Raw genomic sequence first — 72,089 nt, forward strand, 5'->3', positions numbered from 1 at the left:
TCCTGCTTGTGACACATCCCTAGTGGCATATGGGGGCTCTGCAGTGGGACCTGAAGTTCCAGTGGGCGCAGCATCCATATGGAGGTGGCACAAGGTCTCTTTCAGCAGTGGGGGAGCTTAGGTTACATCTGTTCGCCTTGGAAGAAAATGCACAATGTCAGCAGTTTTGCATGCTGAAGTTTCCAAGGTGGCTATTGCTCAGAGAGTATTTTCGAGTGGACCTCAAGCCTCCTGTACACTGCCCATACCACTCCTGCCCAGAGTTCTCAAGAGTATCAGGGACGGCCGGGCCCAAGTCACCCTTGTGGCTCCGGACGGGGCATGGAGAATCGAGTATCTTGCGCTTCTTTCTCTTTCCGGTTCGGCTTTGGGTACTCTGAAGGGTTACCTTTCTGGTCTGTCTGCCTTCTTGCAGCTACCTGACCAACCCTCTATATTTAAGTCCCCTATTGTACATAGATTTGTTAAAGGTCTTGTAAATATGTCCCCCCCTTTGTCTTTCACTATACCTCAGTGGGCCTTAATTTGGTTCTTACATTTTTTATGAGTCCTCCTTTCGAGCCTCCACATAATTATCCCCTCTGGCTGCTAACACTCAAAGCAGCACTTCTTGTGGCAATAATATATGCCAGGAAGGTGACTGAGCTGCACGCTTTGTCAATGAAGCCTCCCTACTTGACTGTGTTTACAGACAAACTGGTGCTTTGCACTAGGGCCTTTTTCCTCTCGAAAGTGGTGGCACAATTTCACATGGGCCAATCTGTCACTTTGCCCACTTTCTACGCTCCTCCACATCCCTCCAAAGGAGAGGAGTGACTCCACCATCTGGGCCTAAAAAGGGCATTGTCATTCTACCTTGACCACACAAAAGAGTTTTGGTGGATGACCAACTGAGCGTGGGGTATGTTCGTACAAAGAAAGGTCAGGCTGTACAGAAACAAACTATTTCTTGATGGGTCATTCTCTGCATCAAAATCTGCTATGCATTTACCAAGAAGCAACCGCATGAGGGCTTGCAGGCTGCACATAGGGTCCCAGTCCTAGAAATCTGCCAGGCAGCAACGTGGGCATCCCTGCACACGTTTACCAAACATTACTGCCTGGACAGTCGGGTTCACAGGTGCATTTCACCCTTTCAGTCCTGAAGAATGTCCTAGTTTAACAAATTTGTCTGCAGCTCGCCACCAGGGATGGTATTGCTGGTACATATAATCAAGGGTAAGGAATCTGCAGCTAGAAGTGTCTGTCAGATAAGTAAGATTCTTCCGGATCTTCTGTATCCAGCCTGACACCTGGGAAATTCAATCTGTGGCTAGCTATTGTCTCTACCAGATAAGGCTTTACCAAAGGTAACTTTTTCTTCTCTTCTTCCAGTCCTGCTCTTCTAACAGTCACCAACAATAGGTGTTCTAGAAAGTTGCTTTGTTTGATGATGTATTCTTGGTTTTCAGATGTGCTGTGACATCATTCACCAGAAGGAGGTCCCTTTAACACAGTCAGGCTATGCCCGGTATTGACACCCAAGACATGTGGTACTAAAAGCTTGGTGATGAAACATTATGGGAGATATCAGATGGAGCATCTATGATGGAGGGGGGCGGGCCACTGAAGGCTCTAGCCAGATATGTATCTCTGGTTCAGCTCGGGGTTCTCTTGGGCGCTCAATCCCAAAATGAGCTGAGCTTTTAGATTGCTTCTGTCTGCACCGATGCTGTAACCTCAGGCACCAGATTTTCAAGACATACCATTAAAACATGAGAGAAAGATATATTCATCTATTGTCCCTTACTGACCAAATTCCGTTAGCCTATACAAATATCTCTCTTGGGTTAAATAGAGTGTTATGCTGTTACATTTACAATACGAACATAGGCCACATATAGGGTCACATGACAACAGATTTGAATCAGTTTAATAATGGCAATGTCGTCTGAATGGGTATGAATATTTCTAAGTTCAAACTATCATATTTAGTAAACGTCTCCCAATGTAATCTGATGTACTAAGGTGAAATGTTTCTGCTGTTAGAAAAAAAACTATTTTTTTTTTTCAGTTTTAAGAGACTTTAATAATTGAATGATGTTTATGGCACGATTTGCATGACTAACATTTTCATGGATCGGCTTATGCCTGGGCTCGTAGATCCAATAGAGATTCTCAGGCTGGCTCTCCCTGTAAATTTGTTGATTCTCCCACCTCTAATCTACAAGGCCTAGACATATCTTTTTATTGCAGGGCAGTGACCCCACGGGAGCTTCCTCTTACTGTTCTGCCCCATGCCTCTCCCAAATCCTGCCCCAGTCTAACCGCCTACCACAGGCAAAAATGTATTTTGGCGGACTCTGCCATCGGCCACCAAAATATCGTATTTTTTCCCCTAAGCTGCCATCTTATCCCTTAAAATGCTCGAAGGATTCGCTGCAAATACCATAAAGTGATGTATACAATCATGTTTCCGCCAAGCCAAGGGCACCCCAGAAGACTTCTTTCCCATGCCTTTTATTTAGCCTCTGCTCTTTCCTTTTACAAATGATTGTTTCCAGGTGTGTTGGTCTGATGATTCAACTAAACCGTACTCTAATGGTCCATTAATGTGTTTATTTATACCCCCAAACTGACAAGGATAGGGCCTGGTGAAATGAAGTCATCTGTTACCCCTTCGTAGGAGAGTGTCCCATATTATGACAGACAGAGGGGAATGAGCTCATGGTGGGAGCACCGGATTGCACAGGCAGTGGGGTCCTTGCGTGAAGAGTGTGTGGTGCTTGTTTTTATCCTTGCAGTTGTGCGTCATGGCCACGTATTCTATGCTCCCTCAGAAGTGGTCAGGCCAGCTGGCGAGGGTGCTGGCAGCTTTTGTTTTCACAGCCGAAACCTGGTGCTATCGCTTCTTCTGCCGGAAGGATGTGTGTGCTGAAGCAGACTGGGATGCCAGCAGAAGCATGACGGCAAGATGCAGCCCGGCCTAGCTTGGAAACCCATGCAGTTGCCACCTCCGCACTGTGAACAGGCCGCGTGTTTACATGAGTGATGGTGGCAGCGCGACCAAGTTCACATCCTGTTTTTCTGTAGTAGGTTCGAAAACATGGCAGGGCCGAGGGTGCCATTGACTAGGAAAAGGAAGGGGGGGGAGCTGGTCATCACATGGAGTGTTGCAGCCCAAAACCAGAAGCTCGGGTGCTATACTGAATCCAGCCGATGGACATTTGAACTTTATAGTTAATGACCAGTTCGCTCTTGTGCAAGTGGCGTCAGCAGGGTGCGGGCTGACGGGACTCTCTGGTAGAGTCTCCATGGTTGACGTAAATCCGTTCATGAGCACTATTTAGATTCCACAGAACTTCATACTTCATGTCCCATACTAGTTTTAACTCGAAGTGGCTCCCGTTGACAGTCATTGTGTCCCTTTGTACGAATCACACCGGGCAGACTGGGTGCAAGAGGAAAACCTCTACTTTAATATGTGAGCACAGAGTTACAGGTGGGCTCGCGAAGAACATCTCTACGAGTTTTAAGAGTTCTTTAAAGGGGCTGTGACTGAATTCAAAAATCTACAGCGCTGCAGCTGCCACTGAAGAGCGGGTGTCCCAGCGCGTAAGCAAAATACAAATATCTGACGGAACTAATTGCTGAAAAGGTAGGTTTTCAGCGTTTTTTAACAGACTGCCACCTGATGAATGATGATGTCACTGTAGGTTTTACAACCCAGCCAGTGATTGTCACTCAGTGATCCCTTTATTAAAGCTAACTTATGAGTCACACTTAAAACCCACTGTAAGGACGGTAGTGGGTTCATTAAAAAACACATTGAGGTGAAAGAATAAAGGATGGTATGTCCGAACCAAGATCATAAGAAGTATTCTTAGAGAACATTGGTTCCCAACCTTCTGATTCCTGAGGACCCCCACTGAATCACCACTGGAAGCGGGGGACCCCCAGCAATTTGTACGATTTAAATTTCAAACATGAAAACAGTAGCTCACAAAAAATACACAAACAAATACACGCCAAACAAATACTCTAATTACTAAAGATACAATGATTTTATATTGAAAAAGATGCAAAAATCGAAATATTCTAATGGGAAGGTTAGCGCTGCATGTCGGCAATAAACTTTTCGATGTTTTGTTTTATTTAGGAATTCTGAATCCTCAGGTCAGTTTCTACATTTCCCAAATGATTTCTGTTTTTATTTTTTAGGTACATAAAACCTGAGAAAGCTTTCTCACATAAATATGTGGTGGGGAAAGGAAATAAAACCATAAGGGCCTCTCGTCTCTCCGTAGCCTCTCTGTCACATGTAATTCATTAGTTTAATAGCACCTCTTATACCAGTGTGGGGTGTCGAAGCACTTTGCAGGGGACCACAAGGTGTAGGATTTACATCTCATCCACACTGGTAGGCATTTTCTAAGAGTGCTTGGTCTGGAGAAGCACATACTCAGGATTCAGAACATAACACAGTGGTTTGAGCTGACTTTAATAGTAAGAATGTCTATGCAAGCAAACCTTTTTAGCAGTATAAGTAAAATGAAAGACTGAAGGAAAAAATCACTTTTTAATTTGTGCCATGATGTTTGCATGCAGCTCTTTGATGGCAGTTTATATGCAGCTCTTTGATGGCAGTTCATAGCTCACTGTGTTAAAATACATTGTAACTTATGAACTGCACAGTAACAAAATAATCTTTTTGACAAAAGCAGTAACCCACTGTGCTATGCACACAAAATACTGTTCTTTGCATGATACATGTTCTTTACAGCAGACTTATTTACCATCTGCTCTACCTCAAATGAGTCAAAACTGCCAATAGATAAAACTCCCATCTCTCTCCAGCAGGTACATTAATCACCAGAGTTATTTTGACACTTTTATTTTCGCCCCAAAGCTGCTGGATGTACAAGGAACTGCTGCACAAAGAAAGTAATAAATATTAATACACATGCACGTGTTTCTGTGGAGAGGCCCCAGCGTAAGAAGAGCCTTCCTGTGGGCCCAGGCCTACGGACCCCGTAGGAATGTGTCACGGACCCGTGAGGGGCTGCGGATCACAGATTGAGAACAGCTGTTATAGAACATATTTACTACATAATACAAAAGGTTGGGGAAAAATTGAAGATATGTTTAGTGTTATTCTTGGTGTCTGAATTTGCTGTCCACCTTAATCAGCATTTTCAAGTTCTACCATTTTAACTTGTTGGCTTAAAGCTTGGTTTTGCAACTTAGCTAACTTAACATTGTCTGGAGCATCAGGGATTGCTTGTGAGAGAATCAGATGTTGCGCCATTTACATTGTTATATTTGACCTTATCGGCTTCGCTGATATTTTAGTTTCTTTCTTCTGCTCTAGAGCTGGCGGCAGAAGGTCTCTACAGGTTTGATGTTTTTACAGTTTTTGCCTTGTTTACTGAAGCTTTACAGAGGAAAACCAACGGGGCTATAAGTAGAATTTGGCATCATTCTCACATTCAAAAATTAACCTTCTCTGACAAACCAGTTCCTTATGCTTGTGTAATCATGGTTTGAAATTATTTTTTTGCTTTGCAAATAAAACATGTCCTTCTAACACCAATGTAATTACTTTTTTTTCTTAAATTTTATATGAAACCCATCTGCATTTGTGCTTTCTGGTCACAAATGTTGGCTTATCTCAGAAGACAAAACATAACTTGGCTGTTCCATTCTGTGTCCAAGAAGGAAAAAATAAAATGCACTAGACATAATATATATTGTTGGTTTAAAAGTATTCATGTAAACAAAGAAACTGAAAGTCATGAACTGAAATGCATTCATAAGTAGAGACAAAGAATGATCATATGCAAATCACATGTATGCCATATTATTCCATGAACAATTATTGTGATTTTTAGTTTATAAAAATTTTCATAGTTATTCCCCATTTATATTGTTTAGGTGAAATGCACGTATAATAATGTACTTGAATGTGCATTAACCCCTTCTGTGCCCAGGACGTAATGGTTACGTCCTGAGGCACAGTGCTCGTGTGCCCAGGATGTAACCATTATGTCCTGGGCACAGAGCCCAGAGGGAGCACTAGCGCTCCCTCTGTGGGGTCCCCCGCCACCCGCCAAAGGCAGGGATGGAAGGGGAAGCCCTTCCCCTTCCACCCTCACCCCCTGTAATGAGATCATTACACCGTGCCGGTCGCACTGGAAGCCATTTGCTTCAAGTGCGAGTACAGAGAAACAGGTAAGTTTCTCTTCCGGCGGGTGGGGGGTTTGGGACAAAGAGGCACCGGGGGAAAGGAAAGGCAGGAATGCCCACTAGACGCCAGGGATTTTATTTTTGTATGTGTGCAATGTTTTCGAGTTTGGGAGCGGCCCCTTGGGCAAGGGTCGCTCCCATTTGGGGGCATGTTTCTTGTGGCCATTTCTGCCCCCCTTGGGTGCAAATCGGCCTAATATTTTTAGGCCGATCTGCCCCCAAAGGGGGCAGAATCCACTAGACGCCAGGGAATTATTTTTTTTGTATGTGTGTGATGTTTTGCGTTGGGGAGCGGCCCCTTGGGCAAGGGTCGCTCTCATTTGGGGGCATGTTTCTTGTGGCCATTTCTGCCTCCCTTGGGGGCAGATCGGCCTAGAATCCACTAAACGCCAGGGTTTTTTCTTTTTTTTATGTTTGCAATGTTTTGCGTTGGGGAGCGGCCCCTTGGGCAAGGGTCGCTCCCATTTGGGGGCATGTTTCTTGTGGCCATTTCTGCCTCCCTTGGGGGCAGATCGGCCTAGAATCCACTAAACGCCAGGGTTTTTTCTTTTTTTATGTTTGCAATGTTTTGCGTTGGGGAGCGGCCCCTTGGGCAAGGGTCGCTCCCATTTGGGGGCATGTTTCTTGTGGCCATTTCTGCCCCCGTTGAGGGCAGATGGGCTTAATATTTTTAGGGCGATCCACTAGTCGCCAGGGATTTTTTTTTTTTTGTATGTGTGCAATGTTTTGCGTTGGGGAGCGGCCCCTTGGGCAAGGGTCACTCCCATTTGGGTGCATGTTTCTTGGGGGCAGATTGGCCTAATATTTTTGGGCCGATCTGCTCCCAAAGGGGGCAGAATCCACTAGACGCCAGGGAATTTGTTTTTTCGTATGTGTGCAATGTTTTGCATTGGGGAGCGGCCCCTTGGGCAAGGGTCGCTCCAATTTGGGGGCATGTTTCTTGTGGCCATTTCTGCCCCCCCTTGGGGGCAGATCGGCCTATTATTTTTAGGCGAATCCACTAGACGCCAGGGAATTTTTTTTTTGTATGTTTACAATGTTTTGCTTTGGGGAGCGGCCTCTTGGGCAAAGGTCGCTCCCATTTGGGGGCATGTTTCTTGTGGCAATTTCTGTCCCCCTTGGGGGCAGATCAGCCTATTTTTTTATGCCCATCTGCCCCCAAGGGGGGGCAGAAGCCACTTAGGCACCAGGGATAGTGTGTGTGTGTGTTTTTTTTGTTTGTTTGGGGGGTGGCCCATTGGGCAAGGGTCGCTCCCAATGGGGGCACACTACTAAATGTATTTTCTGCCCTCCTTGGGGCAGATAGGCCTATTTTTTAGTAGGCCCATCTGCCCTTATGGCAGAATCCACTTAGGCACCAATTTCTAAATGCTTGATGGGTGGGTGTTTGTCAATTGACGAAGTATTTGTATTTGTGATTTTAAAATAATTCTCTTTTTTGTTCTAGTTCAAAGCATTTGCTTTTTTTGCTGTGGCTCCTTGTAGTTTTGGTGGTGGTTGACCTGCGGTTTGCATAGTTGCATGTTTTAGGTAAGTAAAAACAATTTACTCCAAAGGAGTATTGTTGCTATGCATGAATGACATGTTTGTAGGTGGTGTACTAAATGCAGGTTTGTGTGTGAAATTGTCCTTAGATTTGTGCACAATTATATTTGTGTTATCTTATTTCTAATTTGCTTTTCTTTCTTTCTTTTTAGTGGGATATCATTGGTGATTGTTGTGTCTGTGCAGAGTAGTTGCTGGTGATTCAAGCATTTTCAGGCAAGTGAGCAATATAGTTTTTGAGTTTATAACTCTTACTAATAAAGCTACACTTTATTACTTATCTTACACAGTGCTGGTTGTTGGTGGTGCATTTGTCCAATTAATTTTCGTAGGAAAGATCATGGCTAGCCGCAGGATGACCGCTCAGCAGGTGGTTGGTATGCTTTTTGAGTCATTGTCTGATCATGATTATGAGACGGACTCTGCATCTGAGGCAGAGGAGGAAGTGAGAGATTCTGGCAGTGAAGTTTCTGTCAGAGAGAAATCATCTGATAAGGAAGCCACACTCAGTGCGGATGAAGGGCCTGTTTTAGAGGAGGTCACTGATGTGTCAATAGTGCGGCAACCTGGGGCTGAAAGGTTTCCCGTTAGAAGACCTGAACTCTGGGTTGCCCCAAACATGGAGCAGCCAGAGTTGCCTGCCGTTACTGGTCTCCCGGGGTGTAGAGTCAATACAGAGAACTTTTTGCCTGTCAATTTCTTTGAGTTATTTGTGGATGATGTGTTTTTGGAAGAGATTGTTGAGCAGACTAATTTGTATGCGTAGCAGTATTTGAGGGACAATGCTGCTAGACTTAGGCCACACTGTAGAGCTACCCAGTGGATTCTCACAAATTTGGAGATGAAAAGGTTTTTGGGTTTGACTCTTTTGATGGGGTTGATAAGGAAGCCATCACTGGCTTCTTATTGGTCTACTAGTCCCTTGATGGCAACAGCTATATTTCCTGCAACCATGAGTCGTAATCAGTATTTGCTTCTTCTTAGGATGCTGCATTTTATTGAAAATGCATTAGCCTTGCCACAAGATCACCCTGATTCTGAGCGTCTTTTTAAGATTAGGCCTGTCCTTGATCATTTTGTAGATCGGTTTTCAGAGATCTATGTTCCAGGCAAAGAAATATATGTGGACGAGTCTTTGGTCCTATTCAAGGGTCGTTTGGTTTTTAGGCAGTACATTCCTAGCAAGAGGGCACGATATGGAATTAAATTGTATATGCTGTCTGAAAGTAGTACTGGATATGTGTATCGTTTCCGTGTCTACACTGGTAGGGATTCCAGTATTGACCCCCCTGGTTGTCCTCCCACTTTTGGAGTTACTGAGAAAATTGTGTGGGAACTTGGTAGATGACTGTTCAACAAAGGTCACCGCTTGTATGTAGATAACTTCTACACTGGAGTGCAGTTGTTCAAGGAATTGTTTAGAGTGGACACTGTTGCTTGTGGCACAATTCGTTGTAACCGGAAAGGCTATCCAAGGGAGCTTGTCTGTAAAAAACACTTGAGAGGGGACAATGCAGTTCCTTGCGGAATGATGAGCTGCTAGCTTTGAAATTTTCAGACAGGAGGGATGTCTACATGCTAAGTACCATCCATGATGAGAGCACTTCCCCCGTGACTGTTTGTGGCCAGGTTGCTGAATTGCGCAAACCTGTGTGCATTTTATATTATAATAAGCACATGGAAGGTGTAGATAGGGTTGGTCAAAGGTTGGAACCTTATACTGCTATTCGGAAGTCTTACGTTTGGTATAAGAAGTTAGCAATTCACCTCTTCCACTTAGCAACTTTTAATGCTTTTATTGTGTTTAAGGATAGGTCTCCAGAGTCAAAGATGACATTTATGAAAATTCAGGAGTCAGTGATAGAGAGCCTTATTGTGGTGGAACAGGCCAGAGTTCCTAGAGAAGCAGTGGTGGAGGATGTGGCTAGATTGAAAGATCGCCACTTTGCTGAGCACATTCCTCCCATATCCAAAAAAGACTTTCCAGCTAAGAAATGTAGAGTGTGTTTTCGAAGAGGTATCCGGAGGGAGACTCGAATGTACTGCCCAGATTGTCCTTCAAAGCCTGGGCTGTGTGTGGGTGGTTGTTTCAAGAATTACCACACCCAGAAGAATTACTGGGAACAACCATGAGTGTAAAATGCCTGTTTTGTATTTTCATGTGTTCAGTTTCATGGTTGGCATTTCTGTTATGTACTTAGTTAGAGCTTTTGTGTTTGTAGTTTTGTAATTATTTCTAATTAATTAGTGGTTTTTTTATTTAAAAAAAAAAAAAGTGATGCCATTGTGTGTGGAGTGGTCTTGGCTGACGGTGTACATATTGACTTGCTGTTGGCTACTGCAACACACTGCCAGCCAAACACCACTCCTCACACTCCCATCAGCTGGTGTGATTGCTGTATCAGGCATGTGGGCGTATGTAAGTGATGGGCCCTTGAGTGGCGCTGTCTATCAATGCGAGTGTTGTAATGTGCTGGGCCCGTGGCTGGTGGCGTGAATGGTCTTGTGCATGTCATGTATGAAAGGTGTGTGAATGGACTGTAAAGCGGTTGGTGCCTTGCCGTAGCTTTACAGCTCACGAGCTGTGAGTCATTGGTTCAGTTTTTTGGCAGTTATTAACAGTGCATTTCATTTTTGTGAAATCTCTTGTTAATAAAATTTGACCCACTGAACCATCACTCACCCTCGTGCCAAATCCAACCAGTATGTGTGGTAAAAATGACATAACCTGTGCCGCTGTAATCAGGCGTCACAGCACACCTGTGACACGCTAGGTTCCTTGGGTGGGACCCCGATGATGAAGCATGCCACCAACTTGGTTGGTGGGTGAGGGGTCTTTTTAACATAACCTAAGTGTGTTTCTTTTCACAATTTTAGTGTTTGGAACATCACATAAGTGTGTGGACACACCAAAATGATCTATTGTAAAACTACCTGTGTTTGGGGGGGTGGCACCTATGGTTTTGGTCCCGGGTGTGGCCTTCATCTAGGGAAACCTACCAAACCCAGGCATGTTTTAAAAATAGACACCCCAAGGAGTCCAAGGAGTTGTGGCTTGCCTGGATCCCCCAACATTTTCTTACCCAGACTCCTCGGCAAAGCTCAAAATTTGCATACAAAAATCATATTTTCCTCACTTTTCTTTGTAGGATCACCGCTGCCGCACAAATTTCCTACCACCCAGCGTTCCCCTCAGTCCCCCAAGTAAAATGATACCTCACTTGCATGGGACCCCAAAGCAGAGTCAGCCTAAAAGATGTATAAAAGAAAAATATGTGCTTATCAACTCACTGTGCTATCCCCTCAATCTCTACAAGTTTTTGGCCTTTTTCTGTTGCAGGCACCTGGCCCACCCGCACAAGTGAGGTACCATTTTTATCGGGATACTTGGGGGAACGCTGGGTGGAAGGAAATTTGTGGCTCCTGTCAGATTCCAGAACTTTCTGTCACCGAAATGTGAGGAAAAAGTGGGTTTTTTTGGCTGAATTTTGAGGTTTGCAAAGGATTCTGGGTAACAGAACCTGGTCAGAGCCCCACAAGTCACCCCATCTTGGATTCCCCTAGTTGTCTAGTTTCAAAAATGTGCTAGGTCGCTAGGTTTCCCCAGGTGCTGGCTGAGCTAGAGGCCAAAATCCACAGCTAGGCACTTTGCAAAAAACAGGTCTGTTTTCTGTGAAAAAATGTGATTTGTCCACGTTGTGTTTTGGGCCATTTCATTTCATGGGCGCTAGGCCTACCCATGCAAGTGAGGTACCATTGTTATCAGGAGACGTGGAGGAACACAGAATAGCAAAACAATTGTTATTGCCCCTTGTCTTTCTCTATATTTTTTCCTTCCAGGCAGTGTGTAAAAAAGACGTCTATTTGAGAAATGCCCTGTAATTCACATGCTAGTATGGGCACCCCAGATTTCAGAGATGTGCAAATAACCACTGCTTCTCAACACCTTATCTTGTGGCCATTTTGGAAACACAAAGGTTTTCTTGATACCTATTTTTCACTTTTTATATTTCAGCAAATGAATTGCTGTATACCCGGTATAGAATAAAAACCCATTGCAAGGTGCAGCTAATTTATTGGCTCTGGGTACCTAGAGTTCTTGATGAACCTAAAAGCCCTATATATCCTCGTAACCAGAAGAGTCCAGCTGACGTAACGGTATATTGCTTTCAAATATCTGACATCGCAGGAAAAAGTTACAGAGTAAAACGTGGAGAAAAATGGCTGTTTTTCACCTCAATTTCAATATTTTTTTATTTCAGCTGTTATTTTCTGTAGGAAACACAAATGTGAACAAAAGGTTATGAGGGCCTAAGCGCGAACTGCCCCAAATAGCCAAAAAAAGGCTCGGCACAGGAGGGGGAAAAGGCCTGGCAGCAAAGGGGTTAAGGGTTATGCTAATCTAGGCTGGAGATGAGGCCTGTGATTGTTCTCTTTGTGTTTAATTTTCAATGTGACAGTTTGCTTTTGATGGGTATTTCCTTGCTTGCAGGTGCATCAACAAGCCTTCTTTTAATGGAAATCTTATTGCTAGTTATAGATAAGGGTGCTATGAGAAGACAGGTTGCCAAGGACGGGAGTGTTAACATGGAACTGTACATGAGAACTCTTGTCTGGATTTCTGAAGACAAGAGCAAACCCAAGGTCGTCCCGATGGCTGAACCAAGAGATGCAAGCCTTATTAAAGGGTACCATTCACAACTGTGTACAGATTATGGAAAGTTACTGGTGGTGACGTCAGCTTTCTAAAGTTAAGAGGATAAGAGTGTTTTGGCTAGTTAGAGATTCAGATGCTTCTTGCCTATGACTAGAGCAAACGTTTAGCAACTTAGAGAGGTTTAGACCTCTCTTTCCGCATTGCTTGGCTGATAAAGCTTTATGCTACACACATCTTCCTTGCAGAAACTTCTAATTAGGTTTCTGTAGTGCTGACACTTTTTTTCATGCCTAACATTTTAAGCTAGAATAATTTAGGTTTTCCTTTAAAGGAGATAGACAAATATAGGTTAAATTGTCAGGAGAACCAAGGCTTGAACTATGAGCACCAAGTGCTATTTCTTATTTTCTGTATTGTTGCTACTGAAGTCTTCCTTCTGGCGCATTTTAATTTTGTTCACACTTTAAATCATATTTGGTAATCTTATACTTGTACAGCATGTTTTTGAAATTCATTTATAGAAGTCTGGGTTTGAATTTGTAATAAACCTTTTAAGATTTTAATTTGCCTCCAAGATTCGATGTGTGACCAAATGGGTTACACAATAATTTTATGTTGAATGGTTTACTGAGTTTCTCTACACCCTTCAGAGCTTAGAAAAAGATTCATTGAGCTCAAGAAATTAGAAATAATACCAGACGCAGGATCACAGGCATGTTTAATAACCCCCATTTAAATTGTTTAGCACCAATTGTAAGAAATAAACACTGCGAATGTCTCTCTAGTTTCATTCTTGATTGCCCAAAGAAAGGCTGGCTCCTCCACCCAGTAGTCACAGTGCTACCCTGTACCATAAAATACACTGAAACAGTGTTATGTCTCTATTAGAGGGTAGCAGTTAGAAAGAAAAAGCCACAACATTGGTAGTTCTTGATTGACAATGACAGATAATACATGAGAGGATCAGCAAGGCAGAAACTCCCACCCTGAATCAAGGATGAGAACGGCTACTGCAGGCTTTGAGAAACAAAGATACCCAGAAGGAGTTCTGATGCAGAAATAGTATAGCAAACATTAGGGACAAAAAAGGCTGTTGAATGGGTGATGAAAGCAATCAAAAATAAAGGAAAAATTGCAAAATGGCAAATCCAACCCATGCGAGTCTCATTTTATCGGATCTAAGCAAGAAATGACATCACAGGAAAAATGTTAACTACATCTTGGTTTGAAAACGTCAAGCAATAATTCAAGTAGGTATTTCTAGAAGAGTTTGGAATCACAAAATATTTTTGGAAAGGATGGTATTGAAGGAAAATGCCAACCCAAGGTGTATAAAGTTTGCAAATATATAAGCCATTCTAAGGAAGTGTTAAACAAAGAGTTAAACTGATGGTGCAGATTTAGCAAAATCCAGTTCACCGAAACATCAAAATGGCTGGCGTCTTTGGTCCTTGAAAACAAACCTAATGGCAAGAGTTGCATGTATGTGGATGTGTACAACCTAAACAGATGTAATTAGGTTTATCTTCATTAATTTCTTACCGCGATGCTTGCAAATTTAGAAGATTTCAGACTATTTAGCACAACTGATCGACTCTGTGCTTAAAACTAAACTACCTTTCGTCAGGAGTTATGGTATTTAACATCATTTAAAATGTCAAAACGGGACCAACCAATTCTTGGAGACGCTGTTGGGCCTGGACCTTCCATCATTTGTTTTCTAATAAGTGGCAAATACACTGTTTCAAATGACAGTTATATTTACAAAAAGCTATATTGGAGTTTGTCTTTGCTATAAAGAAACACAACAATATAAGATAGAAGCCGTTTTGAGAGAGGTTGCGTTGACAATACTGAAGTAAAAATGTGAATTAGTCGTAGATGGTGTGGAATTTTTAAGATACACAGCTTTGCAGGAGGGAGTAAAGCTTGGTATGGGCAATAAGGTCAGACCTCAGCCATAAGAACAAGGAAAAACATATTTCTTTCGTTGGACTGGTAATATATTATCCAAAGCTGATTTACCATTTTCTCCAACAAAGCAAGACAGTTGAGGCAATTAATAAAGAAGGGTCAAAAAATATCAGAAAGTGTTTGCAAGGAGGAGATTTGAACCACAGCTGATCTCAAGTTGTTTGACAATGTTAAAGAAAGCCTAGATTGTATTAAAAACAGAGATGTGAGTACTGTGCTGTCTTCAGACTTTACTATTCACTACTCATCAGCAACAGAGAAATATCAGCTGAAACATGTCTTTAACAAAGCTACAATTCCTATGAGTCCTGTGGTAGTAAAGGCTGGGGGTAGCATAATAGGGTTGTTCCCCTCCTGCCACAGAATCTTTATGGAATAATTCACCTAGAGAGGCATTAGATTATGCCATGGTGCTGTATTCTCCTTCATAGTGGGGGCACAACCAGGGACCACTATAAACAATAACCCAATCCATACATAGTATATAACTGGAAATCCACATGTCTCAGTACTACCTTGGAAACATGATTTTACTGACCATGTGGAAAGGCCAGAGGACTGTTCAGGAATAAAGATGAGTCCTGTTACACTACAAGGAACCGGGGCATGCAAGGCTCAGGTGTGACTTTCAGTCATTCGCAGATGCTTAATGCTAGGGCCAGTCCTGAATAGTGTCTCTACCTCCTTACATTCTTACCTTTCAGTGAGGAAAGTTAGAACATGACACAAGAGTGCCCTGGCAGCACTTTTATTTGCTCTTATCCACAACAGAGTCATGTAACAGTGGCATTGAGTTCAAAAGGAAAATTGGAAAAACACCATGTATATTTTAAAAGGAAAACACAATAATACAATCAATGCCACTCAAAAGGAAACACATACATCAAAACATAGAAGTAAAACATTGCTTCAAGACATGACTGGTGGAAAAAGGAAACAGTTGCCCAAGTTGAGTTTATTTTTCACTTAGCCTCATAAGTTTTGGAGAGAATTACGTTGTACTATAAGGATTCATTAGCTTACTTTGTCCGCTATCATCCTCAGAACAATGGACAGGCTGACAAGGCAAAGTATCACACAATTGTTCCAGGCTTTGCTAATGCCCAACTAGTTCAGCATTTATGAACTGTATAGGAGATGTTTATACCTTACAGTAATGAAACTCTTTACCACCTTGCTTCCTGTGAACTACACCTCTGCATCACTGCACCAACTTTATCTGTATTATCAATTATTGCAAGCATTTCGGTAGAAATTCCAGTGGTAACAGTAAGAAACCATAAGGACAAATCTGTAATTGGGGGAATGGTCAATGATACCCATCATTAACTTCTCATGTGTGCGATCCCATCTTGTTAAACACACCGCGGAGTCAGTTCATTTTGCATTTCATTAGTTCTTGTTCAGTTGCTTTCCATGTTGAGTGCTGTTACTTGTTTTCTGTGATGCCCAAGCTGCTTCCTATTCCTGTTCGCTTAGCACACTTTTCCTTCTAATTGATTTCTTCTGCCTCTTCCTTTATTCAGTTTTCTTTTCTTTGTTGTAATATCAGGTCTAGTCCTTACATCCTTTTGCATAAGTGTTTTGTTTGGTGCCCTTTTTGGTTCCGGGGAAGGCAGATAACACCTGGGTCATGTGTGCAGTTGCGTCACAGTTTGTTATTTTTGGGGATGTTTCTCTGCAGAATGCAGACAAGTCATCAAGAGAACTAAGGGCCAGATTTAAAAGAAAATGGCGCAGCATGGTGCTGCGCCAAAATTAGCAGCGCCACGCTGTGCCAGTTTTGAAACGCAGGGCTGCGCCATATTCATGAGAATACAGCGTAGCCCTGCGTTTCCCCCAGCGCCGGAGTTAAATCAAGCTGCCTGCGCCAACTCAGGCATCCATGCACCATAGTGCAAGGGTGTCTGCATGTATGGGAGTGATTGTTTATGTGCAGGAAGGAACACCTTCCTGCACATAAAGAGTCATTCATGGCATTTTGCTTCTCCTATGTGTGCTGCAAAATGTAGCACACATTGAACAAGCAAAAAACGAGGAGGAAAGAAAGCATAACTCCTCATTTTGCCATGCTAACGACACCCCTGGGGTGGGGTTAGTTTTTGGTGCTGCCCAGATTTACAACTTCTCTTAAATCTGGGGCAGCGTCAAAAGCAATGGCGGTGGAACGCCCACAACAACACCCATCGCACGCCCCTCTGTTGTAGAAAACTGCGTCAGAGAGGCCCATATTTACAGGAAGGCATGACGCCACAAAAAGTGGCGTTCCACCTACTTGTAAATATTGAGAAGTGGTTAGCACCACCGGAGCATTTCAAAAAGTGATGCTCAGTGGCAATAGGAGCTTGTAAATCTGGTGTTAAGTTGTTAAAGAAAGGAATCATCCTCCCTGGAGGGAAGTCTGGGTCTCCTTTCCCATGGCTGTGAAGACTTTACTTATGATCGAACAAGTGTCTTGTTTAAAAAAAGGCAGTAAGCAGTAATACATAGACTGGACTCCTTTATAACTGAGGCAGGTCAGTAGATTAGCTTCAGTGTAGGTACTGTTTGACTTGATACATTGAAGGTATGTTGAGAGCCTCTCCCTGGATTATGAAGCATAGTTTTTCCATGTCCACAGATATCTACTTATTTTGACTGCGCTGGAGGCCAACATTAGAAACAAGCAAAAGGTGCCCTTCTTTACTGTGTTCCACATGAAGGTACTGGCAGTGCACATGGTTGGGTGCATAGTGGTCGTTAGATGGGGATAAGGGAGGCAGTGGAAAAAACCTGGCATAGTCAAGGTTTCATTGTCAAGTCTGTCTTCCTCTCAGCAGTGCTCCACAGGCATAGATGAAGTTGATAGGAGCAGGAATGGAAGGTCCCCTTCCTAACCACCTTCTGGTTTCTGAAAGACTTAGCTAAAAAAAGTGGCAGTCTGAAGTGCTGGTGCATATACATTGAGGTGCGCATTTGTGAGCCCCTTGTGCCACCCAAGCAAATACAAAATCATATGTATGGGGCCACGCAAAGCCACTTTTTGTGGCTCTGAATTGCCTCATAGATATGGAGTAAGGCAAGGTAGCTCAAATTGCTGCGTTGCCTTACTCTGCACTCGGGAGCCATTCCATGGTGTTGAAGTGGGTGTTCCTACGCAACACCAATGGATTTTGATGCTGCCCAAGATTTACAAAGCCATGTAAACCTGGAGATGTGCCAAAACTTAATGCCTCCTGAGGTGAGGCATAACGAGGAGAAATCATTTTATTTCTCATCTTTTTACCTCTTTCCATGTGTGCTGCACACATAGAAAGAGGAAAATGCCTCTCAGGATTGTTTTTGTGCCGGAAGGTATTCCTTCCTGTACAAAAACAATCCTGCCAACAACACTGGTCTGTGTTGGCGCTAGGCTGCCGAAACGGCACCAGCATGGGGAAAAGGACAGGAATGCACCATATTGCATACATACGGCCCTTTTACCTTGGCGTAGGGCAGCACAGCAAGGTCACTTTCTGCGCTGCCCTAAGTCAAATCCCCATAAATGAGGACCTAAGTGCTAAAGAGTGTGTTAGAAATGGCCCACAGATTAAAAAAGAGTGAGTTATTCCAAAGTTAAAACAATGTTAGTAACTTCTTTAAAAATATAATTTGTTGTCACAATGTGACTGCTTTGTAATTCAACCCTGTAACCTTCTTATATCTAATGAGCTAACTTACCAGCTTCGAATGCCAATGATCTATTTTACTGAATGGAAATTATTCTATGCACTCTAAATGTTACATCGGTTATAATTACTAAAACATGTTATTTTATACTTATATTGAATATCTCTGTTAACTGCTGTGTGGGGAACTTCTAACACTCTTGTGCCTTGATCTCATACACACTGTGCTGCGTATGGTACTTATTGGTTTGTTGAATTTGTAATGGGTCTAGGGTATATTAGTTTGAACCCCCATCTTCCAATATAATTCAAATTGAAGATAAGCAGAGAAGAGCTTCCTTGATAGCCCCTACCTCCCTGGGAAAGGTAGTGCCCCCCTGAAAGCTTCCTTGTGCCACCTGATGGTGGGAAGGAGTGGCTACAGTAGTGATGGTTAGGATGCAGGCTTGGACGACAAGACTGCAGACCTGGAATCAACACTAAGCCAGGGCTCTTCAAACGTTTTTGTCCCCCTTGGACAAAATGCTTTCAAATCAAGCATCACCTCAAATGTTAGGACAAAGATGGAGCAGAAGGACAAGAGGCTTACTAAGTGATTTCAGTGGTATGTAATATTTCACCCAGAAGCAGATTTTAGAGCTGCTTTTTCAAAGTTAAGGCACAGCTGTCATGAAATACCATTCCAGAGACCATAGATCAGAGGAAGCCACATAGAGTGTAAAGTGATAGTTTGATAGGCAGTGGTCTAGCGGGTGCTAGAGGGAGAGGAAATCCTGCAGATAGATATGCAGCAGTCTCAAAGGTTCTGTAAGAAAACAAGTCATCTCCACTGAAGACGATGAGACCAGTGCTAGTACAAGAGCGGGAACATTCAGTCCAGCTTTTGGAATATCCGATGCTCACAGGTCCTGCCTTGGATATCCTGCCAATTGCTGTAAAAAAAAAGCCATTAAAAACATAGACATGATAAGTATTCTATCATATTATAGCTGAAGCATTAACATATTCAAATCTGTAGAGAAACTTTAGACCTAGACAAACTTGAGGCCTAGACCTACTAAACAGTGCTAAATTGCATATGCTCTCTGTGTAAATTGTATTGTTGATTGGTTTATTCCTGAGTGGCATAATTGATTTACTAGTAAGTCGCTAGTAAAGTGCACTAGAGGAGCCTAGGGCCTGTAAATCAAATGCTACTAGTGGGCCTTCAGCACTGGTTGTGCCACCCACATTAGTAGCCCTGTAAACGTGGCCCAGACGTGCCACTGCAGTGTCTGTGTGTGCAGTTTTAAAATGCCAATTAGACCTGGCAAGTGTACCAACTTTCCAGGCCCAAACCTTCCCTTTTGGTACATGAAAGGCACCCCTAAGGAAGGCCCTAGGTAGCCCCATGGACAGGGTGCAGTGTATTTAAAGGGTAGGACATGTACTGGTGTGTTTTACATGTCCTAACAGTGCAATATTGCCAAATTCGGGTTTCACTGTTACAAGGCCTATCTCCCTCATAGGTTAACATAGGGGCTGCCTTTAAATAACTTTAAAGTGCAGATTCCCTATGAGGGCAGATAGAAACATGGAGTTTGGGGTCTCTGAACTCACAATTTAAAAATACATTGTTTAGTGAAGTTGGTTTTTTGATTGTGACTTTGAAAATGCCACTTTTAGAAAGCAGGCATTTTCTTGCTTAAACCATTCTGTGACTCTCCCTGTTTGTGGATTCCCCATCTGGGTCAGTTTGACAGCTGGGCTGTTCACACCTCTCCTCTAGACAGTGACACAAAGGGAGCTGGGGTGTAGCCTGCATATCCTGATGAGCCATCTGGGCTAGAGTGGAGGGAGGAGTGGTCACTGCCCTCACACAATGCAGTCTCCGACCCACTGGCGTGTGTCTGGGGCCTGGCCTGGACAAGGAAGGATCTTGCAAACACTTGAGACTTTGATTTGAAGTTTACCAACTTCAAAAGCAGAAAGGGGTGTAAGAAGAGGTCCCCAAACCCCAGACTTTTAGAATCCTTCTGGAATCAAGAGGAACCTCTGCTCAGGAGAAGAGCTGAAGGAGGAGTACTGTCCTTTTGCTGTGTTGCTTTGCTGGACTGGCCTGCAGTTTCTGCTTCTGCTCAAAAGAGTGCAAAGGGTGAACTTTGCTGTGTGTCCTGCTTGAGAAAGTTCTCCAAGGGCTTGGAGTAGAGCTTGCCTGTTGGAATTCTCAGGGACACCAAAGACTTCAGTTTCCTTGACCTGCAGCACTGGGAACTGTGCCCATATTTATACTTTTTGACGCATACCAGCGCCGGCGCTGGTTTGCATCAAGCAATTTAACGCCGGCTAACGCCATGCCAACGCACCAAGCGGGGGCCTTATTTATGGATTGACGTTAGCTGGCACTGAGGGCTGGTCAGAGTAAAAAAAAATGACTCTAACCAGGCAGCGCTGGCGTAGGGGAAAATGGGGGTTGTGCGTCAAAAAATGGTGCAAGTCAGGTTAGAGTAAAAAATCATGGCTCTAACCGGACTTGCGCCATCTTCTGACGCACAGCCCCCATTGACATGACTCCTGCCTTAGCAAAGACAGGAGTCATGCCCCCCTGCGCAATGACCATGCCCAGGGGACTTCCCTGGACTTCCCTGGGCATGGTCAATTGGCACAGTGGCATGTAGCGGGGCCCAAGTGAGACTCCCCTATGCCACTTAAAAAAAAATAAAAAAAATACTTTCCTCAACTTACCTGTACTTACCTTGGATGGGACCCCCATCCATGGGTGTCCTCCAGGGGTGGGCGGGGGTTGCAGGGGGTGTCCCTGCGGGCAGGGAAGGGCACCTGTGGACTGCTTCCATGGTCAGAGACCATGGAAATGAGCCCACAGGCTCCCTAACGCCTGCCCTCACCCAGGTGTTAAAAAACTGCACACATCAGGCTGGGCGCCGTTTTTTAAGGCCCGCCCCCTCCTGTGTGTCAAAATGACCCAGGAGTATAAATAAGGCGCACAGGCCTTAAAGTCATTTTAGGGACGGGAACACCGACCTTGCATGTCATTAACGCAAGGTGGTTTCCCGCATCCAGAAAATGATGCACACGGAAGAATTTTGACGTTCGCGGGGTCGGGCGTCATACTATAAATATGGTGTAAGGTTTGCGCCGAATTTGCATCAAAATTTTTGATGCAAATTCTGTGCAAACAGAGTATAAATATGCCCCTGTGTGTTTTGTGCTGTTCAAGAGGAGAAACCACTGCAACAACGCCGCTGGCCTGCACCGTGACCTGCCGACGCTGCACGGAGCCGCACTGCCCCACTTCACACTGCGACCCTGGTCTCACCGACGTCGTCATCGGACGACTTCACCGAGCCGCTGCTTGCCCCACGACCTGTGGGCCCCGCACTCCGGCATCCCCTGCTCACAGGAGCCTGGGCATCCCTAGCGACACGTCTCCTGCTGACACTGACACCACTGCCTGCACTGTGGCCTGTGGCACTGCTCGTGAGGTACACAAAGCACCGTCCCATCCCGAATGCAGCCCCGGACAACCAACACCAGCATCATCGATCACCGATGACAGCAGTTCAGCAATGACACCGCCGCTCCTGCACCATGACCTGGTGACACCGCACATCGCACCGCACCGCTTCACACCGCAGCCCTGGTCTCACTGAGGCTGCTGGAAGCCATCCCAAGCCGCTGCCTGCACGTGACCTGTGGGCACTGCATGTCGCATCGTCCCTCTTCGCACCGCAGCCCCGACGCCATTCACGCCAGCGCTCCTGACTTCATCAGCCCGGAGTTCGATCCGCAACATGTGTGACTTCAAAGACATGATGACCCATGAACCGACTCCGGAACCGACACCTCGACGCCAACGACGCCGCTCTCCGATGCTCATTCGAGGATCATGATGCCCTGCAAATCCAAAGTACTGTTTGCAGGTCTTCTCGACACTGTAGCTTGCCCACAACGCCACAGTCGACCTGAACTGTTGGTTTTGTTGATCACGACACCATGACAGCCCCAGGTGGAGCTACTGACTTCAAGGAACTGAGGGCCTTATTTATACTTTTTGGTGCAAAATTGCACTAACACAGTTTTGCACCAAAACGTTTTGCACCAGCTTGCACCATTTTTTAGCACCAGCTGGGCACCATATTTATGGAATGGTGGAGGCCAGTGCAAAGGGTAGGCTAGCATTTAAAAAAATGTCATTCGGCAGGTTAGAGTCAAAATAAATGACTCTAACCAGATTAGCGTCATTTTTTGAAGCAAAGGGGCATATTTATACTCTGCACTGAATTAGCGTCATAGAGTCATTTTATGCACGGGAACGCCTACCTTGCATCTCATTAAGGCAAGGTAGGCCTTCACTTCCAAAAAATGACTTTAACTCCATAAATTTGGCGAAAGACGGGTCTAGCACCAAAGTATAAATATGCAGTTAGTTTTGCACCGAATTAGAGTAAAAAAAAAAAATTATGCTAATTCGGTGCAAACAGAGTATAAATATGCTGCTGTATTTTTGAGTAAATCTTACAGAATTCATATATCTATTACTGTGTGGTGGATTTTTATCATATTTGGTCTAATATTCTAAAACTGGTGTGGCGTCCTTTTGTAGTGTTTTTATTTATTACTGTGTGTTATGTGCAAATGCTTTACACATTGCCTCTGAGATAAGCCTGACTGCTCGTGCCAAGCTACCAAGGAGGTAAGCAGGGGTTATCTGAGCAGGTATCTCCCTTATCCTGACTAGATTGAGGGTCCCTACTTGGACAGGGTTCAAATTGACTGCCAACTAGAGACCCCATTTCTAACAATAATTGAAACATTTTCAGTTCTAATTACTCATAATAAAATAATTGTTGTTATTCATTTATCATATATAGTTAACAAGCGTAGGTAAAACCAATAGGTCTGGCTTGTTATTGGTATATGTGTTGATTGGTGTGTGACATGTTTGAATGTATTAAACAAAAAACTCACAGACAGACACCCAAATAGTGGTCAGAAGGCTTATATGGAGAACCAAAGGATTTACGTTGGCATATTTTCAGCCGCACTCCTAATTATATAGGCTTCGCTTCTTGAACAGGATTCATTTTCGTGCTTCTTTGGCTATGGAATGGAGACAGCGGTCTCTTTAGCTGTGCAAGCACCATCTTTTTGTGGAATTAGTTTCTTCCTTTCTGGTGTTACCACACTAGATTGGAGGGGGGTGTCTAAAGAGTCTGGTGGAATATGTCCCCTTAATAGTGAAATGTTAGTCTTTTGGCACTGGATGAAGACTGATTTGCAAATAGCTGAATCCAAATTGAGGTGGCATGGTGTGAAAAATAATGAAGGACTGGCATGAGGTCCTGAGAAATTACCAGTGCCGGAGAATAATGCAAGCATTCCATCCATCACTATTTGTATATTTCGGTGCGATGCCCTAGGTGGTACGGGTATGCCCAGAAGCAGACCCTTGTACACTGTGCCACTGGAACCAAGCTATATCTGACTGTTGAGCCCAAATAAGGGCAAAACCGGTGTTGGGTTGCTTGTGTTTTGGTTCCGGGAGGACCTGGCATGGCTGCACGGGCTGGACTGTTCTGACTGGAGCAGGGTCAAGACTGATGTGGATATGACTAGGTCCAAACCGAAGAGGCATGGGATCTCGGCCTGAGTAAATACCAGTGGCTGAGATTAATTCAAGCAGGCCATCCATCACTTTTTATCCGTACTTCAGTGAGACTGTAAGATTGTGGATTACAGTATGTCTTTTATAACCTTGACTCTCATAGGACACATTCTTGCTTTCCTTCTGAAAGCTGAAGTAAATCTACTCCATTACCACCCACTGACAGTCTGCCCTTGAATGTGTGACCATCGTAGACACAAACTCACCTGTTGTCATCATGCTTCAACACATCACACGTTGGGCTCATTAATACGTGTGTAGGCAGCACCCCCTCCACTGCTCAACGAACCACTCACTGTAAACGGAGGTGCAAACTCCAGCTCTGTGGACTTCAACTTCCTGTGTGGCGAGAGACAGGTGATCAAGCAAAGGGCTGTTCACTGGCACAACCAGTCAGAGAAAAACACATGAAGACAAAAGGAAGCACACACATTCATGAAAAAACACAGGTATGGGTAGGAAAACACGTACATTCCTAGATACATAGAGACATACACAAAAAAAGCAAAGGCATTCAGACATGAAAGACAATGGTAGACTCAAGGAGGCAAATAAATACACTGAAAAACACAGGCAGGGACAATGAAGCACACACATTCTCTGAAAAACACGGGTATAAGCAGGGAAGCACAACTGTACCTAGTTGAATGGAGACTTACACAAGGAGGAACAGGCACAAAGGCACGAGTTCACACAAGAAGGCAAAGAAATATGAAGGCAGATACGAACAAGTACAGACATTCATAGACAACCACAACACAAAGAAGTACACACATACACATTGAAATCTCAGGCGCATACAAGAAAACAGATGTCTATCTATCTATCTATCTATCTATCTATCTATCTATCTATCTGTCTATCTATCGTTCTTTCTATCTTTCTAAACACACAAAAAATATTCCATCTGGATATGTTACTTCTAACTCTTCTACTCCCTGGAATCCGGGTTCAAGTTTATTTTGTGGTACAACTGTGTACTCGGAATGATTTGAGGTAGGGATGCGTCCTTCTTTCATGTTTTTTTTCTCCTGAACCATGTGATCTTGCTGAAGGTCTGCGAACAGTGAGGCTGCCCACCAAAAATAAATAAAGGGTACAGTTACGTGCTGCACTATTTCGCAATACATCTTTAGGGATTCACAGGCAGCCGGATGCTCTGTGTGTACTGTAAGTACAATAATTTGATTATTAATATTGTTATAACCCATGTGCTATGCAAGAACACGATGAATGCAATTTTTATTGCAGATGAATGACAAGTTAAAAATGGTTTCATTCTATAAATACTTAAGGTTTGTTTTTGAATGAAAACTTTTTTTTTTAAAGAATATGAAGAACTGGTATTTACAAAGTGTATTTATGAAGTGCTTATGTAGTTTAACCCAGAAGTGTGGAGAATGTTTGGTGGTCCAAATGATTAAAGAGTATTTGGCTAAGGTCGACCCTATTGGTACAGATGGTTAACAATAATTGAGTCTCCATTTAATTTAAATTTTGAATGGTTTGAAGGCAAAGTAATTCGAAAAGCATTTGGAGTACAGGATGCTGGAATAAAGGCTGCACCCTTTGAGGTCGGGCTAAGTTCTATGAGAATTGAAACAGAAATGTTAACTATATTATATTGTGCTTTTTAATCAAAGAATTGCATCTGCCTCTAGGAAATGGCTCAATGATCTGAATTTTTGTGAATCCCAATCTGAGTAAATGCTAAGCAAAACCTCATCTTGAGTTTGCAGTTGCTAGTAGTGACCAATATTTCTCTATAAAAATGTATTTGCAAGACATTTTACTGGCATTTGTGTAAAGCTTTTCAAAGATTTATTAGACTGAATTCATCACGGCCGCACATTAATAAAATACGGGGATGCTATAGTATTGTACATTATATATTGGCTATCCCAAGGCCTTCCTTACATAGGTATCTTTTGCAAGTCCGCCTGGGATTCTATGCAAAAGTTGACAAATTTGGGTTTAGCACAATGTTGCTGATTTGTATTTTTTCATATAGAATAAATTATGCTGTAATAAGTATTCTTTTGCTATGCTCGGCAGTACGAATGGAGAAAAACTATAGTTCTTTTGTCAATGAGACTGGTTTACCAAGAGTAAAAAAGTTTTTGATTATAGCAAACACCCTCATTCCCTAGAAGCAGGGACACAGATAAGGAGAAAAATAGAGGCACATAACCATTATCTGACAATCATAGACTTAAATAATGACATACAGAACACAGCAAAGACACAAAGAATCTGCGATGCACAGCAAACATAGAAACACTAATGATGACATACATGAACAAAGAAGTACACATGAGCACAGGCTCACACACAAAGCACAGACAGATCCACAAAGAAACACAGGCTCACAGACATACCCGAAAATGCTCACTGAACCAAACACGCACATACAGAAGTAGATAAAAACTCAGACACCTCCTGAAGCATTGTCACACAAAATAAAGCACGGATATAGCCATAAAAAGACAGACTCAAGTGCCTACTCAAGTAGGTTGAGGCACAAAATGAAGCCCAAATGCTCAATTAGAAGCACACTCTGAGACATAAAACAATCCAGACATGCCTTAGACCCATGGACAGAGGCTTTCTGTTGGTGCTTGGATCGTGCAGATGAGATGCTTTCTTTTGTGATTCAACTGGAGTCTCAGTGTGTCTCTCATTGTTTACTGGTACCTGAGGCCGGTCGTGGGAATGATCGGGTGCACGTCCGACTGCACCTTCATTCCACTAATGACACATATAGCTATGATACACTGATGTGCATTGTGTGGCACTCAGTACTCTCGCCAAACACCTAACTAGTGGCCAGTGGAGAAGACCTGACTAGAGATTATTTTAGACAAAAGGGTAGTTGGGTGTAGGGCCTACACCCTGGCCCAGTGACAGCGTGCTCCCATTAATGCCTGCTGTCCCTCCTGCCCAGTGAAAGTGAACTGCACACTCGATGGCTGCTGGCTTTGACATCATCGCCAGTGTGCTGCTTTTGCCAGCCCAGGGTTTTTGCCTTCCCACAATGCAGAACATTTTAGAGCACTTTTTGGACGTTGGACAGAAACCTCTTGCATTCATATAGCAGTGCTTTGAGAAAGGGAATACTGTGTATGCACCTAACAACCTTATCCACAGAGTGAGACTGCTGAAATGCTATTGCACATTCTAGTGTCCAACCCATCGCTCATGTCTTCTCAGTTTGCAGTGGCTTCCCTTGGGCCTAGTGTATAAAATGGAGGCCGCATGAACTTCTCAGTCACCTCTGCATGATATTCACTTCAATAAAGTCTGTTTCATTTATTGGTGGGAAACATGAGATCCTTGTTTCTCAAGGGGTTGAGGATGCCACCACTAAGAGCACCAGAAGTGGGGTGTACCTTTTCAAGTTAAGTTTATCACTAGTTCTGTTTAATGCTATTATGATGTAAGTTCTGAAACACATTTGGATCTCTAGAACTAAGGGTCAGCTTTATCATTGTATTTCATTGCTCTTGCATCACACATGGTGACGCAAGGACAGCGCAATACTTAAGTCAGATTTACCAAGTAAAGCAAGGCCACCTAGCCTTGCCCTACGTTACTGGGTACATCTGGAGTAACGCAAAACAGGAAAGTCGCTGCCTTGCATTACTGTGCCCTGGGAAGGTGTTCCAAGGGTGGAGCGTGGGTGTTCCCAGGCATTTACCCATGGATTTCGAAGTAATCCCAGATTTACCAAGACTAGTAAACCTGGGAATGCATGAAAATGCTTTACCTTCCCAGGTAGGGAAACGAGGAGAAATATGTTTATCTCACCTCGTTGTTTCCTTCTAAGTATGATGTATTCTGCAGCATATTTTGAAAGAGAAAAAGGGCTCTAAGGGTTGGTTTTGGGCAAGAAAGTGTTCCTTCCTGCACAAACGCATTCTGCCTGCAATACCGGCACCCTTGCACCATGGTACATTGGTGCTAGGCAGTAGATTGTACCCCAGCACAGGCAGAGAGCAGGAATGCACCATATACTGTAAATATGGCACTTCCTGACTTTTCCCTTTCACGCAGCACAGCAAGTTGTCTTCCTGTATTGCCTTAAAAAGTGATAAGTCTGACCTTAATTCTACAATCACAGCCTCCATCTTTCTATTTACATTTGCATGAGTGTGGGTGCTTATCATACTTGTGTCCTTGTTGCAGCAGCCATTCTAAACTCCTGGAGAGAGTCAGAGGGTCCAGTCAGAGGTGGTAGAGAGTTAGTGAGGAGGGCCTAGCAGGAAGAAGGCTTGGAAATTAGAGGTAGCGCACAATGGATTAGGCGTTATCAAAATGTTAAGACTAGCATCAAGAGGACGTGAAGCCTGCTAGGGTGTCCAAGAAATAGATAACGATCTGCTGATTAATTTATTTAAATATAAATTCTAGTACTTTCAATATAGATCAAATGGTCAAAAAAACATATGGGAACTGTTATCCTGAGTGAAATATGTGTGTGGGCGTTATCAGTGACTGTGGATTGAAGATGGCACCAAAAAGAGTAAAACATACTGTATTTGGTTGGTCTTTAACTTTCAGGTTACTGCAAATAAAATATCACACATACCTTAAATGAAATTGCAAGTTAAACTAATCAGTGGAAAATGCACTATTTTATACTATGAAACACCTAATGATTAGTGTAATCACTGTATATGTCGGCAGGTGTAAATAGATAGCCCCACATTTGGCTCCTGGTTGATGCAATAGCAATTGTGTATTTTTAGAGATACAAGGTCCCTGCCTCTGACAGAAATCACTGTGAAAATGCAAGTCATTATTTTAAAATTGCATTAAAAGCAGTTTAATATAGGCTTCCACAAAGTACTCAAAAATATTTTGGTTCAAGATAAAAGACGTACTTTTGAAATATAGATTTTAGAAATATGAAATCAGACTGTACCTAGTGCAAATATTTTTATGTGTCCATTTCTTTCAAAGCAGGCATTCAAGAACTGAATTGGTAATGTCCTTACATTGCCACTCAAAATGAATAAATATGTGTCACCATGAAGCCCGAAATGAGTCCATCAATTAAAGCCATCCCTAGCTTCCACACAGCCTTTACATTTGGTAGTTTACCAGTTGCCACATTTACATTTCTTTCATGTAGCAGGCACCCAGGACAGAATGTTTTTTTCACGTTAGCTCTCGGTATCTTCCTTGGATTCACAGCACAAGACTCTTCTCCCTTTCAGCCAACAGCATCTCAACTGTCGTCATTAGCTCTTCCATGATGTTTGGTTTTTTACCAAAAAGTAGGTGATCTGTTTAATTCGAAAAGTTATGGGCACATTGCTTCCCACAGATCTCTATAAAGATTTATTCTTGCCAGTGAGCCACAGGCCTGGTGTCGATGGACAGAAGTCAGGGTTGCGTAAGAAGCGTAAATAGTCTGTGGGTGGCAAGGTGCAGTGGGTTTTCTTAAGTAAAAGTAGATGGGGGGGGGGCAACCCTAATGCAGAAATCCAGTGTACTGGAAGCCAGTGAGATAACTGTAATTGTAATTCTATTTATATAGTGCTTACTACCTCTGGCGAGGTGTTGAAGTGCTTTACGGAGAGTACCACCCTACTCTGGAACCCAAGGTTAGTGGTTAACTAGTGGTTATTGTTCATTATTGCGATCACATGTGCTCACAAGAAACTATTACATGCATTTACTCTAGTTACTATAAGATTTGAGCGATCCTTAGTAGGGGCTACGTGATTTCAAATGAATGGTTGATGAGCTTGGTAGGCTTGTGTAGATGAGGAAATATTAGATTACAGGGATAAAGTTTTACAAAGGAGCAGTTGTGATCTATGAAATGAGGTATCAGGCAATTGCAGATTTACAATAGGGATGACTAAAGGAGGTAGGCGTGAGATTGACAGGATGAACGGGGGATGTGTGAAGATCTTGCATTTTTATGTTAAGTAATTTAAAGTTTTTTTGTTTTGTTTTTAGTCAGTGACGATTATTGTTAGTGAATAATGGCATGGATCGGGCCTGATAGTGCCCCAAATTCAAAGTGCTCGGCTTAGTCCACAGGTGGCACGGGGTTTTCTCAAGAAAGTGTTCCAGCATCATCGTCGACCAGGTCTCAGCGGCTGATTCCAGAAACTAAGCTTAAGTACTGGGGAAAGAAACTGTCCTTTGCACGGACCGAAGTACCAGATCAGTGGGGAGGGATGCAGGACCATTCGAGACTCCGCACTCTGGAAGGCTTCAGACTGCACAACTATTTCTACCGTGACCCAAGGAAGTTTCAATGGGCAGATACGATGTACCCTATTCAGTTGGCTACAGCGCCATCTAGTGTTCAATATACATGCATGTCCCTTTATTAATGTCTTATTTAGTTGGTCTACTCCAAAGAAATCGATTTCTGGAGTAAGGTGTGCCTCATGGTTTATTGTTGAAACCCGTTTGATCGGAGACGTGGCGCGCAGTCTGTTACATAAGGTCACTCCCAGTGCTTAATTTGTGCTTGTTTCTGCTGCTGACCACCGGCATTTATTTTTGAGGGCCGGGGCTTGCTGTTCTGCCTCAAGCATTTGCTGCGAGCAAAAGACACATATGGGAAAGACGGAGGAAGGGAAATACAAACAAGCATTTGCAATGCAACGGGTCTCGCGGTGGTCATGTTAGAGCTGACCACGTTGTAAACTCCTAACCCGACTTTTCATCTATCGCAAAAGTGCTTTTATGTACATAACTCGAAAAAGTGAAATTAACTGTGTAAAGCGCTCGACTTCTGCCAAGCGAAATCGCGCTAGGAAAATAGAGAAAAAGTAGTCCACGATCCGACAGAAAACAGCGAGCCTCGCATGTTTTCTGTACTTGGTCGCTGCGCTCGAGGAGGGCTAACTAACAGAAAAGGCATGACGTGTGCATGCCTTCCACTAATGAAATCAAGCCGATTTTACTAGGCAAGCCCACGAACCAATGAAACACACTGTCGTGGCGTCGACAGGGCTCCGAGCCCCTTTCTAATAACTAAAGCGTCTTGCTGCGATACGCATGCGCGAGCGCATGCAACACAGGCTCGACCCTAAAAAGCGTCACAAAGGGGGAAAACAGCTGCAAGAGTGAGCTGAAGGGGACAGGGAGTGGCTTTATATGGATTGAAGAGGCCCGACATGGTTTTCAGGATTACACTGCCGCAGCCGCGTGTTTAAGTGGAGGGCTTTGGGCACCGCACCTCTTTATTTACAAATTAAGCACTGGTGTACAGTGCTGAATACAGAAAATAAGTGTTGGGGCCCACATACTGTATTTACTCAGAAGCTGTCACGGTGCAGGAAGCAGATATAAGGGCTTCATATACTTGATTCCACCCCATGCATATTTAAACCACCACCAGACTCTCCCTGCTCCTCTATGTCAATCCTGCACGTACTTTTTCATCCCTGCTCTTTAGGTCAAGGGTAAGCGTAGGACCTCTGTATACGTTTAAGTATACTACTTCTTTCTGTGGGTTTCCAGGTATTTCATTTGTTAGTTTCAGTGTTGTTTAAAAATATTTGCTTGCTAGGGGTCAGTCATGCCTCTTTGTCCCTCCTTCTTCTGTGTGGGAGCAGGACCCAACTACAGTATAATTACACTTTGTCCTGTTTATCTGGTCTGTAGGGGACTTCTTTTTTTACTTTGTTTCCTGCTCCTGTCCAGGGAAGATTCCCTTTTTATCTGCAGAGCATTCCTCCTCTGAGCTAAGCTGTAAACAAGGCTAAAAATCAGGATGTTATCTTGGTCACATTTAGTCTTTGTGGGCTCTCTGCACCCTCTCTTAGCTGCCTGGCTCATGCCCTTCCTTTGCTTGGATTTTCTTTACCAAATGCGCCTGCCTGTCTGCTGAGAGAAGGGGCGGAGGATCGCTTGTAATTGCTTATAGCCTAGGCAACCTGCTCTACGAGGGTTTCGCAATCCTTAGAGACACAGACCACTTCTGCTCCATACTGGGATCACAGTAGGAGCTCCATCAGTGTATCTCAGTTCGCACACTCCAAGCCCTCAGCCGTGCCAGTGCCAGGAACCCCACACACACACTGTCTGCCAGAGCTCCTCAGTGCTTGCAGTCAGCACACTCTGCTGCTCCAGTACTAGGACCTTGGGTGCAGCTCCATCAGTGCACCTCAGCTCACACACTCCTTGCCCTCAGACTTGCCACTACCAGGAACCCCACACATGCTGTCTGCCAGAGCACCTCAGTTCTTGCAGTCAATACACTCTGCTGCTCCAGTACTGGGAACTCGGGCGAAGCTCCATCAGTGCACTGCAGTTCACACACTCCAAGCCCTCAGCCGTGCCAGTGCCAGGAATCCCACACATGTGTCTGCCAGAACACCTCAGTTCTTGCAGTCAGTTCACTCTGCTGCTCCAGGACTGGAACCTAGGGCGCAGCTCCATCAATGCACCTCAGTTCACACACTCCAAGCCCTCAGCCGTGCCAGGACCCTACACAAGCTGTCTGCCAGAGAGCCTCATTTCTCACAGTAAGTACGTTCTGCTGCTCCAGTACTAGAACCTCAGACGCAGCTCATTAGTGCACCTCAGTTGTACCCCTGCAAGATCACTCCCTTTCCTATGCTGGGACCCAGCTCACATACAGTTCCATCACAGCAGCTCAGTTCTAATATTCAGTCACACTACCAAGCCAATACTGGACCCAAAAGAGCAAACACAGCTCAGTCAGGGCACCTCAAGTCTAACATCCAATGCTACTGTTTATGGGAACCACCACAGCATTACGAGAATCCTTCAGTTCTAACATTCAGAGCATATTTCTTCTCAGTACTAAGACTCACACACACGCCCTTCAGGGCTCCCGCTTCTGTGATTCAGAGGCAATGCTCTCTCATACTGGGCCCCACTCGCAGCTTCACCAGGGAACCTCCAGGCTAACACTAGGCAACACTGGCACGCCAATGCTATGTTCCACACATAGCTCCATTAACATACCGCACTTCTGACCTTCTGTGCCTGTTACTATTCCAGTCCTGCAGCCCACGTACAACTGTCAGTGCACCTCAACAATATCCTGCAGCGCCCCATTTTGCCAATACCAGGAATTACACAGCTCTCCATTTTTCATTCCACACCTGCTGCCTTTCTGTTATTCCAGCACTGGGCCGGGACACAGTTCTGTCTATCCCTCCAATCATGATCTGAAGCACCCCAATATTGCTGTATTGGGGTTCACATACAAACCTGCTAATGCACCTTCTGCTGGTCTGAAGTGCCCCCTGCTGTTCCACCCTCTAACTTCTGTTTGAGGACGCGGGGGAGCCCTTTAAACCTATTGTTAGCTGCCATCTTTATTTAGGAGGGTCTGTTTTACCTATATCATTCCGTTCTTTCCTTTACTGTTTACTCTCAATGTTTTCTTTTCCCCCCACTTTTCTCTTTCCAGCTCTTAAAATCCACTCATTAACGGTTTTGCTCTTTCCTTCAACTGCTCAGTTCTACTCCTCTCCTTTTTTTTATTTCCCTTTCCTCTTGCTACCTCCTCTTTCAAACTCAAAAAAACGTGGTCATTATTTTCCTCATCAGGCATTCATTCTTTCACTGTTTTTTTCTCTTCCCTTCATTCTTTCTTTGTTTGCTCTTGACTCGGCATACCTTCTTATATTCCTTGGGGTCAAGGGCAACAAACTTTCATGTTTAGTTTGTTCCAACCCTCTGCAGCACAAACCCTTTGTTGGTCAGTTTACATAAAAAATATCTGTCTTCAGTTGAGGTAATATGTGTGCCCATGTGCTTATGCTGTTTGAACTCGTATTTATGGTTCATTAATGAAAAACCTTTATTGTTAGGGTGAGCTCTGTTTAAGGTCACACTGCATTCCTGACAGTGGTTCCAGTAAAAATAAAAAAGGTAGACGCACGTTTGAAAAGTTTAACAATATGAGGCTAAGTAGAATGCTCCAAGAATGCTCTCTGATTAAATGCAAATGTTTGCAGAAGCTTGTAAGAAAGAGTGATGATTCTTTGCTTTCAAACTAAAATGTTCAGGAAAAAATGCAAATAGGAAAAAAAAAGTTTTGCTTCTATGAAATTTTAGGTGTTTTTTCTTTGAAGCGTCATTTAGTAAAATGTGCTGATGCATGCTACAGCACAGCACCTGCCACGAGTGAGTCTGGAGGGGGCCCTCCATGTTCTTTGCAGGGGGGACCCCCTCTAGTTTCGTTATGCCACTGATTGTCACTGTAGTTCCTGGCACTGAACAAAACTACTTTGTGTGCCATTATGCTCCCTGTGGAAGAGCAGAATGCGATCACTCACAGTAATGTCAGCCAATAGCTAGAGAGAGAAATAGAAGTTTAATAAAAACAAAATGTCCTTGTTAACACCAGACCTAATTAGGGACTCAATTCTTAAAGAAAGTCACAAAAGTGCACTCATGGTATATTTCTTTGAACTAGTGGCTTTTATGAATTCACAAGAACTTTCAGAAGTAGACCAGGAAATCGTACTCCTAAAAAATATTTGTGAACAGTATTTTAGCACAAGCAAATATGCATGAGTAGATTTACTCATGTGAAAATCTATTGAGCATTTACAAGTTTACTCTCCTTCCAACCACTGTTTTCCCAACCCTGGAAGAACTTCTACTTCTGCCATTGTCAGGAGTAAATTTCCAACCTTTCTCGTTATGGGAAAAGATTAGGGAAGGGCCGGTGAAAATCCTTAAAACATGCAAGTTAGTAGGTTTGCAGCCTCAAAAGCATTCCAGCACTGGAACTGTTGCTTATTGCTTCCTCCATCCCCAGCATGTAGATTCGCGGAAAGGTGGCAAAATATGGAAATTACTATAGTATGGCATGAAACTGCAAGTATTCAATCCCTACTATAGTAGTAGCCCTAGCATAATCAGAGAGGCTATTATCAGAGCTCTTACATAATGAGATTGCTGCCATAATTTGTCGCCACTTTACATGGCACCCAAGGGACAATTCATTTTTTTTTACAGGACATGTAGATTTAAGAAGCAGCCTGTTCCATGGACAAGTAGATATTTTATTAAATTCCACACCCCTGTTATATTTGTCAACTCACATTTTACTATAAACCCTTCTTTTTCCCGTCTGTATGTGGAAGCCACAAGTTACATGTCGGGACCTGAAGTGTCAAAGTGTTTTTTCCCATTCTGTGTCTGTGGGAAATGTGTCAGTACATACGTGCCTTGGTTCTTTTGCTGCTTGTTTCTCTCACCAACTCTCTTTTTTCTCTAATGTTCCATTTTATCTTTCTTTTCACACTTCTTTCATTATTTTTTTTCTTTATCTTTCGTTGGTTAGGTTCCTTCCCTTTTTTCTTTTTCCTCACACGTTTGCTCTATTTCTTCTCTTAGTTGTGTTTTAATTTTCTTGTTCTTTCTTTCTTTCCTTTCTTTCTTTTATTTCTTTGCAGCCCCTTCTCTTTCTTCCTTTTGTCCATTGTATTCCTTTCGCTTCTCTTTTTCTGCCCCAACTGCTTTCTCTATTGAGTCCTAGTTATCAACAGAGCTACAGGTGTAGTGGCACCTGGGCCCAGAGACCTATAGGCCTCATTCAACTCTAATTACAGCTGTATTTGCCTACTGAAATTGAGGTCAACCATTTTCCTTTCTTACTCCAGGGCCCAGGACACCATTACTATGCCACTTGTCCTCTCCATCTTTACTCCCGACTCCCTCTGTTCTTTCAGCCTCCGATCCATCCCAAATTATATTTTTGTTATGTTGTTTTGAGCATTACACTCTAATGCCAAAAGTTTATTTCTGATAAAGGTTTATATGATAATTGTATATGTTTTAAGATAGAGGAAGAATGTAAACACAAGTGCTTTAGTTAAATGCTGGGCCACTGGTATTATATGTCAGGAAAAGATGAAATTATGAGGCAGGGTTGACCAACTTATGTGACAAGAAAAGTCCAGTTATGGATTTACAGTGCCTATAGCTCTAAATCCAGAAAATGTGAGACCTACTGCATTGTAAATGCTTGTTTCCTTTGTCACTGATGTCCAGTTTTTCTCTTCCTCTGGCTTTCCACCTTTTCTGTTTTTCTTGCTCGTGGTCTGGATCTACGTCAGATGAGGAAACATAAGGGCTAGTGCCCAAAAATATGTGGCGATGAGTCCACCTGCAACCACTGGCTGCAATTAAGCTCCATGTCATCATGTGTGTACGAAGTGCAAGTGTTTGCATGTCATGGCTTGCTTATGTAATTACATTAATAATTACCCAAAGCAAATTCTTTTAACAATTTGATAATAGCTGCAGACTGAGACTTGCAGATTACATACAGCTTTTTGATGATGGAGCAAAACTCAATCAACTATAATACCAGGACTGAGGCTCGTGACCTGCAGGAAATACTAAGGGGCAGATTTAAGAAAAGTGCTGCTGCACCCAGTGCAGCGCCATTTTCTTGGGCCCCTAGGCGCCCCCTTTTCGCTACCATGTTTGTGCCGTATTTAAAATGTGGCACACCATGGAACAGGTTAGGGGGCAATAGAGTCAACATTTTGGGCCCACTGTAACCAATAGTGTGGCCCCTTTTAACACCTGCTCTGAGCAGGTGTTAAAAATGCCACTAAAAATTGCGCAAAGAAATCTTTTAGATTTGTTTGCACCATTTTTTCGTCCTTCCTAATGGGGGAACACCCTCCATGCATACACTATGCCGGGCGCAGACATAATGTGGCACAATTGGTTACAAAGTGGCACCATGCATTGTGCCACTTTGTCAATCTGGTCTGGTGATTTTGGCCTAGTTGGGCCACATTAGCATAAAAAAATTGTTGCTAATATGGTGCAAGGAGGGACTAGGCTCTCTTAAATCTGGGTCTGAATGTTTACAACAAATGCATTAACCCTTCTGAGCTCCCTTGCATAAATACAAATATTTGACCTATGCATTATGCTCTGGAACAGGTGCAATAACCATCTGTGCTATCTTATGATGTTTCTGATCCATGACCAGAATCAGACATGTCTTTTTTCTACAAGTGCATTAATCACCATAGTGGTCATGCCAATGTTATACCCTGAAACTATACTATGAAGAAGAGAGTCATGCCTCGGAGGGGCAAGAAAAGACCTAGGGTGTCAGGAGGACCTAGAATATGACCAGAACCTGAATGACCAGGACCTAACAGCATAAGTCCAGGAGGCTCATGGAGAACAGAAGAACCAAGAACAGGGGTCCCAGGAGGACCAGGCCCAGGATGGCTAAGAAAAAAGGATTAGGAGGACCAGGATTAGGAGTCAGAGGACCAGGAAGTGCAAGAGAAACATTACCAGGGCGAAGCGCAAGAGGGGCAGAAAAGGGACCATGGAGTTAGGTGTACCTCAAACAGGTATGTGGAGGACCACAATCAAGAAGAGCAAGACTAGAAGGACCAAGAGACCCAGGAGCAGGTCAATCGGGAGAACTAAGATCAGGGAGACCAGAGATACTTGGGGATCCAGTACTTAAAGGGCCAGGTACAGCGGGACAGGAACAGGATCTAAAGGAGGACAAGGACCAGAAGACTAGGACCAGGAAACCCAAGAAGAGCAGGACACAGTAATAAGGCCAGGAGAAACGGGATCCAGAGGATCAGGGACAGGAGGAGTAGGAACAATAGGACTAGTTCAGGGCCATAACACGGAGAGCAATGCCGCTGAGAAATATGACCAGAAAAAAGGACCAGAAAAAAAAAAAAGTACCAAGAAGAGCACCAGTAGGAGGCGACGGAGGACCAAGGTGCAAACCCAGAGGATAGGGAGGAGCTGTACTAAATGGAGGAGAAGGTAGATGACTAGGGGAACCAAAACCAGAAGGACTGGCACCAATACCGTAACATAACAAGGAAAAGACTCCGACCTTGGAGGAACAAAACTAGGGTCTAGAGGAGGATCAGGAGTCTGGGGATTGACAGGAGGAGTTGGACAAGAAGGAAAAGGACTGTACGAAATTGGATTATTTATTGAGGAGGGTTAGAACTCACTTCAAGAAAAATTCTCAATCCTTGTCATGGTGAACCACAAATGTCACAAAATAAACCTGTGCTTAACCCTCTGGTAGCTTGGCAGAAAGTAGTCAGGCTTACATTACAGACAGCGTGGAATGTATTTGTACAATGCAATGCAGCAGTAAAGTGAAACGGCACAAGGAAAATCCCACACCCATTTAGAACAATAGAGGATATTTGAATAAATAAAATGACAACAAAATACAACTAACAGAACTAAAGTTATCGATTTTGAGAGCTTGAGGTTAAAAAAACACGAAAAGCAAAAAGTGTCAACTGCGAGTATCTGGTCATGCTGGACCAGGCCAAAGTCAGAGGTTCAGGTCAAATATGATAGAGTGCAGGCCAGGTATGGGGAACAGGCTCAGCCTGCTGGGAGTTGTACCTTCTCTGCTTGGTGCAGGGGCTGCATAGTGCTGCAGTTCTCTGCACCAGATCTGGCAAAGCCACTGATCAGGAGTTGTGGGGTGCTGCTATGGGAGACCCTGTGACACTCTGAATCAGATTTGGTGGAACCTTCAGTTAGGTGGGGTAAACTACACTTTAACTCCAGGCAGGGGCCCAGGACCTTGGGACAGCACTTTTGGGTCAGGACTCACTCCCACTGAGACTAGCAGAGGAGGTCAGGTCCGGTCCAGGTGGGTCTGGCTAGGTGGAAAGCAGAACATTTCTTTGAAAGCTTGTTGAGTCCCTTTAGCTTAAACAGAAGGTAAACCAACTGACCCTTAGAGTCACTTCTGGGGTTCCGGACTCAAGGCATGCAGGTCCAATCTTCCTTCTTCAAACAGCAGGTCAGTCCTTCTTCTAAATCTTCACAGGCCAAGAGAGTGTTTTGATTTCAGGTTCTGTGGGTGCCATTTTATACCCAGTGCCACTTTGAGTGTGTTTTGGCTGTCCCTTTAAAGTGTAATCATGGCAGGGGCAACTCCTTCCCAGCCAGCAATTCCCGGAGCTCAAACAGGAGGCAGTCAACTGACCCTTGGAGTCTGGGGTCCTGAGTTCAGGCAAGCAGGTCAAAACCTCTTTTTTCAGACCCAGAGCAGTTCTTCTTCTGAATCTTCTCAGGCCCATGAGTGTTCTTAATTCAGGTTCTGATGGTGCCACATTTATGCCCAGTGATAGCCTGTGGATGGGGGGCAATCCTTTGTGTACCCTCAAAACAATTCTGGTCATTTCTCCCCTCTTACCTGGGCTTGGCTGCAGCTTGGCTAGTGAAACAAAAGGCAGGGGCAGACCTGGTGTCTGGTCTCTTTGTGTCTGCTCTGGCAGTTCCCTTTGAAGTGTACTCATGGCAGGGGCAGCTTTTACGTTTCCAGCCATTTTTTCAGAAAGACCCACTCTGCACTACATTCATACACTTTGGAGGTCATTACGAACCCCAACCGGCGGCAGGGGGAAAGACCGCCATATTATGGAGCCAGTGAGGGCCGCCTATGGCGCTCCTCCACTGCCAGGCTTCCACCGACAGGCAGCATGACGGTGGAGGGAATCATTTTCCGATAGGGCAGCGCTGCCCCTCGGATAATTATCCCTTTTCTACCAGCCCTTCCCTGGTGGGTTCCCCTGCCAGGAAAAGGCTGATGGAAGGGGTGCTCTGGGGCCCCTGCACTGCCCATTCACTTGGCATGGGAAGTGTAGGGGCCCCCGTGCAGTGCCCCATTGCGCAGGTCACTACCTGATCTGCGCGACAGGTGCAGCTGCACCAGCCGCACACCAACATTGGCTGTGGCTCCATTTGGAGCCGCTGTCAATGTTACGGTCCCTTTCCCCGCTGGGCCGGCTGGCGGAAACACTGTTTCCACCCGCAGGCCCAGCGGGGAATACATTATACGGCCGGCGGGGGGTAGTCGCGCTGGCGGTCATCTATTGACCGCCAGCGCGGATCTCGGCGTTTTTTACTGCTGAGATCATTATGAGGGTCTTTGTCTGCTGTTTGACTCCAATACACATCTCTCTGTGGGAAAGAGATCAACCAGGCCAAGGCAGCTGGCACTCATAGGGAGGATCCAGGAAAATTAGGCGTGGAAATGCCAACTTTCTAACAAGGGCATTTCCAAAATAATAATTTAAAATCTGACTTTACCAGTAAAGACGATTTTAAATTACAGTTACAGTGAATGGAAGAAGTACTTTCCTAAATTTTCCCAAACAAAATTTACTATTTATTATATGTAGTAAGTTATACCAGTGTAAATCTACGGCAGAGCCAGAACTGCCACAGTCAAAGATATTGTTGGAGGTTTTTCCTTGCCAGGAATTGTAAAACTTTAAATATACATGGCATACATTTTTAAATACATGAGCAAACGCGAGACCCGATGCATTGTTTAGTTTCGTCGCTTCACGTCTCTAATCTTAAAGGCACGACCAGACAATGAAATCCCTTATCTAGCTGCTGAAGCTGAACCCCAAATCCTGAACGCAACATCCCATGTGGTGAAACGGCAGCGGTATCAGACGCTGCAGTGGCAAGCACATACGCCTTTGTTATTTGCTTCCCGAACTCTACGGTTAGAAACAGTCAGGTCTATTTCATCGTGTGGATATCTAACTGAACACCATCAGCCATTCTTTACCTAAAAAGTATACCTAGAGCCTTGAAAAAGTCCGAGAGGACGAAACACGTGTTGGCTGTTTTGTTGCTCATCTATGCCTGTTCATTCTGAGGAGTCAGTTTGTTATTGTAACCTGCTATATACTTTCTCATATGTGGATTCAAACAATTTTGAACTATGATTCAACGACCAATTACTGAGGATTAAACTTTTCCACACTAAGTCACCCGACTTTTGGACTCTCTTTGTTTGGAGTGCCCCGGTTTGCTCTTTTCTTAGATTTTTAAATACTATGCACTCTTCGCTATGGGCATTGAGGTCCTACCTCAGGAGCTATGATCTACAGTAAAAAGGAAGGTTTAGGACTGGCAAAAGTTTATTTTGTCAGGTCAAACGGACAGTTTTAAACTGCAATACAGGCTACAATGACAGGCCAGAGGCATCTTTTAGAGTGCTACTTTAGTGAATGGCACAATGAGTGTGGCAGCCCACGCGTTGCATGTAATTTACAGGCCGTGAGTGTAGGTAGTACCATAATTAAGGGACTTATATGTAAATTAAATGTGCCAGTCATGTATTTACCAATTCTTTCAATGTTTAAAGAGTGCACACACGTTATCACTGGTTAGCAGGGGTAAAATGCACATAGTCCTAATGCCAGTGCAAACCGGTTCATCTACAGAAGGCAAAAATCTGGGGTAACCATTGAGAAAGGGCAAATTTCTATTAAGGACCATGAATAAGTAGGCGAGAAGGAGGAGGACAAGAAAAGCAGAAGGAGGAGGACGATGAGGAGGAGAGGAAAACACAGGAGGAAAACATGGGGTGATGATGAGGATCAGAAGGATCAGGAGAAGGATAAGGGCCAAAAGAAGGAGAATGAACAAGAGGAGGAAGCCAAAATGTAAGGCTGAATGTATTGAAAATGCCTTTAATAAGAGAGTCCACACCTCTTATAAATGATCCTTTTTTTGTAATAAACTTTATTGCTTTTGTATCAAAAGTGAAAACAAACAAAAACACAAAGGAAGAAACAAACATCCTATCACCATCAATGCCTAACCAACAGTTATCCCTACCCATCCCATTGCAAACATATACATTTAAATATACATTTAAGGTAACCCTTTGACATGTCATGCACGTCTGCCACAGCTACTTTCTCCCATGTCATACATCCGTATTCCAATACAATACTTTCTGCTGTGAAACTTATATATATAGATCTCTGGGTAGTTCCAAAGTTTAGGTCGATAGCAGCTCCAGTAAGGAGCGCCCTGCAATACTGCAGCACTCTAGAGTTGTTCACCTCAAATGTCTGTTTTTCTAGCAAAGTTTTTAAGCATAGGATTGGCACAGTGACATTCCACGCCGACTCAGAAAGCGACAAAGTCTTTTGCCATTTCTTGCTAAGCTGTAAAATGACAAAAGCCTTTCAACACTCCAGAAACAGTATTATAGCTTTGGACTGGTAAAATACCATCCAAGCTAACTTGGAATGAGCAAAAGCAATCCCTGACTGTTTTTCAATGTCATTACATCACCTCCGAGAGGTTTCGCTTTGTCCAGACACAAGGGAGCACCCAGTATAAGTCAAAACAAAACCCTTTCAGGGTTAGAGTGACGCATAAATTGTGCAACACAGAAGAGAGAACTCTGGGTAGTTCCTAAGGTTAGATGGAGAACAGCTTCAATAAGGGCCACCGTGGAACACCAGCGAAACTCTAGGTTTGCTCACCTCAAATGTCTATTTTTCTGGCAAACTTTTTAAGCATAGGATTGGCACAATGCCATCCACGCTGCGCTAGAAAGCAACAAAGTCTTCTGCCATTTGTATAGAAAATATTTAAGCATAGGATTGTCCCAGTGCCATCCTTGCCGAGTGGCAAAAGCCATTTACCACTCCAGGAATAGTATTACAGCTTTGGACTAGTAAAATACCATCCAAGCCAACCTAGAATGAGTAAAAGCAACCCCTAACACGCATTTCAACATCATTACATCTCTTCAGCACCCAGTATAAGTCAAAACAAAAGACATTTGAGGTGAGTAAATCTAGAGTGTTGCTGCTGTTGCAGGGTGCTCCTTACTGGAGCTGCTCTCCACCTACCTTGGGAACTTCCCGAGCTCTCTCTTTTGTGTGTGTGTGTATATATATATATATATATATATATACTAATTTAAAATTGGAGGTGGTCTATTACTTGGTGGGTTCGTCAGTTTTGCTACTATTTCACCCTCTATCAGAGCATCGTCTTTCCTACTGTTCTTCAAATGCTGCTCATTAGCCACCGCTCATTCCAGTAAATCCTTCCTCAAGTGTCGTGTTTAGGAGCTCTAAGGGATTTCCAATGACAAGCTATTTGGTGTTTAGACAACACTGTATCCATTGTCGCAATTTGAATTCTCATCTTTTAATGTTGTGTGGTAGGTACTATACCAGTAAGCATTGATTCATATATTTTTTCAATGCCACCATTTTAGAGCATTCCCATACCATATGTAGGACCTCTGTCCCCGTTCATTATACCTGGGTCATACTGAGTTGTTGTCTGGGTAGATTGTAGCTAGCTCTGGTTTGAATCGTGTGTTTGTGGAGACAGTTTTCACTCAGTCACACGCGTTTGTCCACTCAACATCAACAAGGATTCCATCCATGCTTGTGACCACCTCTCTCTCGCATTCATTGTGCTTTCCTTATGTCTGATACCAGGCCTGTTAAGATCTCCTCAGACCTGAATACCTAAATATCTAAAATGTCCCTACTCCCATCTAATGTTCACCTCCGGAAGCTGTGCAGGGGCAGCCTTTCTCAAACTTCCCAAAAGGTATAATAGTGATTTATTACTGTTGACACTCAGCCCCCATGCATCACCAAAGCGGGTCAACTTGAGACCCAGTATTGGCACCAATAGTTTCGGGGTTCTCAGATATACCATGGTGTCATCTGCGTAACACAGTGTCAGGTGAGTTTTATACCAAATGCTTATACCCAGTTCCATTATGGATGTGCAAAGTCTACAGGATAAAGGCTTCATGGCAATCAAGAATAACACTGGGGACAGTGGCCATCCCTATCATGTTCCCGTTTCCAGTGTCCATTCCTCTGATACCCAGTCTCCAGTTCTCAACCTCGCTGTTGGTTGCTCATATAGAAGATGTACTCAGAAGCAGAAGTTTAGCCCAAACCTCATGCACTCCATTACCTTATAAACAATTCTTAGTTACTCTTGTCTGACCATAGACCCTATAGAGTCCATCACTTTTCCTACGTGCATACGCCACTAATTAACCCCCTTAGGTATCTTAACACGCATTCTATCTGTGATCATTTCAGTAATCCAGATCATCTTTAATATATCATTTTTCCTTTTTGCCAATTTGTTTGGGGACAGGGTTTGTCAAAAACACCACATGACACTCCCATTCATGACTCCGCCCTTCTTCTGCTGTAACCAATTTATGAGAGCCCATAGTAAACTAATTTCATTTACATGGCTGGTACGATGCACCTCAGTGCTTAATGTGTGCTTGTTGTTTCCGGTGCTGAGCACCGGCACTTATTTTTGAGGGCCGGGGCTTATTCTTCTGCCTCAAGCATTTGCTGCGAGCAAAAGACACATATGTGAAAGACGGAGGAAGAGAACAACGAAAAAGCGTCACAAAGTTATAAAGCAGAAAGCTGCGAGAGTGAGCTGGAGGGGCAGGGAGTGTGTGTAAAAAGATTAAAGAGGCCCGAGATGGCTTCAGAGTTACTCTGCCTCGGTATTCCGTGCTCGCACATTTAATTGCAGCAACCGCGTGTTAATTAAGCACTGATGCACTTGCATATCTACTCACTATACACACACACTGAAATCAGTTTTCCAAACTGCACCCATAATCAATGTGCACTCAGGGGTGGCCACACCATAGAGATATTGTCACAATCATATAACACCACCTTATGCTGAATCCAATATTTCCAAATCACACACTCAAAATCTGCATTCACCGATCACCACAATACAGAGATATAGCGCTCTCATTTAAAGTTTGGTGGGTCACCTGCCACATGGCTGCAGCAGAGCAGTCACCACCTGTGGTCCCTCTCACGTCATTCCCACCTGCGTCTGGCCCACCACAAGGGTGTTCCTGTAGACGGCACTGACTGTTGCTCTGCCATTGAGGTTACTCACAATTCCCCCGGCCTCTCAATCAAATTGGGGAACAGAGAGGAGGGTGCATTTGATCCACCCATTTCAGGCACACTTTCCTTCACCTCTTACCTGTAATTGAGGCACAATACACATATGCAATGCACAATGAATGGCGTGGTAGCCCACATGTTCTCAGATCCTACAATGCTTACACATGCTACTGCACCCTCCACACTCACAGAACACCTCACTATATTCACACTGCATGTGCTCACAGATAACCAAACTCAACTCACAGACCATGCATATCCACAGATCTCTACTCACCACACTGCACACAGATGTACAAACTTACCTATCTCTATGAAGGAGATGCACTGCACATGACCCAAAACGTCAAATTATTAGTACTCACCGTAATTTTTCCAGGTTTGAAGCAAAGCTGGGCCCTGACAGAAAGAGAGAGAGAGAGGAGTTACATTTATAGCCCTGCAGAACACCAGAACAATGGAGAGTATGAGTGAGCTCAAAGAACAATCACGCCCAATCACCTTTTCCCTCTTCCACCTGCCCATCAGGGTCGGCCATAGGGCAATGTACCGGTGCCCCAGGGTCCTCCGTGGGCCATTCTTTTAGGACCTCTGTAAACCGCCTCACTGAGACTTACTGTCTTCCCCAATTACTGCCAGGCCACTGTAATGTGGTGCCAGCATCATGGACACTTTCCTGCCAGGCTGCCAAACTGAGGTTGCGGTCAGGTGTTGCTCTGGCCCTTTGGGCATTCTCACCTCGGCACGTCCCTTGTGTGGCTGGCCGGCCCCAGAAGCAAAGTCACCCCCCTGCCAGACTATCACATGCAGGTCATTGTGGGCATGTGGAGGGTGGAGTATGCAGTGGCATATTGAGGGGTCAGGTGATGTTGTTGCCATAGGAACATTCACATCTAAGCTCAGCAGGAGCAGCAGAAGCAGCTGTGTGCTTTCTGTTGACCCCTCCCCTTCCAGGTCATCACCCTGAGGCTATTGTGAGCTGAGGGGAGGGTGAGTACGAGAGGGTGCCTCGCTGGGGGCCAGGTGTTCTCACCTCGGTTCCAGTGTCTATAAGGCCTTGCTGAGGGTGTTGTTTGAGCCTTGCTGTGAGGCCACCTTTCCCACAGAAACAGTGTTATGGTAAGAACTGCCGAAGTTGGAACTGGGGAACGAAGTTCGAGTTCCGGTGTCAGCTCAACATCCACTGATTCCGGGCAAATCATTTAATCTCACATCTAAAAAAATAATTTTATCATGTGTAATTTAACTAGTGCTCATGTGAATTACTTCCGTGCCTTTGGGCAGAGTTCAAACTATATAAAACTACAAAAGAAATAGCAAAAAATAACCATCAGATTCTGCAAAGGTTGGAACATGATAATTAAAAGAGGACTCTATATAAAACTGGCCCCATTCCTTTTTAACATGGCTTTTCTGCTTTTGTTTAGTTTAACTATCAGTCACAGATCATTAATGTCACTTTAGAACACATCTTAAAGGGTTTTTGCCTTATATTTACTGTTTAAGCACACATGGGTCATGGGAAAAAATACAGCCTTTGGGTAATTTTCTTCTGATTCCTACCGTCCATGACATTAAAATACCGGTCATGAATGTAAAAACCTTTGACTTGCCAAACCTAGCCAGATCAGGTGTTGTGCCCCTTGGGCCATTTTATTTGTCCTTGCCTGTCCGACCAAAATGCAGTGCCTTTAATTATACCAATGTTACCTGCCCTATAAGACTTAAAGGCCCACATTTATGGATAGTTAGCATCGCTTTAACGCCATTAATTTTGGCGCTAAAATGGCTCTAACCTAACTCCATATTTATATTTTGTCACTAGACCTGTCTAGCATCAAAATATTAGAGTTAACGCCATGTTTAGGATGAGTGAAACCACCTTGCGTCAATGAGATGCAAGCTATATCTTTATCTCCAGGCGCAGAAACGACATGCAAGGAGGAGGTCGGCCTAAATAATGGCGTTATTATTAGCCCGCTTACCGCCATTATTTAACGCCTGGGACCAGACCAGGCATTAGGGTGCAGATAGGCCCATTCCCATGGAGGAACACCATGGAATTGGCACAAAGATGCCAACCCCATGCCCCAGCAACACCACCAACCAAACCACAGGGACAGTACAGGAGGGAGACCCCATCCTAGGTAAGTTTATGTAAGTATAATATTTTAAGTATCATTGGGGGCCCCTTACATGGGCCCCCTGGTGGAACCGGGTATGTTGGGCTTGTCCATGGGGACACTAGTCCCCTGTGGTGGGCATTGGGGTGGTGGTAATGACTCCTGTGTACACTTAGTAGGAGTCATTTTTTGTCTTCTTGGGAGTCAAAAAATGACGCCGAGCTGGTTAGCAGCATATTATTTGCCGCTAACCAGCCTAATGCCATTTCAGACCCACTAGCGCCATTTCCCTACCGCTGTTCCTGACCAGCTAGCGTCTTTTTAGACGCTAGCCATTCTTTAGTGTCATCTTGAGTCATTCAATAAATATGGCGCTAAGATTGCACTAGGGAATGGTGTTAGCCTGCGTTAAGAAAAATGACGCAAAAATGCATTAGCGCAGTTTTGCGTCATTTTTCAAAAATATGGGCCAAAATGTTTAATTTACCAAACATTTCTGTAAAAAATATTTCAGTGAGACTAACTAAATGGTGAACCATGAAAAGGGATGAACTAGGAACGTGGGACACTATTTGGGAGTGGGTAGGCTTAAATGTGATGTTAATCAGACCTTGCTGTCTATCAATTAGGGCCTAATTTAGATATTGGTGGATGAGTTACTACTTCACAATGCTGACGAATATCCCACTTGTAGAAATGTAAAACTCATAGGAAATATTGGGAATTAGATTTTAACGCACAGGATATCCATCACCGTTTTGATGGAGTAACCTGTCTTCCCATATTCTTCACTATTGCTCTCTTTAGAAAACAAGCTCTGGAGTCAGAAGTCTGTCGTTGGTGCTTGAAAGTGTGATTGTGTGTCCACATGCATTCACATAAGGAGGCATACATGGCCAGCTGCTTCATCACCTGACTCACCTTATAACCCATGAAAGGTATGTCTGCTGTATTATACTACAGAGTTTCTGCCTTCCTTTTGTCCATGACAGATAAAAAACAGATGTTTCCATTCAATCCATGATTTCTACGTCACGTACTCAGAGGGACCATTCCTTGCTCCCTTTCGCACCTACAGTGCACAGGGCTGCACACCAGTTAAAGAACTTGTAGCAATAATTGTTCCAATGAAAAGCTTGCAAATGTATTCTTTGTTTGTAAACATGCCTCGACCTTTTCATATTAAAGAAATGTTAGGGTCGACGTGAGATGCACAATATTTGTGGCCAACTGGGGAAAGATTTTAGGGCTGACTTGACAGTGCAGATGTCTGCAAGATATATCATTACCAATTCTTTGAAATGCACCTAAAGTAAGCCTTGGCTCCAGCCAGAGGAATATTACTGTCTCAGCTCCTGCTATTGGTTGTTTACTTGGGCACACTTTCTCTGTTTGTTCCACGATGCATCTTGAAACAGATGTGCCAGGTGCAAACAGAGAAAGTGTGCCCTATGACGCTGAATGTGCTGCCCCGAGGGCAGCTGCCAACTCGCATTGCCCTAAATGGAGCGGCTGCTTTAAAGCCGCTTTGTGTTTTACTGCGCAGGCGGCAACCCTCCTGCTCTTTTAAGGGGAATTAGAGATCCCCTTGCAGGCGGGTGCCGTGAGTGACTGCACCCACCTGCCAGTGGATGTCTGGGGGGTCCATCAGACCCCCTTACCTCCCCTCCAGAGGGCTGGCATTGACAGTGTGCTACCTTTTAGGTGGCACATTGTCAGTGCGCCTCCTGACAGCTTATTTGCCGCTACACCCCGTCTATAATACGGCAGGGGCGCAGAGGCAAAGGGATTCCCTCATTTGCATGGGGCCACACCCCATGCAAATGAGGGAGCACCTTCTAGTGACAGCTTGTGCTATATGTGTGCTAGCGCTATTGGTATTACAGAAGGGGCCACACAAGTGTCTGCAGCGCCTTCTGTAATACCGAAGTGCCCCTGGGACGTGCAAAGCAGTCGTAAACGCCTGTTGCGCCCCCACGGCACTTAATGTAATACAGCCCCTTGTCTCCTCTGGATTTAGTCAGAAGATGGATAAAGGCAAAACTTACTTTCGAAGCACTTGCCTCGTTGGTACCACTTGATGAGGATGTAAGAGAGTATGGTGATCAGCATCACAGACAGCGTGATCCCAAGGATGAGTCCGAGAGGGCTGACCATGCTGCCACCTGAAAAGAACAGAGAAAGGGAGACTTATTCACTATCTCTGTTAATGTGTTTATTTCAATATTTCAATATATCAGAGTACTTTTAACCCAGCTTTTGCACAAACCAAAGAAATACATAAAGGAAGTACAGAAATGGAAATAAAGAGTCTTGTACAACGGAGTAGCCAGGAAATTAAAACGCTCCCAGATTTGACACCTATATTGACAAATACCATTGCTGAGTGAAGCGAGTAAGCCCTACCTACCCAAGATTAGGTCCCTTCATTCCACCTTCCATCCTTCAATCCTGCCAACCTCTAAGCAGTTCATGCATGCATCCATCCATCCATCTAGCATCTTTTCATGCTTCCATCCAACCTTTCACCATTCCATTCAACCTTACTTTACCATCCTTTCATCATTACACTCTCTCTTCCCTCCATCCTTCTTTCCTTCCACTCACACTCCCAGTCATTCATCCATCATTTACCCATCCATTCATCCATTTTCATCCATCCATCATTTCACCCTCCATTTTTCATTTTGCCCATCCAGCCAGACTTTCTTCTATCCATCAACCCATTCATCCGACATTTAATCATTCTTCCTCTTCTTTTTTTTCAACCACCCATGAAAATATTATTCAAGCCGCCATCCATCAATTCTTCCACCGTTGCGTTCATCTTTTAATGCTTTTGGCCCTTTCTCCTTGCTAAATGTATTTTTTCTTTTCATAGGTGCTTCATTTCCCTATTCCTTCAAGACTTCTGTCACGCACACACTCAGTAGTGTAGCAAGTGTAATGTGGGCCCTAGTGCAAGGAAGGAAGTGGGACTTACTGCTACTTGAATTGAAAATACAGCAATAAAGAGGGATCAGGGGGCCTCTCTGACCTCTTAGCCCTGTACCACTTCACCTGTTGCACCAGTGGAAGTTACGCCCCTGCACACCCTTTCCATCTCTTTCTCTCACCATTTTGTCTTTTGGGCCTCCTTAACGATGAATGACTTTGCATTCCCGACTTGGTTATAGTTTTTCCACAAGAGCTGTTGTCTGCAGAGCTGCGTACAGAACAGGCTCTTAACTGATGATGTGTCCACCTTTTAAAACAGGTGATATTGTGATTCAGCTGTGAAGGCGAGGGTGGGGATCACAAAGCCACTAGTCTTGCATGGTAATTAGTTGCAAAAACGTTTTTTGTTAAAGTGTTTAAAGGAGGCAGAAAGTTGCACCTTAGTAGGTAAACCATTCCACTGTTCTTGTGCTAACAGTGTAAAAGTGAGAGTGGATGAGCGGCAGAGAAGAAATAGGAACAAAAGAAAGAGATGTGAAAGGAGACTACAGAGAGATGTCAGAGGACAATTGAGGAAAAAGTGAACGAATCCATTTTAAAATAGTAAAAACAATATTGAAATTAGAACTGAGAAAGAGAAATTACAATATGATTAGCTGTTAACATAGGATGACATGCATGGAGATCTTAGTGAAATAGTGTGTACATGTGTGTTCTGATTAATACGAGGAACTGGGTTAAGTGTTTGGGTGAGTCAGCAACATGAATGCTGTGTACTACAAGTGCGCAAATGTGGAGAAATAATTTCAAATCTCAAAAGGAATGAAGGATTCAATCTTTCGTGTATTTTCAAGGATGGAGGTGATAGAGTACATCAGCAGAGATTTGATCTAAGCAGGTGTGAGAAAGTTAATTATTATCTGGGGTGGGTGACAATTAAATTATGATATAGTCTCTGAGATGGAAATCAAAAATCCTCAGAAAAAAAACCTCAGCAGAGCAAGGCAGTAGGCTGTGGCAGAGAAGAGCTCCTGGATGACAGATAATCATCAGACGAGGTCCTGGTGAAGCAGCTGATTTTTGGCAGGAAAGCTCTGAGTGGGAGAAACTCAAAATGTGCACATGAGGAAGATCCCTCACCGGCCAAATGCTTTTGGCACCCTCACCCAGTGAATTTGTCTACATTCAGACATAGTCATTTTATTGGAGCGAGGATTTCTCTAGCAAGGAAAGGCTTCAGGCTGTAGCTGAACAGGCCTTCACGAGGCTGGCCACTTTCTTGGCAACATCTCGCTGAAATGGATTTGCTGCTGCAGAACCGTTCTATGTGGGAGAAACCTGAATCTTTTGTTCAGCTGTAATGCACCTTCATCAGATAGGCTTGACAGGTTTATCCTGGTCCTCCACGTCTTCAGAGCCAAAGGCTTCTAAGTCCAAGTTTTTTCAGGATGTTAGAAGGAGTATATGTTGGCACAGACAAGGGTTCCATGGCCTCAGGAACAACTGGGGGTCAAGACTCACTCCTGCAGAAGCCACCAGCAATGTCCAGGGCCGGTTCAATTGGAATTGGTTAGTTGGACACTTCAAGAAAAGGGTTTTGAACAGCTGGTTGTGTCCCTGTAGCTTAACAAAAGGTTATCCAACTGACCCTTCAAGTCTTCTTCTTTGTCCTGGGTTCAAGTGGGAGCAGGTCCAGCCTTTCACTTCTCCTTATAGGTCTCAACAGCGGTGAAGTATCCATCCAGTACTTTTCTGAAGAGGGTGCCGAAGGGTTTCACATTTATACCTAGCACCACCCAGTGGGTGCAGGGGATACCTAACCCTTCCTAACCAATAGAAAAAAAGTTCACAGGGATAACTCTACCCACTTTTGCAATAGTTCCTATGTGCCCTACTGCACATGCCTACTGGTACCTGGCTGACTAGAAGGACAAAGGGAGGGCCAGGCACATGTGTTAGCTACATCTGCCTGTGACAAGATAGGTTTCCTTGAAGTTAATTAAATTCCTGGGTACTGCCCGGATGGTCATCATGTCTGACAAACAGAGCACCTCCCCACACCATAAGCCTTTCTCTCAGCGCTGGGAGCAAGTTTACACCTTTGCAAAAGGGCTATTCAGCTTCTGGGTGACAGTTGTGATTCATGCAAATGGGCTTCTAGAAGCTTTAAACAGGTAAACTATGTTTTTAAACACCTTTTGTACAATATTATTTACAAATCTTAAGGATTGGGTGTGTAACATATATTTAAAAAAGTCAAAAAATAAACTTTGTAGTTCTTTCTTAGGTGGAAATAATATAAGGGTCAGAGAACATGTAGTGGTCCTGGTTAGCAAAGTGCCAGTGCACGTAGTCAAAAACACATCAGTATCACCCCAAACAAATGCGGGTAAAAAAGGAAAAATAGGCATTTTCCTACAGCTGTTCAAGAAGTAATTCAAAATAGATCCTAAGCTTACAGCACAAGAAGGGAAAGCTAAATTAGTGGGAAGAAAAAAATGAAGGTGAGGAAGTTGAGTTACAAGCAGTGTCAGGGAGGAGAAGAAATTCAGTCTTCTTAGGACTGAGATTCAGAAAGTCAGAAGGCATTCATTACTTTGTGATCCGATGATGAGGTGAATAAGAAATGGAAAAGAAAGTAAAGTAAAAGTTGTGAACCTTCCGCATGAGGGAATAAAATCTTAGTGATGATATAACAAAGAGGAATGCTGTAAAGTGAACATATCAGTGGCCAGAACCTTGGGGAACCCTGTACTGTAACAGACAAGTGAAAGACTGAAAGTCTTGGCAAGAGGTATAGTAGGAGCACCGTAAAACACAGGAGTAAAAACACTGCTGCTACACGATACAGAAGGAAGAGAGCAAAGTTAAGTAATTATGGTGGTACAAGTGTGACCCAACTGTGTTCAATAAGGAGATTGTTTTAGTATGTGATTATTTGTTGACCTGCTCTCTCTTTTTCACTCTGTCTGTCTGTCTGTCTGTCTCTCCCTCTCTCTCTCTCTCTCTCTCTCTCTCTCTATATATATATATATATACATATATATATATATATACATCACTGAAAAAACAAAGGTTACACAGGCGTTATAGTTAGGGTCTGAATTTACTTGCACAAAACCATAGAAATTAAAAAGTTATAGTTACAGTTATTTCAAGTAACTATAACTCGCGCCCTAAGGGTAACTATAACTCGCGCCCTTACCAATCATTAAAAGTTCACAACTTCTATATTTGTAATACAATCTCTTATCAATAATTTTATTGCAAATGTTGCATTGATAATACCAAAGATGCCATAGAATATGTCATCAGTTATATAATATATGGAGTAATTTGCTGTGCATGGCGAAGACACGTGCTATAGTTACCTTAGGGTGCAAGTTATACTTAATTGAGTTTCAAAAGAACGGAGTTCTATGGCCCGAATCTCTCTTTCTTTAGAATGCCCTTTTCTGTGCACTCATTGGTTATCAGATGGGGGTATGGACCAATATTGACCCAAATCAAGGTCTTGAACTTGTAAGAGATGGAAAACCCACTTTGTATGAGATTCTGGGTTTGTGATTTATACCAGTTCATAATGTAGAAATAATCTATTGGGTCAGGATGGTGAATCGAAGTTAGTTTATTGATGCTCATTTCAAATAAAGTACATAAGCATTTGGAAAGAGAGCCAGAAAGCCCAAAGTTATTCATTGATGTCCATTGTTAAGCAAAGAACGTAGACATTTGGGTAGAGAGCCAAAGAGCCGACACATGTTTCGCCACCTGTGGTGTGTCTACCTGGGTCTTTTTCAAGGCTAATGACTATCATCAGAATAGGACCTTTGTTTGGAACACGTATTAGTTGGTCAATATATTTTAGTCTGTCTAGGGACAGAAAGAGTGTCATTTTCGGATCAACCATGTCCCAGGCTAAGTCCTGCGCAAATGCTTATTTACTTCATTTGAAATGAACATCAATAAACTAACTTGGATTCACCATCCCGACCCAATGGATTAATTCTACATTACGAACTGGTATAAATCACAAACCCAGAATCTCATACTCAAATACAAAGTGGGTTCTCAATCTCTTATAGTTAATTGAATTACCTAACTTTAACTGCTGAAATTCAGAACCTAACTATAACGTCCCTGTAGCTTTTGTTTTTTTCTGTGAATTTCTATGTTTTTTTTTATGTAAAGTAATTTTAATTACTATATGTTATCCCAACCGCTGCAGTGCACGGCCTTTTGCCGTGCGCGGCAGGTGTTGGTTGCAGGGCCTGAAACCAAGTCCTTACAACCACCCAATCCTGCGCCATGCACAGCCTTTGTCCATGCGCAGCTGAGATTGGCCACAGGGCCTGTCTCTGTCAGGGGATCTGTGAGTGGGTGCATGAGTCTCTGAGTGCATGCTTGCGTGAATGAATTAGTGTGTCAGTGAGTCTGTGAGTCGGTGAATGTTTTTTAAAAAATGTGTTTTTGCGTATTCTCGAATATCCTTGTACATCCCCGAATATTTGCGGATATTCGTGGATGCTCATGAATATCGCGCATGGTGAAGAAAAGTCATTAAAACCCAATAATTTGACCCTAAAACACCCCTATATCACACCCAGGGGGTCAGGGTACCTACACCCTGACCACTTATCATTTTTATTTTCAGCCCAGGGAACCCTCTCCGATAACATAAAATGGCAGCCACAACTTTCTAGTTGTAGGCTGTGGTTAGCCAATTACAGCTCTTCTACTCGCGCATGCATTTGCAAAAATGAGCAAACTTTTGCAACATATTTGCGAAGGATCCTCTGCCCTATTTATACAAATGTATTTACCCTTTAATATCTCCAAAACTACTAAGCGGAGTTCCACCAAATAAGCGAAAGGATGTATGATAATAAGGAACATTCATGATTTGATCCTTAGAGCTCCCTAATCTGTATTTTCTAGATATTTTTCACACTTTTACTGTTGGCAGGTTTGACCAGGCACAATGTATTTCTGGGGTCAGACTTGATCACACATGGTAGTTACTGGGTGGGGTAAACTCCAACAAAGCTATAATTTCATGGGGTGTTGATAATGGCTGGATCATGTAAATAAGGGGGTCACACAGTGTGGAAGTAGGAAGTACTTTGCAGCAGGAGTTAGACATACACAAGAGATAAGGGATACACAATTCATTGTGGGACCTTAACACCTTTAGTCTCCCTGGCCTTACCGATGGATGCTGAAGAGAGCAATGACATCTGAGGAATGTAAATGGGTATTCTCTAATAGACATTATTATTAGTAGTAACAGTGGTAGCAGTGGAAGTGGGATAGCAGTAGTGTAGTAGGAGTAGTACTAGTAGAGGCAGCATTAGTAGCAGAAGTAATTGTAGCACTAGTAGTGGAAACAGCAGTAGTGACAGCAGTAGTAGTGGCAGTAGCAACAACAGTAATACCAACAACAGGAGGAGGCAGTAGTAACAGCGGTATTAGTAGAAGTAATAGTAGTAGTAGCAGAAGTAGTACTAGTTGCAGTAGTGTGGTAGAATTAGTCAGTAGTGGTAGACAATAGTAGTGGTGACGATAGCAGTAGTAGTGATACTAGTAGCAGCAATAGTACTAACAGTGGTGGTAGCAGTACTGGTAGAAGAAGAAGTGGTCACAGAAGATGTAGTAGTAGTTGCAGAAGTGGTAGTGGTGATAATAGCAGCAGCAATAGTAGTAATAGTAGTAACAGCAATAGAGCTAATAGTGGAGGAGCAGTAGTAGCAGCAATACTAGTAGAAGTAGTAGTGTTAGTAGTAGATTAGGAGTAGTTGTGGTAGAAGTGGTGGTAGTAGTAGTGATAATAGCAGCAACAGCAGTAGTGATAGTAGTAGTAACAATAGTACTAATAGCAGAGGAGCAGTAGTAGTAGCAGTACCAGTAGAAGTAGTAGTGGTAATAGTAGATATAGGAGCAGTAGTAGTAGTTGTGGTGGTAGTAGTAGTGATACTAGCAGCAGCATTAGTAGTGATAGTAGTAGCAGCAATAGTACTAATAGCAGAGGAGCAGTAGTAGCAGCAGCAGTACTAGTAGAAGCAGTGGTAGTAGTAGATGTAGTAGTAGTGGTGGTAGCAGTAGTTGTAGCAGTGGTATTAGTAGTAGTGATAATAGCAGCAGAAGTAGTAGTGAGAGTAGTAGCAGCAATAGTACTAATAGCAGAAGAGCAGTAGTGGTAGCAGTACTAGAAGTAATAGTGGACGTAGTAGTGGTGGTAGCAGCAGTTGTAGGCAGTGGTAGTAGAAGTAGTGCTAATAGCAGCAGCAGTAGTAGCGTTACCAGCACCAGTAGTAGTGATAGTAGTTGCAGTAGCGAGTACTAGTAATGGTAGTGGCAGCAGAGTTAGGAGCAATGGCCTTAACATCTGAGGTGCCTGCCCCTTGTGAGAGTGCTATTGGGTGCTGGCATTGCAGAGGCAGTAGCGTAACAAAAGCATCCGCTGTGCGGGGGTGAGCTCCAGGTGAACCCCCCAGCGCAGTACCTGGTATGAGAGCTCTTGAGTGAGTCCTGAAGGGGGGGCCTCCATGTACTTTGCAGGGGGGTCCTCTCAAGCAGTGCTTAATTTGTAAATAAAAAGGAGCCGGTGCCCAAAGCCCTCCTCTTAAACACGCGGATGCTGCAATTAAATGTGCGAACATGGAACACTGAGGCAGCGCTATCCTGAAGCCATCTGGGGTCTCTTTAATCCATTTACAGTCACCCCCTGCCCCTTAAGTTTACACCTGCAGCTTTCTGCTTTCTCTCATAGTGACCTTTTTCGTTTTTCTCTTCCTCCGTCTTTCCCAAACGTGTCTTTTGCTCGCAGAAAATACTTGAGGCACAAGACTAAGCTCCGGCCCTCAAAAATAAGCGCTGGTGCTCAGCACCAGAAACAACAAGCACAAATTAAGCACTGCTCTCAAGACTCGTAACGCCACTAGGGAGAGGGTGTGAGCACTGCGAATGGACCTGGAGTCCCCCACCTGTCACCCGACTATCATATTGGGTTCACACCCTACAAGTAGGTGGGAAGCAACCTAAGGGCCTTGGTTGATAAACCTTGGATGGCTAACCTCTGCTGAAGCAGATGTCTTAATTAGAAATTATTAATTAATGTTTAAGTATTTCGAATAATGGCTTATGTAGAAAACTGAATAACGTAAAAAAATAATGAATTATGTTCGTGCTTATTTACTGTAGGCCTTAACTTAGCGACTGTCTTGGCCTAGTTTTGCCGGGCCTCATGCAGAAGCTGTATTTCTTAGCGGTTAATGAAAAATGCTGACAGAGTGAACTAACTGTGAAATGCTCATTGTTTTAATAAAATGCTTATTAGAAACTTTCTATGGGAACCGACGGACAGGAGATGAGGTATCTTGTAAAGTAACAAAATGTGTGTAAAATGTGCGAAGGGTTCTTTCCCTGGATGCAAACAATGAAGACACTGACTGGAGATGAAGATGCAACAAATTTGATACCTGACTAGCCGGATGATGAGAACATCGTAAAGCTGACCAATCAACGACATGTGAAGTGTGAAATATTAGAATTCATAGATTTAGTACATGGACACTATTGGACAGAGTAATAACATATGATTAATTGACCAATTGGAAATTAGGGGATAGTTTGGGTGACTTTGATATAACAACGTGACAGAGGGGATCAGATTCAGATTTGAAGGGATTTTCGGCAGACTGCTGTTGAGAAGAGACTTAGAAGAGATGCAAGATTCTGTTATTGGGCTCATACTCTCTGACTGAGTGCCTGATGTTTGCTGATCATTTGATGACCTGAGGACTAAGACTGATTCTGCATACTGACCCATGCCGTGGATAGGTAGACATGAGAATGTGACTGAATTGTATTTATGTGCCTTTTCTTTCTAGGTACCAACTGCGCTGTCTTAATATTTCCCTTTAGTTAGATGTTTTTCCAAATTTGTGTCCTAAATTGTTTTGCATGAAGTCCCACATGCTGCTGCTAATCTGGGTTAGTTGAGGCAATTCACATGACGACTGACGATTGTAGAGACAAATGGTTGACGAACTATTTTGCTGAACTCTATGGATACTAAAGTCTTGCTGAAATTGGTTTTACTAATGATTTGTGTTGATGCTTTGCAATGCCTTTTGATTCAAGATTTGATTAGATCATGTTTCTTGTGAATTGTGGATTAACAAGTATTATTAATTTTGTTTGATTTGACTTGGTGATTAAGATACATGACTTTAATATTGTTAAAAATAAGGAAATAAACGTTCTAAAAGTTAAAACAAGGTGTGGTTATTCATGACCTTCCAGTCATGGTATGTGAAGTTTACTGACTCCATTGATTATTGATTGACTATCGGGCATTGATCATTGTTTCCTGCTCTGATACCGTAGTACATCCTAAAGGAGTCAAAAGGTGTATCGACCTGTACGCCTACCTGTGTAAATTTACTTATTAAGGACCGACGCGCTAACACCTCTTACTGCTTCCCGAGAATGGGGGGGTGAAGAAGGGGATGTTAGTACTGAGAGGCACGCCGAGCTCCCCACTTCCCTTTCATGGTTGGGTGCCGCCCCCACGCTTCCTGTGAAACACTCGGACACACACTGCTCCCAGGGCTTGCCATAGGTCACCGAAGGCTGCGGGCTGAGCGGAAGTGGCTTTGAGACATGGGTCACTCACCTGTCACGTGCTGCGAGGCTGCTAGGGGTGACTCGAGTAACCGTGACCTTGCCCCGAGTCTGGCTGCAGCTGGTCGGCCTTCCTGACTGAGTGGCTGAGGGGGAGGCAGGATCTGGTGAGAAGGGAGCTTGTGTTTTTCAAGAGTTGAATGAACTTCCATCCACCTGGCCCGGTTGAACAGGTTTGTGGTGGGACCGGCTAATCCACGCTGAGGCACTTGTGATGTTTATCAGCACGTACGGCATGCACCCCGCCCACACCCTGCGCTATAAACATGCACTGACATTTAGACATGATGGAGTCTACAACGAGCAGATCCAGATCCAAAATGGTCTGAAACATTTAAAAGGCCTGCCGGGCTGGGGCGTTGAGCTGAAGGCTAGTACAGCAGGGCAGAACAGCGTTACTCCTTGCGAAGAGGATCCGCGTGGCGTGTTCAGGACACTCACTATGTCAACTGTTCCTATTTCGTGTAATTATGAATAAATATATTTTAAACGAATATGCGGGCGTTTTTGGAAGGCGTTGCTCCGAATCTATGACAAACAGCACGCAGAAAAAGAACTGGCTATGTCGGCTTAAAAAATACACAAGCGTGTAATCAAATGCTGTTGACAAACATCACCGATCCATCACCAAGCATGTACTCGAGAAATAAGCATAACGGTTGACCCAGGAAGACGGCACATGTTTACAGATATCTGGAAATGGTCAGACTTCTCAAGACACAGACACTTGGAAGTAACTTTATTGAGCAAGAGGTGTTACACTTCCGTGTGTATGTCAAGTGTAGATAGTAAACGGGCAAGGGAAGTGTGTGCGGCGGTTTTAGTCTCCTGCATTGTTCTGCGCTCTCTGTACTTCATTATTTTACAGTAGACTACAGTTTTAAACCTAAATCTAGAAGTATGACTATATAGCCAGGAGAGGGCGCTGTCTACTCACGTAGACTATAAATCAAGCAAGGCAGCCGTGATAGTGATATTAGACATCTACGTTCAGAGAAAATGATGCCCCGCTGCCCGCCCTCTCCGCAAGTTTGGTGGGAGTGGGCCTTTCGTTTTGGACAGAGCCACTATAATGTCACTTAGGGTGGTCCCTTTAAAGATGTATGAACAAGGGAAAATACCATTAAAACACAATTAAAATTCAACTCAACTTGAAACATGCTTCCAATAACGCTGCACAAGAAGCAACCAAACCGGATCCTCTTTATCCTTCTACCCTCCTACGACCCATCCACCTATTTGCCCTTCCATCTGCCCAGCTGTCCATCCCTTCATAGTTCCATCCACCGTCTGCGCCATGCAATCAGACGTTTTTTTTCCATTCATCATCCCTCCTTTCATATACATACATCCTTGCACCCACAGACCCGTTAGTGAATTTATGTATTCACCCAGTTGTCCTTTCAAGTATCCATCTATCCATTCTTCTCGGTTCGGCCTTTCTTCCATCCTTCTATCCGATCATCCTTTCACTTGTTGATCCTTTCACTTGTCCACCGACTTTTTCATTCTTATATGTACCATCCTTAAACACTTCCATCCAGTCCCTGCAGTGAAATTTAAGTTCTTTCTTAAACCAAGTCCTACGTCAGGAGGTTGGGCAATTTGTTTTCGCCTTACAGGCCCTCTCACCATCCTCTTTGATCTTGAATTAATTTCTGCTTTATCACTCTTAGCGCCGACACATTTCGGCGAATGAAGTGCTTAATAAATAATTGTAACATCAACAACTCCTCTTGTCCTGGGCATCGTGGACCCATGCTGGTTCCACACAAAAAAGGGAGAAATCTATTTGCACAATTTTTGCTCATATGTAATAGAGATTGAAGCATACAACATTTTTCACAGGGCCAACATTGCTAACTCTGGTTCCATGCAATGTTTGCTGTTTGCACAAGAAGCGGAAATTTATTTTGTTCTCCTCATTTTAAAATACGAAAGATTGGATTATGTTTTAGGCAAAATCAGCTTGTTCTATTTACTTTACTCGATAGCATAAACAGCACGAGAACATTCTGTAGTTTTTATTTTTTTTAAAACCGTTACTGAGGATCCAAAATGTCAATGTTAACGGTCTTTCGCTGATTCAAAATGAACTACAAGCAATAGATAAGTTCTATATATTTCTAAATCCGTTTCTCTGTTATTACCCCTGGTGCAAATACCTTTTTTGTCATAAAAACTGGAGAAAACTAAGCTTGAAACATTCCATGTTACAGATGCATCAAAAGTGGTACCAGTGAATCTGTCCTGCTCTTAACAAAGTGCCCGATTTACGGGCCGCGGCGGCACAGGTACGTTTTTTTTTTTTTTTTTAATTTAATGCTCTCCTCCCCTCCTTAATGCCCCCGTGCGCCGCCCCTTCAGAGTCACTTGAGCCGCAACTGCAATTAGGTCTGCTAGACTAAACTGCTCACAGTGTCACGTCCTGTCGCTAACAAGTCTGGGGGCTATTTCAAAGTCCAAAATAAAACAATGCAAAACAAAGACACAAAAGCCGTAAAGAACATATGTATATATTCGGATGCAGTTTTTCCTGTTTTAACATAATTTAGCAGTATGTAGGGAAAAAAAATATAATTTAAACGTACTTGAGCACAAGCGTAAAATAATTATATTGTCTACAAAAACATGCAAATGGCATTGGTGACATCAACAATTTAGTTGTGGGCACATTTATATTTTCTTGTGCTTTCATATTTCATGTATTTCATCAACAGAGACTATAGGAGATGCTTGAAACCATATGTGGGACTTTAACTTTTAAGCAGGGGGGAAGCTTGCTCAGTAATATCGGGGGGGCGTGAGCTTCAGAATTTCCAACAGTCACGCTGGAATATAATGTCAAAATACATTATAGGGCAAGCAGGGCACGTGAGAGGGGAGAAGGGGGCAGGGAAAAGAGAGACAAATGTGGATTGGCAGGGGTACTAATTGAGAGAAAACATAATATTTTGCAAAATAACCAACCTTTTTGAAGACTTTCAAAGCAGAGAGGGAGAATGTGTGTTTTTGTTTGCGTTTATGTAAACATTCCTTGTGAAATCCAACAGACACCTCACCATACCTGACACAAAGCACCTGTGCTCAACTATTTTCCCCAAAAAAACATTAGGGGGTGCACCCCTAAAGCCATGTCCCTGCCTTTCTGCCAACAAACATGACAGATCTCTACGGATTTGACTTAAACTGAGCTTTATGGAAGCTTATTGTATCGTCCCTCCTAACCAGTGTCACAAGCTGATGCACATTTTCAACTCACGCCCTACATGGAACTGTTGCTTGCTCGGAAGGCTAGTTGTCTGCCCTCTCATCTAATACCCATGAGCTGACCGTTCAATAAGGAATAGTTGTAGAATGCGCTAGGATGGTGCACAAGCCCACAAAAGGACACATCAGCCACGTCAAAAACCTTTTTGTGAAAAAAAATCTTTAGCCATGCAGCATATCTTTGGGGATGCTGTGCCACATGGTTAAACCCATTTCCAAAGCCAATAGGTCTCAAAGGCGAGAACTATTTGCTTTGCAGACACTTATTTTCTCTAAAGGTCTCTCCCAAGTATACATGTGTATGTAGGGTTGCCACCTGACCGTTCTTTTTAATGGAATTACCAGTATTTCATGCCCAGGATGGTAAAACAAATTAAAGAAATCACCAACACTTTCCCCTTATTAGTACATATTTAAAAGAGCAAATCTAATAAGAAATCTCTTTAAAGTGTTCCAGGGCTGCCTAAATGATCCCTGACCAATAATTAAACATCCAGTCAAGACATTAAAAATACAGAAGGTTTTACATACATTTCTATTTAAATATAATGTCCCAATCCTTACAGAATCTTAAAACATGAACAAATTGTCAGAGTTTTTCCTCTGGAAAAGGCGCCAACCCGACGTGGAGAGGATCAAACGAAGTTAGTCTTGTAGGGTATATTCCAGCAGTAACAAAGTGAATGAACTGGACAAAAAACTGTCTACTAAGATATGATTCCAATATAGCACAGTGTCCGGCAATATTAGCATGGAGCATTTGCTGGGCACAATTCAATGCGCATTGCTCACTCCATTCTACGATTACTGGAACTAACCCTACAAGTTATTTTTATGTAGCACATGCTAGAGCGGGCAAACTGCCTTCCTCTGAAAACAATGAATGAGAAAAGGCTGATTGGTAAGTTGTATCTATTAAATGTAGCAACCCTTCACTATGAAGGCAGAGGGTGTCAAGTGTTTAACAGCTCATGTCTTCTGAATGCAGCGTTTTTCTTAACAGATATGTTTTGAGGGGCATTCTCTGGGTCCACTGTGACCCAATGCGCCATTTTAGTGAGGGTAAGCAATCCCAGTGACAAGCAATTATAGACAGAAAAATGAGTTGTTGGTACAACGCTCTAAAACACAAACCACAGTAGGCTACACACCGTTATGGAACAAATGCTCAACGGATAGCGCAGCATCCGTGAAGCGGGCATCGCGCTGATAAGATAAAAGCTAGACAACCTTCCCAAATTATATGTGACGCCACGCAGACTGGCGGTGCCCCATTCGCGGGCTGTGGTCAGATCGGCAGTCTGCGTCTTGGACAGCCGTATCTGCCACAGGCCGCTTTTCAGTTTGTGACCTGTTTTTCAGGCTACAGCGCGACTTTGGACCTTTTCTTTTGGCTCGGGTTCTTGCTGCATCCACTTTTAGCCCCATTAATTTTTCTTATCTGTTTGTTGTTGTTTTTCTTCTTCTCTTCTTTTTCCCTTTTTTCTTTTTGTTTCTTCTTTGGCCATATTTTCTCTTTCCCAGAAGCCTGTATTCTTTCCCTGCATGCTTTACTTCCTATCTTATACTATGGCTATTTTTTCATTTACCTTTACGTGGCTCTTCCCAATCCAAGATGGTGTCTTCATTACTTCCTGCATGCCACTTCCTGTCTTGTCTGTACATAAGCACAGTTCGTCTTCTGATCCTTGCGTTGCAAACACTTCTGTTCCGGTTGTGCTCCTCGCTCCTGTATCCCATGATTTGGATTCTACCTTTTTTCCTGACTTCAGTTTCTGTTCCAGTCCTTTTTGTGCCTCAATATTTTTGTTGTTTTGTATTTTTTCAGGAGTTCCTTGATTAGAAGTTTTTCTCAGCTGGGGTTTTTCCCTCTGGGACTCCTTCTGGAGGTTACAGCCTCCTTGGTGTTTTATTATCAGCAACACCATGGCTACTGGAAACGGTCGCCCCTACCTTGGTCAATCTAGAACAAGCAAGAAGCCAGGTGGTGCACAGAGACTGGCGGATTACTGCGGTAAGAAGCGTTCAAGTAGTGACATTATGCAAATAAAAACAAGATAAAGACACACATATAGCTATGCTGTATGGCGACCTGAAGCTCAGAGTCCCTGAAGCGGGCACCATGCTGATAAAATACAAGCCGTGGTGTCTCTCAAATCATCCAAATAAACACAGTTTGTGCAATTCAAAACTGCCTGCTTTTTAAGCGATCAAGTGAATTACGAGCAGCAACGGGCGCCAAAACGAGCAGGAAACAAAAGGACAGATGAGAAGTGGTGGGGGGACGGCACAGTGAGCCGAGTCAAAACAAAAAAAAGTGCGCCAACCCTACTTAAATGGTCAAAATTGAACTGATCCATGTAATAGGGTTGGTCTCCAGATCGGAAACAAAGAGCCTAAAGGCGGGGCAAAAACAACAAAGGAACCATATAAAAGCAAGATTTTAACAGGGGTACTACATGGAACTTATTACAAGCGAGGAGTGTGCTCAGAGCCCATATAGTGAATACAGCATGTCTCGAAGACTGCACGAGTGCACTGCCTAAGCACGACCTAAAAAATTCTAGTAGGAAAAAATATTTTTGTCTCAAAATATATATATATATATATATAGATCTTGTGAAAATTTGTCAACCGGTTCCTAGGATATAGACAAGTTAAAAAAATGCTTTTTCTATAGAAACTATGACCGCCACTGGGTTTTATATATATATATATAGAGAGTTATATATATATATATATAGAGAGAGAGAGAGAGAGAGAGATATTTAATAAAATCAGAACTGATGGCTACCATCAGACCTAAAAAATGTAGGCTATTCTAATCTGCTTGGGTATTGCATGACGCAACTCAGTTTTCAGTGTTACGAGTTTCTCTTACACATGACAAGGGGCACAGAGGGCACTGGACAGCAGGAATGGGAATTGTAAAACCTTTTTCTAATGTAGTAAACCCATTTAGTGATATTCCGGAAGGTTTTTCTGAATTGCTACAGGGACTTAGAAATGAATACTCATTTAAATTTATAACACCATGTTTTGGCAATCCTGTTCAAAATTGTGAATCGATAACCTAGGTATCAATGATTTCTGACTGTATTTCTGGTAAAAAAACAATGACCAATTCCTGCCTCCCAAGCAGGGATGGTGACTGGTTTGCAAAGTGGAAGGGGACTGCTTCTGACCCTTCCCCTTTCGGAATGAATCAAGTTGGGAACTTCAGGGGAAGCAGGCTGTGGTTCAATGGACTATCACCTGTCCCCACTCTTTTTTTAAAGTAAGTAAAGTAATCTTTATTGTTTGATTAAACAAAATCATTACAATATGAGTCATGTAAAGTAAACAGAAACAGTAAGAAGTGATGTTCAATAAAATACTTTTGAAATCATGGGTAAAATATTAGAATATTAAAAATCCATCTCTGCAATTTGCAAATTAGCAACTTGGGGCAATTTTTCTAAGGAGCATTTACATTTCTCGGTCTGATCCAGGTGGGGACAAGGTTGGTGTAGTCGTAACTTATAACTGTGTCCCCCGCTTGAAGCTGTGGGCTAGTCCAAGAGAAAAGTGCTTATGCAAAAGAGAACATATGTAAGGGCTATTTTAAAACAGCAGTTAAAAGCAATCGTCGTCCTGCAGTGCTAGGGCTGGTGTGACTGGGTTAGTCCCAGAGCTGAGAATGCTCCCTTGTATTTTGTTGGGGCAGGGATTCATGTAAAGAGTTTGGTTTCTTTATGCTCCAGATTGCCAGGAGTTATATAAGAGGTGGCACTGGATGTTGGGGCGATGTGTCTCCCTTTCTCAAATAGAACAAGTGTTCCAGGCTGGTAGTTTTAGTCTTGCAGGTCAGATGCTTTCCTCAAATCCCTGTCGACCCCCTTGAGGCACGTTGCTGTTCGGGAGTTTAATTTTAAAATGGATAATAGTGATTTAAGCAACCCAATTTCATTTAGAAAGCTTAGACTGCTTTAAAAAAGTACATATTCGAAATACTTTCAAAGGGATGCTGATCTGTTGTCCTTTGTGGGCCGCCACCATTGTGAATGTGGGTAATCAAAGGGAGTCACAATTAATGACCTGCATAATGAATATTAACTAGACAGGTAATTTTCCTATCAATTAGTACATATGCAGGTTTGGAAAATATTTTACTGGTTGCAAAAAGTCAGCGCAGAATTTGCAGTCATTTTTTGCCACCAGTAAGACAGTGCATCTTGCCTGTTCTTTTTATTATGATGAAAACGTCTATTGGCAAACACAATGTTTTCCGTGAGGAAGGGCTAAAGTTGGAGGAGGAGTAGGGGGCATATGTCTTTGGCAAGTTACACGTAAAAGAGATTCAAAAGAAGGCAAAGGTTCCCAGGTACCACAAAGCACAATCTGCTGGGATTCTGAAGAGACACCCATGATCAACAACTTCTGAGAAACTAGCTCTTTCTGCGATGCATGTCAGAATATCGACAGCAAAAATATAATGGCTTGAATACCGACTTTCAAAATATTATGAAGGTATATCTATTGTCAGGGTACATTAATGAGGAATTAGGTACAGTAAATCTACACGTCCCTATATTATTAGTACTCAAAATGAAGTTCAAGATATTTTTGCACATTAACCTTTTCTTGTTTTATATTCCAATAGTACACCATCCATTGGACTTCCTTGTAGCCCTAAATGGCAATATAGAGTCGAAGGCCTCCTGCCAATACTGTAAACCATTGAGTCAAAAAGGCTCAAAAACTCCATCTGTTCTGGACCTTTGCTGGATATGTGGGTGTAAAACGTAGCAGCAACCACTCCTGCTAAATTGCTTCGAACCCCCAACTACACTGCCAGAGACTGCTCTGCCAAAACTATTTGCCCCAAACTTTGACACTGCTAGCACACATAAGATTCAGCCAGAGGACACATGTACCTCTGAGTACTCATAAAGTTAGCACCAACGCACATCATCGCCAAACAATACATGTGGAACACACCATCTTTTGTTATGTTATTGTAAGTGAACCTGTTGTTGGGCATATATAAGCAACTGCATGTAGCAAGTGTGTCTGGTTTTCAATATTTTGTTTATTTAAAACTGATTTATTCTTCTAAAAATACTTCCACCTCAGTGAATACTGATCTTGAAGAAGTGTGATAACAAGGTTATATAATATCAGAAAGCAACTCTTTCATCACCTTCTAGAGTGAGCCTTGACCACTCAACTACATCTATGACTAAAGACTGCTGTGATGGGAATGTCCAGGACATGGCTCTGGAGAAAGTGTGCCCTTGACCTATGTTCATCTGCGGGCAAACTGCATAAACGTGACAGTGAATTTATGATTTTCACCCCAACATAATAGCAATCACTTAGGTTCACTGAGGGTCCCCCTTTTTACACTGATTGAGGCCTCAGATCTCACCTCCGAGGTAAGAAGGGGCACACACATTGCATCCCATATCGGGAGGGACTCTTGTCCTTTCACGGGGCTTTGTGGGACTCTTCGTGACAGAGGGCTCTGTACATCTCCAAATGGAGGGTTTACATTTCTGTAAAGCTCGAACTGTATAATGGAACGGAAGAAATGGTCAGACCTGGAGAGTATGGAGAAGTTAAGTGGCAACTATCAAGGGCCATGCCGTAGACCAGAACACTAAATGACCACTATAGAACTTCCGGATTGTGAACGGGACTTCCAGGGCACTTTAGGCAGCCACAGCACAAACAGAAAACTCATCTGCAGTTCCATGCATGGCAACCGTTTGCGTGATTGGATTGATTTCCTGCTTCCAGTTTGCCCCTGCCCTTTCTTTCCTGCAGTTTTGTTTTGTTCTCCCTTCAGTACCTCAGGATATTACTTTGGTTTCCACATTCCTTCATTTCAGGCCTCCTGGAAATTGGCTTCTTTCTTTCTTCATCTCTCTCCTCCGTCCTCTGGTTTTCCATGGTTGCTTGAATGTTTTCATGTCTTCTTTATGTTTGTCAGATTATTTAGTCATCAGGAAACTGGTACAGCATTGTGCAATATTTTATGTAGCTTTATACCACACGTTGTTTAGCATCCTCTAAAAGGACGCCTGTATTCCTATAGCGTGAAGACCCAAAAATGAAGCGCCCAGTACGGAACCAACCAGCACTGCCCAAGCTTTTCCGGACCTGACTTTTGTCTCGTCCCTTAGCCACATTTCCCCACACTACTACTTTCAGTAGTATTATAATAGTCTGCCAGAATGAGGCAACAGTGAAGGTGTGGACTCTTGTCAAGCCGATCTGTTGTATGGGACATGACTTGGCCCATTTATGTGCTTGTATGGGTGGAACAAAGAGGTCATTTTGGTACTCCATTGTGTGAAGAGCTACTCAAAAAGAGGGTTTTTGGGTTAGTTTTCCCAGATTCTAGAAATGTACTTCCCTCTCGTTACGGTTTCAGTGTAGCTTATTTCAGTATCTGATGGGTCGGCATTTGTCTCCTGCTCCCGCTACCAGTGTTCCATAGCTCTGCACCATCTTCCTGACTATATCTGTTTGCAAGTGGACGTGGCTTACCTGTATGGGTGCAATATACAAAAGCACAGGAAATGCATGAAATCAGCCCTAGGTGATAGGGTGACCACCTACCATGGAGGCAAATTCTGGACCGGCCAGTAAAATATTCAGTACAAAGTGTCAAAATTCAGGACAAAAGGTGCATTTTAGAGACACATCAAAGGAGAGACCATACCCCAAAACGTTATCACTGTATTTATTTACTGTTTTCTACACAGCACTATTCATTCACTATGGCCTTTATGTGATTGTCTCTGGGTATGCTACATTCAGGTAGCATATTATGCCCTTGTTCAATAGAAAATTAACGCCCTTGAGCAAGGTGTCAGGAGCATCACCTCTTTCACTGTATTATATTATTTTGCAAACCTTCCCCCGCTTATCCCTCGCTCTTTCTTCAAACACCTCAACACATTCCACATCTCATTTGGGAGTCTGAGTGCCAACAGGTAGCTCTTTTCCAGTTTAAAGCTGCCTGTGACTGCTGGTGGATTAGCCCTCCCAGACTTAAAATACTATTATTTAGCTGCACAGTTCCAAAAAGGATCTTGCTGGCTGTCTGTCCGACCCATGGATGAGACGGGCTTACCTGTTAAGACTTTAACAAAGGCGTACTTGCACTACTCATTGGTTCTTACTGACCATTCTAGCAAACGTCATCCTGGGTTATTGCACAAGACTTCCTCTTGCCTCATTAGAACCCATGAACTCACTAACATATAGAAGGCTTACGTTCCTGCAGCACCTTTGCTAGGCCTCCCACTCACACAATGGCTTAAATCAGGGCAACTACATTAGCGGCATGCTGCACGCCTCTCAAAAGTTGAGGATTTGTTTGTTGATGGCGAGCTACTAAATTCCAAATAAATACAAGTAACAGGTTTATCTGACGCTATCTAAAAAAAAAAAAAAAGAAAGGTCCATAATGAAGGTTAGGGAACGCCGGACATTAGATGCTAATATCACTGACTTTTTCAACATTATATAGCTATTCTACAGGTGGGTGAGCCGCTGAAAGGCTTGAGCCTGAAGCTTGGCTCTAGCTCAACTCGAGGTCCTGTTGGAACATCCAACCCATAATAAGCCACGTTTACATATCGCTTCTGCCTGCCCACCTCTATCTACCCAGGATGTGGTGTTAGGGCCAGGGCTGTCAACTTTGGATCTGGGGAATCAGGTTCAAGCCTCAGTATCGGCTCAATACTGTGATTTTTGACAAGCCACTTAATCTCCCCATGCCAATAAACAATGGATGTCATCTTGCGTAATGTAAGTGGTGCTCATGTAAAGTGCTCCAATACCTTTGGGTTGGGTTCATGCTGTATAAAAACGGCTAAAAAATGCACAAAGTAGTCAAACCAAAGCCTTAACATAAGGAAAAACTAATTGTACAAAGTTAAATTAGAAACCTGGATAAATTGCGGATTACTCGCTTAAATTGTGTGAACTTAGGGAAATACTTGACTTCACCAAAACTCTTTTTTTCCTTATTAATGCATATAAAATCACTTTCAAATACTTGAGTTACGCATATGAGCTGTACAAAAACCTGCATTTGATTTAATAGACTATAATGTGACCTATTAAAATCAATGCTTCACATTAAAAAATACACTTCTTTTGAATTTTGAAGCAACTTTATCATATTATGTGATGTTTGTTGTATGATTTACATAGGGAACATATCAGGACTTGGTTTGTGCTCTAAGATCTGAGCCAGACCCTTAGCTCGGCTCTGGCTCGGCTCTCTTTGTTAACTTGTTGGTTCGCTGAATTCTAAGCTATCGAATCCAGCAGTTACGGTGCATCAAAAAAAGTCTAGCTACTCCAGTGGGGACTGGGTCAGTGAGTGCGGAGGCGGAATCAAAGGCGTGGCTAAAAACAAGAAAATATTCTGTAACTATTTTGTCGACCTTTCACTATCAAGTAACTACACATAACATTACACACACTTTAACTGAAAAATAAATAAAAGTTAAACTAATCAGTGGGAAATGCACTATTTTATGTTATGAAACCTCTAGTGGGTAATGTGATCACTGCAGATGTCTATGTGTGCAAACAGAGAGTCACAGAATTGAATCCTGTTTTGTGCAGCAGGAAAGTGTGATATGTATTTTAATCATAGAAGGTCCCTGGAAGCACTGTGAATGCTTAAGTTATTATTTTAAACATGCATTACACATAATGTAACTAGGCTAACACTAAGGCGGTCATTACAACATCGGCGGTAAAAGCCGCTTATCGCCGTGCAGAAGACCGCCAACACACCGCCGCGGCTGCGGAATTCCACCACAGCTATTATGACCCACATTTCGGAATCCGCCAAAATTGAGACACCCACACAAGTCCGCCACACCAAAGGTCAGTGATAAACTGGCGAAAACAAAACCTCCACCGTCATGCCAACAGAAATACGCCCACACTATCATGACACACGAATCCACGCGGCGGTCCTTCAACCGCGGTATTCCATTGGCGGTACACACCGCCGCGCTCAAAATACACACACTCTTACAAAACACAGCCACATTGGACAATTCAAAATACACACACCTAATACACATACACACACCACTCCACACACACACACAATACTATATAAAACACACACCCACATCACACACAAACCCCTACTACCAAAAATTGAGAACGAAGCACAGAGAGACACCACCATCTACAAACTAGCATCCACAGGCACACAACACCATCACCCACACAATTTCCACGCACCTCACACAACACACCACTACATATCACCACACTTATCACCACACACCCCACCCCACACATCACCCACACCACCCCATGGCACGGCAAAGACACCCCAGGTTCTCTGACGAGGAGCTCAGGGTCATGGTGGAGGAAATCGTCCGGGTAGAGCCACAGCTATTTGGATCACAGGTTCAGCACACCTCAATTGCAAGGAAGATGGAGCTATGGCGAAGAATAGTCGACAGGGTCAACGCAGTGGGACAACACCCAAGAAATCAGGAGGACATCAGGAAAAGGTGGAACGACCTACGAGGGAAGGTGCGTTCCGTGGTCTCAAGACACCACCTGGTGGTTCAGCGGACTGGCGGTGGACCCCCACCTCCTCCCCCACAACTAACAACATGGGAGGAGCAGGTCTTGGCCATTCTGCATCCTGAGGGCCTCGCAGGAGTTGGTGGAGGAATGGACTCTGGTAAGTCAAATCTTAACTTTTACATCCCCCACCCTACCTGCATGCTATCACATACCCCCACCCTCGCCCTCACCCCTATCACTCCAACTCCTCACAAATGTACCAATATCACAAACCACGCATCCCAGCACCAAGCCCTGCATGCAACAACAAAGCATGGACACCCATCACTAAAGCATGCCCACTGCACATACCCATACAACCCCCTAAACCATCATCACACAAGGTCCCACACAGGAATGCTAGCACTGGGGTACACAGTCACCCACCCATTGCACACCATGACATACACAGATGCAATAATCATGCCTTTACACCTCTGCAGGACCACTACCCAACGTCACCAGACAGGAGGGTCCAGACGTGTCCACTCCACCCACAGAAGAGGCCCACAGTGATGACAGCAGCTCTGTCCAACTGGATCTAGATGATCAGTCCGGACCATCGGGGACTTCTGGACAGTCGGTTCCCCTCACACAGGCACAGGCCACTACAGACCTTCCCCCCTCTGGAAACACCAGCACAGCACCCACCCAGCAGGCCCATACCTCCGGCCGCAGGACACGTCAATCAGCTGTGTGTCCACCACTACAGGGAACCCAGGATAACCCACCACCCGAACAACAACAGGGACCTGGGGGCAGTGGCAGTGGGCACACGGTCCAGGGGACGGAGGCCCAGGAACACAGGGGAACTGGGAGGGCTGCGGTGCGACAGAGGGCGGACAGGCCAAGGGAACCCACTCTCCACGAGGCCCTCTCCTTCATCATGGGAGCATACCACCACTCCCAGGAGACAATGGCAACGGTACTGGCCAAGTTTCAGGAGACCCAGCGCATGCAGGAGGAACAGTATATGGGCTTCAGGAAGGAACTCAGAACCATCAGCTTCGC

General features: G+C 43.5%; 1 protein-coding gene across 1 annotated transcript; it reads right to left on the minus strand.

The window, feature by feature from the left end:
• Positions 1-15,341: 15,341 nt before the first annotated feature.
• SMIM35 (small integral membrane protein 35) lies at positions 15,342-58,384 on the minus strand. The gene is made up of 5 exons (XM_069224726.1): positions 58,198-58,384; positions 48,632-48,748; positions 44,826-44,859; positions 23,920-24,052; positions 15,342-18,980 (listed from the first exon to the last, which is right to left on the minus strand). The coding sequence occupies exons 1-4, from the start codon at positions 58,355-58,357 to the stop codon at positions 23,944-23,946; spliced, it is 420 nt and encodes a 139-aa protein (XP_069080827.1). The 5' UTR covers positions 58,358-58,384; the 3' UTR covers positions 15,342-18,980; positions 23,920-23,943.
• Positions 58,385-72,089: the final 13,705 nt, after the last annotated feature.

Source organism: Pleurodeles waltl, chromosome 3_1 (genome assembly GCF_031143425.1).
Source record: "Pleurodeles waltl isolate 20211129_DDA chromosome 3_1, aPleWal1.hap1.20221129, whole genome shotgun sequence".
NCBI lineage: Eukaryota > Metazoa > Chordata > Amphibia > Caudata > Salamandridae > Pleurodeles > Pleurodeles waltl.

What these genes read in the sequence shown, in the direction of transcription:
- SMIM35 (XM_069224726.1), bottom strand. Translation starts at nt 58,357, where the DNA reads ATGGAAGTTCATTCAACTCTTGAAAAACACAAGCTCCCTTCTCACCAG. An exon ending in AGCCTCGCAGCACGTGACAG is followed by an intron (nt 48,749 to 58,197) that starts GTGAGTGACCCA and finishes TGTTCTTTTCAG; the next exon opens with GTGGCAGCATGGTCAGCCCT. An exon ending in ACGAGGCAAGTGCTTCGAAA is followed by an intron (nt 44,860 to 48,631) that starts GTAAGTTTTGCC and finishes TCTTTCTGTCAG; the next exon opens with GGCCCAGCTTTGCTTCAAAC.